The sequence below is a fragment of the Cryptomeria japonica genome, chromosome 2, assembly GCF_030272615.1.
Source record: "Cryptomeria japonica chromosome 2, Sugi_1.0, whole genome shotgun sequence".
Classification (NCBI taxonomy): Eukaryota; Viridiplantae; Streptophyta; class Pinopsida; order Cupressales; family Cupressaceae; genus Cryptomeria; species Cryptomeria japonica.
Genome location: NC_081406.1, coordinates 266111877 through 266183965, shown reverse-complemented (window position 1 = coordinate 266183965; position 72089 = coordinate 266111877). Strand labels below are relative to the sequence as shown.

Genomic DNA, 72089 nt, shown 5'->3' with positions numbered 1-72089 from the left:
AATAGTCCCTAGGATTACTCTCCATCATAAAAGGGCCCAACCTTGATAAAAAATATTTTTTAAATATTTCTTTGGTTCTATATAGGTACTCAATATGCTTATGGTTCCTATATTGATCTTAGGGATATACTTGATAATAGTTAGCTTGTTTTTCTTGCACATCAATATTCATTTGCTATAGCCCAATATTCATTATAGGTGAGATCTATTATTGAGTGTACTTTGGTACAAGTTACACACTTGTGCAACTGTTCTGTAGATTACCTCATACTCTCTTTGTAACTATAATACCAACTAAAATTTCAAGATCTACCTCTAAATAACTATCAGTACCATATTCTTCATGCCTAAAGATGACTTATTGCATTCATTTTGAATAATTTTACTTAATGTGGATTGAATCTATAGAAGGAGGTTTCTACACTACACATAGGAGAATAAGCACTCACTTTTCCCTATTTTTTAAGCTTATTTTTTAGTAAATAAACATTATCACATGATTCAAAGAAAAAAGTTCAACCAAGTAGAACTAGATTTTGATCTACTTACTCCATCTCAATAAACTCAAAATTAGTTCACAAATATAAACTTCCTCAATGCTAAAATCCACATCTTCTAGCACCCCTAGTGGACACTCCTAGGACTTGTTTGTCATATACAATATGTAGAGGCAATGGATGGAATGATAGGTTGCACATTGTCTCATATGATTCCTTTATGAGTACAAAATTTAAAAGTTGTATCAATTATTTTTATGGTATTTACCTCTAAAGAAATACCTTATCATATGCATAAATCTTGGAAATTTTTATATATCCAAAATGCCACCCAATATATCACTTTAATATGGAAAGGAGATAAATTCATCAATATAATATGTGTAGGTATTAGGGTTTGTGAAGGATGTGCAAGAGATAAGTGAGATGTTTATACTTAGTAGTGTTCCAAATATTTATAGATTAGTGTAGACACCTTAATTTGGTTAATTAATTTAATCAAATTTAAATCATATTCTTCCAACTAATTAATCTAATTAATTAATTTCCCTATCCCTTTCTTCTAATTAATTAATTCCTAATTAATTAATCTTCCAATCCTATTCTTCCAATTTTATTAATTAATTTCCCTATCCCTTTCTTCTAATTAATTAATCCCCAATCACATCCCTCTAATTAATTAATCCCCATTTCCTTTTCTTCTAATTAATTAACCTAGCTAATTAATCCTTGATCCTATCCATTTAATTAATTAATTAACCTCTCAACCCATTTCCTTCTAATTAATTAACCTAGTTAATTAATTCCTTGTTGCCATCCCATTTGATTAATTACCTTTAATTAAATAAATGCCCCTCTCTTTCCCAATCCCATGAATTAAGTAAATCAATTAATTTAATTGATTCTCTATCCCATTTGAGCACATGGCTCCTAACATTAACCCCCCATCTAACCTAACCCTTGTCCTAACCCACCCTAACCTAGTCATCCTACAAACCTCCCAACCTACCCTATCTATCCTAACCTCCCCCACCTAGTCATTCTCCAAACCTCCATATGTGCACATTGTAACCTCTTTTCCCCCTTTTGGAGAAAATATCCTATTTTGGGTGGCTTTGCCCAAAATAGACATGTGTCCTTAGGGACACACCCCTTTACCTCTACTTGAGCCACTTGTCCCTTTTAAAGGACAAATGTCTCCTCCTCACACCCCCTCTCCTTCCTCTCATCTTCTATTTAATCCCTCCATTTTTAGACCAAGTCCTCTCATATCCACTATTCAATCAATGCATCGTTACTTTGCTGAAATCACTACTCACACTCACACATCCATTATCATTTGCATTATCATCTTAATCAAATCATGGAGCACAATCGAGCATTCAAATCAACATCATGAGCACACATCCAATCGTGAAATAATTAAATCGAAGCAAGGATTTGGGGTTTGCATAGCTTTTCTTTGTGTTTTTGCTTTGATTTTACCATTTCAATCTTGAGGTGCATGATGTCTTGTGCTTGTTTTGGTTAATTAGTTTATCTTTTATCCTTAGTATTCGCATGCACATTTTCATCACACATTTTATAACACACCCGGTGGGACCCACTTCATGGCTCATTCTAGCATTTTTTGTTGTTTGAGTGCGTTTATTGTAGATTTTGAGCACTTGCAGGAAAAAAAGTGGATCTACAAGCTGATTTCCGCTTAGAGGGAAGTCTATTTTCTCAATCCTATGATTTCATGAAATAGCGGGTTTACACCCTAAAAGAATAGGTTTGCACCCTGAAATAGCGGGTCTGCACCCTGAAACCATGGGTTCACTATTATCATTTTCATATGACAGTGGGATCGCCATCATCAGTTTCGTACGAAAGGTAAAATTTTCATTCTAAGTTTCGGGTTTTTAAAAATGATAATTGGATTTTGTCTATGAAACAGTGGGTTCACATTCCCGCACTAGTGGGTTCCCATTCTTGCACCAGCAGGTTCGCATTCTCTCACTAGCGGGTTTGATTTCTCGTACCAGTGGATTTGCATACTTGCACCAGTGGGGTCACATCCTTGCACCAGCGAGTTTACTCCTTGAAACAACAGGTTTGTGCCACATAGTATTGGGATTGCTAATTATCATTTACATGATTTTCCTTAGTGTTATTTTGGTACTAATCGGCTAACTTGTGTGTTATCATTTTAGACAGACAGCGGCAACATGTTTTAGACAACTAGCGGGTTCACCTAAATCGGCGGGTTTACACCTTGAAATAACGGGTTTGCACCACACAATAGCGGGATGCTAATTATCATTTACATGATTTTCCAGAATGTTATTTTAGTATTAATCATCTAATTTGTGTGTTCTTGGATGGTTTTTCTAATGTTTGTGCAGCATTTTGAGCTATAAGAAGACCCCTAGGCTTTTAAACAATAACATTTTGCTTGTAGGACCACTAAAGAAAGTGGGGATTCGTTGGAACAAATTTTCTAATTTCATTTGTTTCTTTTCCTTCTTTATTTTGTTTTATTGCATAATTAGGCACACTTCAATTCAATTAAGGGAATAGACATGTTGTGTCTTTTGAGTAATTAGGAACACTTCAATTCAAGTAAAAGAATGAACCTCGTGTCTTTTGTGTCTTGCACACTTGTGCATCTATAGAGTGGTCCTACTGCTAACACACACTATCCTCTTCCTCTGGCTCTCATGGTCGTAGGTGCAAGAAAAAATTGTAAGCGACACTCGATTTTACTTTCTAAGTAGGAGGTCCTGTGTTGGCATTTGATGCTTCGATGAAGATTAGTGATGCTCAACACATGCAAATTCTTAGGAGTTGTCACTGCTAGAAACTCAGTCAGTTGTCTTGATCCGGTATGAAGATTTGGCTAACTAGTGATTTGGAGTATGTCTTTTGTAATCAGTCTACCTGGTAACACTTTGTTCATAGTTCCTGAGGTTGATCTCACTTCCAATGAAGTAGATTTTGTGTTTTGTGATTAGGATTGATTGGTAAAGTATCTGGAGATAATAATCATGCTAATTAACCCTCTGGTATTAATTTTGGAATGTGATTGAAGATCCAGTATCTGGTAGAACAACAAAGCATGTTATTCTTCATATTTGTTGAAGTAGCATGTATCTAGATTCTCTCAGTTAATTTTGGTGATTTCGATGATTGGTAATGTGTTCGAAGTGATTGGCAAGATCTATAGGAAGCATGTGATTGTGTGTTTTAGGTCCGGTGTAAAGTTTTAATAAGGATTGAAGCCGACTTGTAGCTACACGTTTCATATTTTCCTATATCATGAAGCCAACTTGAAGGAAATTGATTTTAATGTATGGGGATATATAAGATCAATTTGGTTGATGAAGATGTGGAAAACCTTTTTGTAGCATTTGAGCATAGTTTCACTTGTGCATTTTTTTATCTCAATTGATTCGGTCAGCATAACAGAGCAGAGCAGACAAGAAAATTAGTGACAACGGATCATTTGCACTTAACTAGAACTGATTCTTGGCATATCCAGATGCTATTTACTAGTTCATTTCTCATTGTAATATTTTGTAAATAGTTGTAAGGCAGTGTGCCTTCCTTCGGGGTTGTAGCCCTATTTTTGTATTAAGCAGTGAGCTCTAGGTAGTGTGCCTGAATGCAAGTGTATTCCCCTTTTGTAATATTGTTTTTCTATTGGCCATAGTGGAATAAAATTGTGGTTCAAATCCCACCATGGTTTTTTGCATTTGGGTTTCCACGTAAAAATCTTGGTGTTATGATTTTGTGGTTGGTTGTTTTGTGTTTCTGCATTTCAGTTTCATGCTTATACTTCTAGTGGTTTAAAGTTAAATTAGAAAATTTGTTAACCGTTAGAACACTGATTCACCCCCCCTCTCAGTGTTCATTGATTCCAATAGCCTGTCCCCCTGAGTAGCCTATAAGGTCGGGTGAGGGGAGAATGACCCAAGCGGTACTTTCTTTCGATCTGCTATATAAATATTTGTGATTTTAGTGAAAGCTATAAATCAATTGGTTACATTGTGTTATACTGATGGTTTCCCTCAATGTCATTATGAAAATACCTTTGTGGTCTTGACACAAGTCAAAATCCCCTGGTGCTTGTGTGGTAGATGCGTAAAATTCATGTTCTATGGGCTGGGATATCTCTTAAATGAGCTAGCCACCACATGTATGACTACCTAATTCACCCCGAAAGTTCCCCCACTATGAGCCAATTATTCTTTAGCATCCAAAAATCCTTCTATGTGTTGACTCAGGTGTTGTGATACACGCATGCTAAAGAAACTCCTCATGTACCCCCCAATTCGAGATAGAAAATTCACTGGAAAGTGATTACCCAGGAATTCAAAGTTTGGCATGCTCGAGAAGCGTGTGTCAAGGGTGGAGCCAGTGTTATCAGGATTCTACCTATCTAGTTGGATGTGGTATTCTAGGCAAGGAGATTTAACACATATTGTCATTTGATTATCCATATGGCTATACTTAACTGATTTTATCTATTTTATGGTCATATCTTCATGCTTTATGTTCTTTTTGTCAAGTCTTTTGTCAAAATATCTATCTAGCGGGTTTGAAGTCAGTTCTAGCAGGAATGTGGTCTACTATAGTGGGTTTGCAGTCTTGTACTAGCGATAATATTGTCAACTTTGAGCCAGAATTGACATACTTAGCACAATCACTATCATTTTCTCAACCAGTGTATTTATATCTCAAACCAACGGGTTTTCTCTTTGTTCTAGCGGGTTTGCTCTGTCTATTTTTGAGTCTTGTTCTAGTAGGTTTGCTTTTGATACTGTCTATTGTGTTGTTCCAACGGGTTTGCACCTTGAAACAATGGGTTTGCACCCTGAAACACCAGCTTTTTACCCTGAAATAGCATGTTTACTTTTTTGATTCTATTATGTTGTCCAAACACTTTTTTGTCTTGCCTATCTTGTTCTAGCGGGTTTGCACCCTTGTCCTAGCAATTTTTCTTCATCTTGTCCTCTTTGGTTAGTTCAATCTCATTATGCTATCAGATTTTTACTTCGTTGATTTGTAATCTTACATGTCCCCAACAATTAGCATCTATCTTTTATGATCTTAGTATTAGACGTCTATTGCACTGTCGTTATGTTGTCCACATTACATTATACACTTCTTGATATCTTGCCAATTTGCATCTATCTTGTTTGAACTTGGTCTTAGATGTTGTTACATTGTCATTATGATGTCCGTATTGCATTAGACATTTCTTGATCTTTCAGTTATTATGACTTATCCTTCGTGGTCTTGTCCTAAGAAGTAATAGCATTGTTGTTATGTTGTCTGCATTGTCTTAGAAACTGCTTGATCTACCAACTTTCAAGATCTATCTTTTATGATCTTGATCTTTCAATGTTGTTACGTTATTTTTATGTTGTCCACATTGTAGTAGAAATATTTGGATTATCAACAGTTGATATCTTTATCCATGCATTTCTCTGGTCATAGATGTCCTTGGTCTAGGTGTTGTATTGTTAGTGAGTCTATATATTCTTGTTCGATTAGTATCCTTTGGTTCTTGGCTTCACATGGCATTCATTCATTGTGTCCCATTTGCATCCAAATGCTACCAATTTTTGGTTAGATCATGTTATGTCTCATATCTCCCAACATCAGGATTATTGTCCATCATCATATCTTGTCTCCCAATTCACATCATAATTTCCTTCTTCCTAAGTCAAGAGGTTGAGCATCAAATATCCAAAATTAAACATCACATTTCATCCTCTTTCCAACTTCATCAAACGTTAGTCCCCATCCTAGTCTAAGTTTGTCATTCTTTCTATTCTAATATTTTAGTCTATCATCCATCTTCATCTTTCATCTTTCCAACTCATCAACTAATCATCATGTCACAATTTTATTATGATGAGTTTGGTCATCCTTCATTTTCTTCCACTTCACCCTATGTCGATAATGATGAGGGTATGTGATGCAGGAGCATCCCCAGTTCATAGCAATCTTGCATCAACCAAAAATATTTTCCTTTTTGTGTGTTTCAGATTTGTCTCACCAGATCCTTTAGAGTTGGATTCTACTTGAAGACTTGATCATCTTCCTTATTCCCAAACCATGGAGCATTTGAATTTTTTTCCGACAAGTTATCGCTATCGATTTTCATGTCAATTTCCTGTTACTGATTGCCTGGACCTATTTGCATTGGTGATCTACCATACCCCTTCCATAGGTTGTGGAGCCTTCAGAATTGATTTCAATGTTCCGTGGTATGTGGCTGACCTTTTCCCATGATCTACACTTTATCTTTTGGATTTTTTGAAGGAATCTCTTGGCGGAGGCCAACCTTCTTGGTTTTGCATGTTAGGTGTTGTTCTTCAGGTTTTGATCCTTGTTTGGGCCGACCAGATCCTCTTGGATTGTATAAATCATTTTAATTGATAATTAGAATGTAATTAGGTATTAATAATTAGCGTAGAAGATAGATCTTAAGATTGAAGGTCCCGGTTGTGACCTATTCTATACTTTGAGCATGTTTTAGCAAGCCTGTGAGCCGGGTTCTCTAACCCGGTTGTTACCGGTTCGTTGTAATCAGTTTTCATGTTATAATTCAATCTATTATGCATTTCCTCCATCATGTCCTTATGTTTCTATTGTTTTTACTCTTGTTGACTGGTTTGGATTGATTTCTTTGAGGTCCCTCCTAGCCGATGACTGCTTTAGTATGGTTGATCAACTTGATGACACAAATGTCCAAGTCATGTCTCAATCCTACTATGATGAGTATGGCCATCCCTCATTTTATTCCACTTCACCCTATGTCAATGATGATGAGGGTATGGTTGATCAACCTGATGAGACAGATCTCCAAGTTATGTCACAATCGTATCTAAATTCTCCATCCAGTTCTAATCTTCCATCTTATCTAAATTCTCCATCTAGTTCTATTCTCCCATCTTATCTCATGTCTCCATCTAGTTATAATCTTACATCTTATCTCAATGCTCCATCTGATTTTAATCTTTCATCCTATCTCCATCCTTCATCTAATCCTAATCTGCCATCATGTCTCACACAAGCTATGACTGGGGGCGTGAATTACGCAATGCCATTATCATATGTGCCCCCACCCATCCAATCAGTGCCACAAGTAGTCAGTGCCCCTCAACATCAACCTCAAGTAGCATCACAACCTATTGTTTCATAGTCGTGATTCAGTTATCTACAAGTACCACCTTCATCCATTGTTGTGATGAACATTCATGAATTGGCAAGTGGCACCAATCACATTCCCCAATTGTGTCTTAACTCACCATCCAATTCATCCTACCTTACTCCGCCTTCGTCCACCCCATCTTATCTCAATCCACCAACTTCACTTCCAACCCCCGCACCTATCATTCCTCTTCCACTTACTAAAACCATCAATAATGTTCCATTCATTAAGATTGACTACCCACAATCCCCATCACCTACTCCTACAATCATTCACACTCAAAATGAGGAACCTCTCTTCCTTCCATCTACTCCATCTATCCTAGCTATAGAATTTCAAGTCCTTCCATCCACTCCATCTCTCCTAGTTGAGGAACATCTCATCCTTCCATCCACTCCATCTATCCCAACTACAGAATCTCTCATCCTTTCATCTACCCCAATTGAGTAACCCCCCATCCTTTCATCTACTCCATCTATCCCAATTGAACAATTTATCATGCTTCCATCCAATCCATACACCCAAGTTATTGAACCTTTCATCATTCATTCCATTCCATCTGAAGAGTCCACCCACTCACCTCTCATCACACCATCCACACCAATCCCCTCATGCCAAGATCTTGTTCCAGAACATGTTGAAAAAATTATTGATCCATTTCAGGATTCCTTGCCATCTCCTCTTCCAAGTCAAGATCCTACCATTCCCCCTCCATCTCAAGATCCCCTACCATTTCCTCCGCCAATTCAAGACCCTTTTGTCACATATGCTCCCAATCTTGATCCTCCATCTCCTCCTATCCAAACCATCCCACCACCTTCATTCTATACCCTTTCTATGCTTACATTCGTCCATGGAAGTTTGTTCATAGTAGAAGAACATCTCATATGGACCACCCATTTTCCTCTATCTGATAAAGGACTCACATCTTTTTACCCAGAGAACAATTATCCTACTTTGGAAAAAAATGCTCAAAAGAATGAACTATCAAGGCAAAGGCTTAGGCCTACATGAGAAAGGTATTTCAAAGCCCATCCATGTCAAAGAACATCTAGGATCTCATGGTCTTAGTTACATATCCCAAGGTGCTTCAATAAAAAATGTTGGTACAACTAATGTAACATTCAAGTATGCTTCCAAGCACACCATCTGATCTTCTCATCATTCCTCCAAATCATTTATCACCATCCCCCCTCCTCCATCATATAAAGCTTAAAAAATCATCCATCTTCCACCTTCATCATCTAAATCCATTTTGGGTCCCTATATCCCAAAGTCTACCTTCATATATCCCTTGCATGCTAAATCAATTTTGGGTGGCCCTTATATCCCAAAATCTCATCCTCCATCTTTTCCTACTCGTCCCTTCATACATAAATCCACTGTCTCCATCACCCATCATAAACACCATATTCCTTTCATTCCTAGTCACGATCAACAAAGGCACATGTCCTCATATTCCATCCAACACCCTACCTCCATCACTTCACCCATATTCCCTCCATCTCCTCCATGTTCACACACTCCTTTCAATGCTACAAGAATATGAAGATGACCATGTCCACTAAAAAAGACATATTCCAATAGTGCAAAATTTGATACAAAAATGCAATGAATCCCATAGGCCTCAAAGACCCACTAAAGAAAAAGAAAAAACAATGTGGATCCCAAAGAAAAAAGAAGCAGTGCATCCAAAAGAAGAATCTCCAATGGCATCCAAAGTTGCTAGTCCACCAGTTAAACATTCTCCCCCTCTATTTCCTAAATCCATTTTGGGTCCCTATGTCCCAAAGCTACCTATCATAATGCCTCCATCATATTCACATGCTACATCCATCTCTCCTTCACTCATCACACATCCCCCACAATATGTGCCAATGTTGGTCCTAACAACATCCCCCATTCACAATCACTTTCCCTTCTTCCATTCGAACACTTTCCACCACCATCTCCCTTACATTCCTTACATTCCCCATCAAAACAATCTAATCCAAGCCTTTGTGTAATTCCCTCATTCCCAATAAAGTTGTACCAGCATCCAGTGATCACTTCAAATGGGCTCCTACTACCTTGATATGGAACTTGATGCTTGATCCGTCCATCCATCTATCCTTCAAATCCCTTTATCCTCATCCCTCTCCATCCATAAATTTCCTCCCAAAAAATCAGAAAATTCCAAAAAAAATAAACAAAAAAAAAAGAGAAAAAAATTAAAGAGAAAAATACGTCCACTAGTGAAAACTTCGCAAACAGGTGCCTTGGACAAGTACCATGATGAAAATCTGGCAAACAGGCATCATGTGTAATTCCCCTCATCCTTTTTCTCTCCATGCTTGGGGGCAAGTTCTGATGGACATCTAGCCATTTCATCCTTCATTTCCATCTACCTACCATACCCATCGTATCTTATCCAATTAGCTTCCTTCATCCTCCCTTGGATCTTAAAAGAAAGAAAAGGCACCCATAATATACATTCTCTGGATACCTCTTAGCCTCCATGTCCCTATCAGGCTAGTCATTCATTCATCCTTCATATTCACTCATCCTTCCCGTCGTCCGTATAATCCTTCCTCATACCTTCATGGTCCTTACCCATTTATCACCATATCTTCCATCCATATTCCTCAACTTTATATCCTCTTGTCACTCATCTTATCATATCCTTTCATCGACCAATCCTTATCTCTCATTCATTCATTCATCCATCCCTCCACTCATAACTTGATCCATCCACCAATCCTTATCCTCCAGTTCGTTGCTATCTTATCTTGTTCATCCATCCACCCATCCTTGGACCTCCAAGTTCCTCCATCCTTTCATCCATAACATGTTCCTCTCTTAATCATCCCTCATCCTTTCATCTCCCAACCACTTCCATAGTGCTTCCATCTCCATATTTTTCATCCTATCCTTCATACTTTCATCCATCCTCTCATATCATTCCATCTACCTCTTTCATCCCTTGTCATTGGTATCTAGCTCTTGGCTACCTCCCATCTACATTTCCATCACACCTTCTTATTTTCAGCGTGGTATCCCATGGTGCCCTCATTCCCTCGATTCATCTACTCCTCACAATCTATCATCTCATGCAAATCCTATCCATCTTCCTCAGTTATCCAATACTATCCATCCGATCATCCAATCACATCCTTGGTCTTGTTCTCAAGCCTTGATCATAATCTCATCATCATCATCAGGATGCATCCTTCCCAATCATCATCATCAGACTCTCATCTCTTTTCCTCTTGACTGGGGAAACATTATGCATGTCCTTGGGTCTATCATCTGTCTCTTTCCCCGCATGGTATCTCATGCTACCCGTATCCCATTCCATCACATCCCATCCATCTTCTCTAGGTGCTACAACATTCACTTCACCAGCTTCTGGCTTCACCGGTTTTGTTTCCAAAATCAGAATGCAAGGTTCTTCTTCCCTTTTCTCCTTACTAGTTTCTCCTGAGACTTTAAGATACTCATCCACTCGGAAATCAACACTTTCAATGATTCTCTGTGTCCGGTTGTTGTAACATTTGTAGGCCTTACTCTTAGTGGAGTAACCAAGAAATATGCCTTCATCACTTTTAGCCTTAAACTTACTAACATAGTCACCTCTCTTGATGAAACATTTACTGCCAAAAATCTTAAAATAACTAACATTAGGTGATCTACCATACCAGTATTCATAAGGAGTTTTATCCTTACCTCTCTTTACCAATATCTGGTTCATAGTGTAGACAGTTGTGCTGAAATTTTCTCTCTAGAAAGTTTTTGCTACTCCTCCTTGTATAAGCATCATTCTAGCATCTTCAACAATTGACCGATTGTTCCTCTCTACAATACCATTCTATTGTGGTGTCCTCGGTACAGAAAATTGCCTCTTAATTCCATTGTCTTCACAATATCTAGTGAATTCCTCTAAAGTAAATTCACCTCCTTGATTAGTCCTCAGACACTTTATCCTCTTACCACATTCCTTTTCAGCTAAGGCCCTGAATGCCTTGAACTTACTAAAGGCTTCTATTTTATCCCTCAAGAATGTGATCCACATCATTCTTGAGCAATCATCAGTGAAGATCATTAAATATATGTCACCTTGAATACTTTTAGTCCTTATTGGTCCACAGAGGTCTGTATTAACCAAATCTAACAAATGTTCTGCTGAGAAGGATTTTCTCTTAAAAGTTGAGGATGTAATCATTCGCAACTAACATTCCTTACACAGATCATTCACCAGTTTGTCCAACTGAGGCAAACCTCTTACCAACTTTGACTTACTGACCTTAACAATGTTATCAAAATTTATATGACAAAATCTCTGATGCCAAAGCCAACTATCATTTACTTTAGCAATTAAACAATTGTTGACTTTAGGATTCAAGTGAAACAGGTTACCTTTTGTCTACTTTCCATTAGCAATAGGTTCACCTTTGCTCCCATATATTTTGCACATTCCATTCTTGAATTCCAATGGATAACCTATGTCATTGAGTTGAGCTACACTCAAAAGATTATGCTTCAATCCTTCAACTCAATAGACATCATCTGCACTGCTCTTTCCATTAATAAAAATGGTTCCATTTCCTTTTACCTTGTTGGGTGAGTCATTTCCAAATCTCACAACTCCTCCATCAAATTCCTTCAAAGTAAGAAATTTACTTCGATCACCGGTCATGTGGTGTGAACAACCACTATCTATGATCCAATCATCAAAACTATCCATGCAAGAAACTAATGCCTTCTAATCAGATGTCTCCTCTTTAATGACAACAAAGACAATGTCTTCATTAGCATCTCCCTCAGATTCCTCATCAGTGATACCACCATCAACTGCAATGAAACAATCTCTTTTACCTTTTCCTTTGTACTTCTTGTACTTCTCACACTTATGCTCATTGTCACCATTAGGACAGTTAGCTTCAATGTGTCCAATCTTGTTACATGCAAAAAACTTCAAAGATAATTAACCTTTGTACTTACTAGTACCTCTAGGTAACTACTTGGCCAACAATGCTTCAAGCTCAATCAGATTGTCTTCATCATCAACTTCTCTACTGGATCTAGATTCATAATTGTGACTGATATCTCTACTTTTCCTCATAGGTGGGTTAGAAACTGAATCTCTAAATGCAGATTTGGAATTCTGAGCACTACCATCATAACCATTTAATTCAAATGCAGTAAGCTTACCAATGATGGAGTCAAGAGTTACCTTAGTTTTATCAATAGACTTTAGCTCCTAAATAGCTGCAACTCGGATAACATAGACTGGTAGAAGGGTTCTCAACACCTTACTAACCACTATGGCATCCTCCACTTTACCACCAGCACTCTTGATCTCACCAACTATCTCCTTTATCCCCTAACCATAGTGTTGAATATTCTCACCTTTAGCCATCCACATGTCATCAAATTTACCTCTCAGACTCTCTTCTTTGGCAATCTTCACATTCTCATCACCGCTATATATTTCCTCAAGTTTCTTCCACACCTCATAAGCAGTCGTCACACCATGGACATCAACATACTCTGAATCAGACAAAGAACTAATAATGGCCTCCAATGCTTGATTATTTTCTTGTTGCTCTTTCTTTTGATCATCACACATAGTCCCACTAGGTGCAACATACTGAGTAACAACATGTTCCCAGTATTGACTTCCTAGACTCTTGAAATAGATTTTCATTCTATCAACTCCATATTCTGTAGTTTTCCCTTTTAAACTTTGAAACTTCTTTCTTCATCATGTTTTTCAAGATCTTTACCTCAAGTTGTTAGGCTTAAACACTAAAGGACCTAAAATGCTCTGATACCAATTGATGGTATGATGAATCAATAAGGATCCGGTCAACTACTGAGGAGGGGGGGGTGAATCAGTAGATAGAAAATCGACTAAACTTTCACCAAACTCAAAAAAAACAACCTCTCAAGTCAAACTCAGAACTAAATGGTTCAAACACTAAACTAACAAATGCAATATCACTGTCAAGTACACCAGTTGCCTATCATAATAGAATAACAGTAGAACAACTCTGAAACTCTCAAACCATTTGACCAAAACATCTAAATACTTTATTGACAAAAGTAAAAGCACATTTGAGATTGTTGTCAATATCATATCATATCTAAGTGGGTTTAGTAGTTAAGAAAATTAACCTTAGCAAACATAACCATAAAAATATTCACCACTTGACACAATGATTTTGACATGGAAACCCAAATGGGAAAAACCACGGTGGGGATGAATACCCACAAGTATTTTGAACTCTTCTGAAGTTTGCCTATTAGGAGCCAAGCTTGTTAAAGCTTTTATAAAAGTCATTTTAAGAACAAATCCTATTAGGGACCACCCAGTTAAGGGATTGACTATAATGCCCTATTAGAAGAAATACCCTATTAGGAGTAACCTCGGTAGAGGATTTGAAATACAAGCTAATGGATCACTTGGTTAGAGGATTTAGATAACACTAATCTTGTTAGAGCTTACCCTATTAGGGGATTTGATTGTTGTAATTGTCAGAGAACAAAAGGGGTTTGTTGATCTGGTGAATGGCACTACTTTGCTTGATCAGATCCTTTTCATGCTCCTATCTACCTTTACACATACTGCATAACCATCTCCTGGTTTAGCAACCAATCACTCTTACATTCAACCAAAATTTACAACACTACAACAAAACAACTCATCGATCTTATAAGCAAAACAATAGGTCGATAACACATCACAAACCTAAGATCTCATAGAGATTACAAACAAATCGGTTCATGTATGTCCATTGGATTACATAGAAATCATTTCACACCATTTAAGACAACCTTGAATGCTCCTTGATCATCGCTTTATCGATCCCTGTAACTCATCATGCGGTTTCTACTTCATGCAATGTACTCGCTCATTCCCAAGATAAAACTGTTATCTCTACGAGCCAAAAACCATTTGAAACGCTTCACATACAAAATGCATACATGGCATAATCATTTCCATTCATCATTTGATCATAAACCAATACAACCGATAGACCAAGCTCCATCGGTTAGGGTTTGGCACATCAATAGGTAGGGTTACCGGTTGATCTCACTTCTTCTTAAGTAATACCGGTTTCCTTCACTAGCTCACCTACCGGTTGCAAAACAACATCATTACCAGTTATAATTGACATCAATGACAACATAATAGTTCATCAATACGATATTCCTACAAATTCCAACAATCTGATTACATCCAACCTGTCACAACTGGGCTACAACATACCAACTCACAGGCCTGGTAGAATAGGTCACAACCAAGACCTTGAATCGAAAGATCTATCTTCTATGCATAGTCTAGCTACTTGACTCCCTTCTTCATTCTATTCTAAAGCATAATTACAAATATATATATATATATATATATATATATATATATATCGATCCAAAGAATCCAGTCAGCCTAAAAGGGATCAAAACCCGAAGAACAAGACCTAACATGAAAATAACAAGGTCGGCCTCCACCAAGAGATTCCTCCAGAAAATCCAAAGGATGAAATGTAGATCACAAGAAAAGGTAGGCCACATGCCAAGGAACATCAAAATCAATGCCCAAGGCTCCGCAAGCTTCGGAATGGGTTCCGGAAGATCACCAAAATAGGTCCAGGCAACCAATAACAAAGAACTGTCAATTTGGTAACAAGAAACTGTCATGAAAACCAATAGCGATATCTTGTCAGAAAGTGATCCAAATGAGATGCAGTCTTAAAGAAAGAAATGTGATCAATTCTTCAAGTAGAATCCAACTCCATGGGATCTGGGGAGCCAAAACTAGGACACGTACAAAAAGGAAAATTGAAACTCCAAACGAAAAGCAAAACAGAGAGGAAAATATTTTTGGTTGATGCAAGATTGTTGTGAACCAGGGATGCTCCTGCATCATACATCCGAGGTTAATGAAAATGTGAGCCTCTCACTTTGTTGGGGTCAAAGGGAAACCAAGGCGGTCTACCTCTGCCTGAGAAATCCAAGATGAATCTTCAACTAGTCTGTCCTTCCACTTCACAAGATATTCCTCATATGGACTATTCTGGGTACTACACCCAATCCTCCTATCCAAAATCTCTTCAATCTGATCTGGTTCCTTTTGGGGTAACTATTTCTCCAAGTCTACAACACTTTCCTCACTGAATTTTAGTTCATGGTACTTATGAAGATCTGCAATGTTGAATATGGGTGAAATACTTAGACTATCTAGTAGCTCCACTTCATATGCATTTCCAGAACTGAACTTCTGCAAAATCTTACATGGTCCAAACTTCTTCATCTGCAACTTATTATAAGTTCCAACCGGGAATATCTCTTTTCTCATATATACCATCACTTCATCACCAACTTCAAGGTCATTATGTCTCCTCTTCTCATCTGCTTTCTCCTTATATTTGTTGTTCGTGTCTTCCGAATGTTGTTTAACGTGAACATGCAATGTTGCCATGTGGTCTGCAAAATCTTCTTCTTGTGAACTCTTCCAGTTTTCACTGCTAATGTCTCTCAATTATGCTATACCTCTAGGGTGCACTCTGGTAACAATCTCAAAAGGCATTTTTTCGGTACTTCTATTCACTAAATTGTTGTAGGCAAACTCTGCTTATGTAAGGATTAAATCCCAACTTCTAGTTTTATCTCCCACTAAACATCTCAACAAATTTCCCAAACCTTGGTAACAACTTTTGTCTATCCATCAGTCAATCCATCAGGTAAATTATTTGAAATGATATCCTCATATTCTGTTAGTAAATCTCTTATCTTTTCTGGGTACTCTCCTCCTAGTTTTGGTCTCTCAGTCTTCTTAGGAATTAAGGCAGAACACATATTCTCATGTCTCAATCCATCCATGAATTTCCTTCCATCTACTAAACGAATTTTGGCATTCGTACAGACTTTATTCTTCAAAGGTTCCTCCAAAGGTAACAAGGTTTGCTTCATCCCATTGGCCACAATAGTTTATGTATTATTCCTCCTATCATGTATTGCTTGTTTATCAAACTGCCAAGGTCTACCCAACAAAAGATGACAAATATCGATAGGCATAATATCACACAAAACTTCATCATGATAATTCTCAATTTTCAATTTCACCAAACATTGTTCACTTACTAACAACTTGTGTTCATCCTAAATCCATGCTATTTGGTAAGGCTTGGGGTACCTTACATCTGGTCTTGAACAGATTTTTCCTCTGCAAGGGCTCTTCATCTCCTCCAGTATGACACAAATCTCTCCTCATCATCAACATTTCTCCATCTTCCAGTTTACTGTCTGATCTGGTGGGGTTTTCTTCCACCACTACTGCTCTTTCAATAGTCTTTGTCCTCTTACACTTGAATGCATGGTGTCCTTCTCCTCCACACTTAAAGTAAGTTCCTCTAAATGTCCTCACGTCCTATCTTCCAAAGTTCTCATTCTGGTAACCATCTGGTTCTCTCCTCCGATAGAAATTTCTATCATCCTTCTAGTATGAATTACCTTCTTTTCTGACTTCCTTGTCCTTGTTCTAATTTGTATTGGTTCCTCATCCTCTGGTATATCCTCTTCCTCGAAATATTCCTCCGATAACCCTTCCACCTCTACCTCTCTGTCTCTCCTCATATCTTTTATTCAATTTCTCTTCAGCCTTTAGGGCATACTGGTTAGCCTCTTCAAACCTCTGCAATTTGATTATATTGAGTTCATCTTGTATAGACATCCATAATCCATTCAAATATCTTGCAACTTGTTCAACTTCATCATCAACATGTCTGGATCAGATGTTCAACTTGTAAAATGCTTCATTGTACTCCTTCACACTAGATTCCTTCTGTCTTAGATTTTATAACTTCCAGAACAAATCCACTTGATAATTCGCAAGAACAAACTTTGATTTAAACTTAGGAATCATCTGATCCCATGTCTTAATCTTTTATTTACCTCTTCTTTGTCTATCAACTTGCAAATTCTCCCACCAAAGAGATGCATGACCTTTCAATCGAGTACATGCATAGTTCACCTTTCTCTATTCTGCAGTGTTTTTAAAATTGAAATACTTCTCCATTTTCGAGATCCAATCCATGAATTCGTCTGAATATAACTTCCCATCATATTTCGGTGGGGTAAAAGGAGGTTTAGTATTTTCCCTACTCAAAACCCTCAAAAACCTTTCTTCATCTAGATCAACCATCGATAGGTTTACTTGTTCTGTCAGGGCTTCTTCTCCTTCATATTCACTCACATCTTCAATGTGTCGGCCTCTTCTCTGGGCTATCTCAACAACTTCTAATCGGGTTGTTGTTCCTTGCAACATCTCCATCACAACAGGGTATGAATTCCCACGTGCTCCACCATTCCTAGTTCCTCTTCGCGCCATCAATTCACACTAGTCCTCTGCAATTGCAGGTTGGATCCGCAATCTTCCACCCTACAAAAAGAAATTCAGGACACACAACCTCCTAAACAAAACTTCACTCTGATACCACTTGAAGTGGTCACCGATGAGGAGGGACCTCAAGGAGATCAATTCGGACCGGTCAAGAAGAGTAACACAATGGAGACATAGATATGATGGAGGCAATGCAGAACATATAGTTTTAATGCATGAAATCTGATTACATCCAACCAGTCACAACCAAGTTACAACATACCGGCTCACATGCCTTGTAGAAAAGGTCACAACAAGGACCTTGAATCGAAAGATCTATCTTCTATGCATAGTCTAGCTACTTGATTCCCTTCTTTGTTCTATTCTAAAGCATAATTACAAATATATATATATATATATATATATATATATATATATATATATATATATATATATATATATCAATCCAAAGGATCTAGTCGGCCCAAAAGGGATCAAAACTCGAAGAACAAGACCTAACATGAAAATAACAAGGTCGGCCTCTGCCAAGAGATTCCTCTGAAAAATCCAAAGGATGAAACGTAGATTGTGGGAAAAGGTCGGTCACACGCCAAGGAACATTGAAATAAATGCCCAAGGCTCTGCAAGCTTGGGAATGGGTTTCGAAAGATCACCAGAATAGGTCCAGACAACCAGTAACAAAGAACTGTCAATCTAATAACAAGACACTATCATGGAAACCAATAGCGATATCTTGCCAGAAAGTGCTCCAAATGCGATGGGGTCTGAAATCAGAAAGATGATCAAGTCTTCAAGTAGAATCCAACTCCATGGGATCTAATGAGCCAAAATCGGGACACATAGAAAGGAAAACTGAAACTGCAAACAGAAAGGAAAATAGAAAGGAAAATGTTTTTGGTTGATGCAAGATTGTTGTGAATCGGGGATGCTCCCACATAAAGTTGAGCCACTTGTCCCCTTTCAGGACAGGTGTCTCCTCTTCACACCCCCTCTCCTTCCTCTCATCTTTTATTTAATCCCTCCCATTTTAGACCAAATCCTCTCAAATCCACTATCCATTCAACGCATCGCTACTTTGCCAAAATCACTACTCACACTCACACTTCCATTATCATTTGCATTATCATCTTCATCAAATCATGGAGCACAATCGAGCATCTGAATCAACGTCATGAGCACACATCCAATTGCAAAATAATCAAATTGAAACAAAAATTTGGGGTTTGCATAGCTTTTCTTTGTGTTTTTGCTTTGATTTTAGCCTTTTGATCTTGAGGTGCATGATGTCTTGTGCTTCTTTTGGTTAATTAGTTTATCTTTTATCCTTAGTATTCGCACAGATATTTTTCATCACACAACCAGTTGGCATGGACCAATCATAGGAAATGGAATTCATTATTCTAGGCTTGCTAAAGTCACAAAGCTATTTTTTTCTACATAAAAGTCTTGTATTGTCTCAAAGCCTTATAATCCCAAGGGAACTTTCTTAATCCCAACTCTAATGCACTTAACTAAGAAAATAATTATCACAACACTGCTAAGTAGATTCGGTACAGTTCTACCCAACTTTTCTAAAATTAAATTTTCAACATGTTTTAGTTATGTTACAACCCTACCCAAAAGAATGACTGGTATTTTTTTTAAATTTCTATTTTAATTTAGATTAATGTATATACTATAATTGATATATTTGTTATTCTCTAGAGATGGATTCATTTTTAAATTTTATGTGAGAACAATTTGGGCATCGAGATGTACAAGTTCTTTGAAATTGAAGCTTTCTACATGGTGACATATTTGTCATACCTCATAGAGCTTTTTATTTCAAATATTTATGTGTGGAATGATAATCAAAACTTAAAGTTTTAAGTCAAATCTTAGTAGGATGCAATCTCATATACAACTCTATCCAAGGGACAAAATCATGACTTAAATGAGTTAATTTCATATGTTATGTCGACTTTTAAACAAAAATAAATCAAATAAGTTAATAATATAACATATCTTAAAATGTTTAAAGTGAATGAAAAAGAAATAATTAAAAAACAAAATAAAAACTATTGTTGTCTTGAAAAGTTTTGATATGTATTTTACAACTTTGAAGAATATTATTTGTAGATCTTTGTATTGAGATAGATGAAAATGTAGTTTTAGCCAGAACATGCTTATATCAAGAAGACTATTGCATCTAGAACATGCTTATATAATTATAATGATTTTATATACATTATTGAAGCTTAGATCAAGGCATTCCTTCAATTTGTTTTATATCATCCATAAGTTCATTTTGCTACCCAATATGGTAGCATGAGCCTATAGTGATGGTATGTTCCTTGATGACGCCATCCATCAATATTCAAAACTTTGACAATATGATATAAGGGATGAGGCCGAAATTGTACATCTTCGCTACATTCATCATATGCTTGGTGTTTATGGTAATGTTGCGATGTGATATTAGCTTATTTCAAACAACTCTATAAATATACAAAAAACAGCACTTAAAATTTTGGCTTAAGCAACACACTCTAAGCTTTGACTTGTTTAGGTGACTCATCAAAAAACACACTAATAGATGGGTCTTGTTGAAGATGCTAGTGTAATTTCAGGTGAACCACCTAAACAAGTCAAAGCTTAGAGTGCGTTGTTTAAACTTGCTTGTACACGAAGGGCCAAAAAATTCCTCAATCAAATCTATTGGACAGTAATATTTGGATCAGGCTTTAATAACACATTCTAAACTTCAATTTGTTTAGGTGGCTCATATGAAATCATACTCACTTTCTAATGAGGACCCACTTGTTTTAATGTGGTTAAAATGAGCCATCTAGACAAATCAAAACTTAGAATGTGTTTTTTAAGACAAACCCAATATGCATAAGGTATGGTGACTTTCATTTACGATCAATCATATAATTTGACTGGCTATTACAAAATATGGGCGATGGTGGTATCATGGTGGGGCGGTCACCTTTGAGTATTGAAACAACCTGCCATACACAACAAAGTATGGAGTGAATATTGGTTTAATAATAAAGTCCATATTCTAGACACCCAAATAAAACGGAGTTCAAATCTTCTACAATTCAAAAATTAGAAAACTATGAATGAATAAAAGATCTTTATAGTTTTGGGGGGCAGAGTATTAAGAAGTATAAGAACTTTTACACAAACTTACTTGGCTCATAGTGGGACGTGAGCGAGGATCCTTTTGTATACACAGTGACGATGCAGAGCACATACAGTAAAGCTCAAACATATCTAATGATTCCCCCAATTCAGGATCTAACAATTCATGAAATGCATGTACCTCAATATGTGGCCGTGCCTGCAATTCAAAGCACACATCTCAGTGTTTTATATGATTATATCAAAGTAATGGCAAAGCCCATAGAAAAAATAGGCAGCTCACCCATTCCAACAGAGAGATTTGGTTCTCGGAGCATGATAAATCAAGAGCTTTTCTGCCACTTATGAGCTCAAGCAGTAAAACTCCATAAGAATAGGTGTCTGCCTTAACAGATAGAATTCCTCGTTCTGAATACTCTGGAGCCACATACCTTCACAAGTACATGCAAAACACATCCTTATTAATATAATTAACTGGGGATTGGAGAAAAATATGCTCTCAAAATAAATCTAAGAGAAGATGAAATACCCAGCAGCTCCCCACACTCTACTCTCTCTGCATACTTCATCAGTTGCAAGCCGCTTTGCAGACCCAAAATTACCAATCTGTTGAAACAAAAATTGAAATTGATATCAAAATTCTAAGTAATCCATGAAATTTTTATTGTTAGTCAATATTTTTTTGGATTTTATGGTGTAGATTTGTTTGTAACAAATTCTATGATTCGTCTATATGGTTAGAATATTTTTCTGGACTCGATCTTATAGATTATTATTACCAACATTTCAGATCAAACTCCATGAACCATCAACACAATTGAATCTAGAAAACATTAATGAATAATTTAAATTAATATTATCTCTACGAATAATGAACAAGTGCTCTAAATTATTAAAACCGTTATAATTGTTGTTGTAAACAGTTGTCATCGCTTGATTTTTGAAATCATGCACACAATTTAATCCAAAAACAACTTTTGATTTATTCTATGGATTGTGGAAATCTCTTATCTCTAATTGTCATCGCTGTTTTTGTGCAACTGTTTTATGTTTTGTGATTCTTCTTTTCTTAGAACCAGCTTTATCTGTTCTTGTGTCATTACTTGTAAAGGGTTGGGACCATTATGTGTGCTCTACAAATGTGGAACACTATTTCATGGGGAATCATTTGAGCTCAAGATAGATAAAAATTTTAAGTGAATACGATTTTGATATTGCTGTTTGTGGACAGTCATTGATGTTTGTCTACAACCTGTTCTGTTTTGTGCTTTGTGGTTCTACTCCTCTTAAAAACAGTTTTATGTATCCTTGTGACCCTATTTGCGACACTATTTGTAAAGGGTTGAAACCCTTTAACAAACCCTTTAACCCTTTTACCTAATCAAAACAAGTGCTTTTAAGTCTCCTGAATTTTGATTATGTGCAGTTAATTTGTGTTTTGTAGTTCTCTTGAAATCAGCTTTATCTATCAATATGACATTATTTGTGAAGTGTTTAAGGGTTTACCTATCAAAACAAGTGCTTTAAGTCTTCTGAAGTTTGAGTCTCTATTCTTGATTGTTTACTCTACAAGAACTCTAACATGGCTGGGCTTTTAGAAGGTATTAACATCTAGAATTTGTTGACCTTTTCATAAATTAAACTTAAGACATTTCATTTGTTACTAGAGTGTTTTATTACTGAGTTATTGACTTTTGTACTTTTATAGAAACAATCTATCTTTGATTTGGATGTGACTTATTTTCAACGCACTACTTTAAACCACTCTATAAATAGTGTTAACAACTAGATGTGTATGTCTTGAATGTATAAAAATGAGTTTTAGAAACATAAAAATTTTGATATTTGGAAAAAGCTGACATACCAAGGGCAAGAAATCATGAGAAAGCATAATATTTGAAGATCTGATGTCTCGATGCACAATGGTGCCTTCACCACATTCCTCATGCAAATACCTGAGTCCTTTGGCGACCCCTATTGCAATCCTTCGCCTTGCTGCCCATGACAACATCTTAGGACAAGAAAGGTGGCGATCAAGCCATCCATTGCAGGCATACTCATAAACAAGGGTAGGACTAAATTTATCATTGCAAAATGCCAACAGAGCTAAGATATTCCGATGGCGAGCCACTTTAACAAAGTCTATTTCAGTTTTGAAATGGGTCTCATAAGAGGAGGCCTCAAACTTCTTCACCATAACATGATATTCTGAAGACCCATCCTCATTTAGAAATCCCTTGTATAACTGCCATATTCCATTTTGGGCAAGTAAGTCATCATTTGATACTTTGGTTATTTCATCACAGGAGAGCTCTCGTGGAGGACACAATTTGGCTTTGACCTCCTTTCTGCTCTCACAAGCAGAACAAGTTAAAGCAGTTTTCTCCTCACTTTTTGATGGAGTTTGCACAGCACTACGAAAAGATTTGGAGTCCTGAGTGACATCAGCTCTGCCATTCATATATAGATTAATTGGGACTCCAATGGATGGCCTGCTCGTCTGCACTTGTCTATTGGCTTGAAAAGGTGCAGGGAATGTAGTGATAGTGCCCTCTGCAGATATGTTATAGGAAGGAAGCCTATTATCACTAGATATAATACTAGCAACATTATTTCTCCCAATTGCAGCAACATTACATTCAGAGCTCTCAGATATGTTTTTCCTATATTTCTTCAATTCTCTGTTTCACAAGAAGAAATGCCAGAGTTAGTTTTTTGGGGTTGGTTTAGTTTAAATAGCATAATCTAAGCATTGATTTGTTTAGGTTTTTCATTTTAAATTATACTATTAAGTGGGTCATATAAGAAAAGTGAGTGTGATTTCTGATGAATCGCATAAACAAATTAATGCTTAAAGTGTGTTGTTTATGCCTGACCAATTTGCACCAGACGTTTGTAAATAATAAATGCAACCAAATATTTTTTAAAAATAAAATTGAAGAAATAGATTCATGTACTCGTCTTAAATTATGCTAATAATTGGGGTCTTATTGAAAAAAGGAGTGCGATATCAAATAAACGATCTAAACGAATCATCTTCAGAGGATGCCATTGAAGTCTGACCAGTTTATACCAGAAATTTGTAAACGCTAAACATTGATTTGTCTAGGTGGGTCATCTTAAATTGTACTATTAAATAATTGTATTAGAAAAATAAATATGATTTCAAATGAACTACTTATTAAATTAATACTTAAAGTATATTGCTTATGTACAATCAATTTACACCAGAGAAGTGTAAACAGTATATGTTTAAAATGAAATCACAGAAACAGACCTGTCTAAGATAATCCATGAAACTCTAGTTTTGTTTGCTTCCTGTACTATGATATATGCTGGAGGATATCCTGCAGCAATCTTGATTTCCATCTTCACCTGTTATATAAGATCAATATGAAAAGATAGAGAATCTGTGAGGTTTTCACAATCAATTAATTAGATTAGAAGTAAGAGTTAACTTTCAAAAGTGTGTAATTTGGTTTTTATCAATCTTCCAATCACAAAATGAACAAACATACATTATAATAGAATGATCCAAACCAAAAAATACACAGCTTATTCATGATATTTCAATATTGAAGGTGAGGAAAAGATTGATGGGAAGTGTAATTACTCCTTTCGTTTTGTAACGATCATAAAAAGGCCTGAGAGATTTCATATACATCTCTTTCTTGAGGTTGATTTCCCCGTGTAAGTGTTCGAACGTAGCCATATCTCTCTGCGAAACACCCACTTGTTCCATGCCTCTAGATCTCCCTACAATACATTGAAAAAAACCTCCTTTTTTTTTATTTCTCTGTAATTAATGATGCTCGACCTTATGTTAACTCTATGATTGAAACTATCAACCAAATATAGAAGGAGAATAGAGAGAAGAATAGAGAGAAAATGTTGAGCTTATGTCTATGGGATTGAGTTCAGTCTGCTTCCAAAATGGCAGTACGGATTGACTAACACGCGCGCGTTTTACACCGTTGATTTTGCAATAAACGGCTGCGATTGACTAACACGTCACTATCACACTGTACGAAAGGTTCGTTTTTTATTAAGGATTTAAAATTACACTTGTTAATTTTTAATGTGGAGGTGATTTTTATATTAGCATTGTTTATGTTTTAAAAAATGGGAGTAAATTACGTTATATAATTAAAGATAAAATTGTTAAATTATGTTAAACTTATTTATCACTATGTTAAATAACAATGAGACAAACACAAATATAAGAATACTAATGTTAAATATTAATCTCATTAACAAATTTTTCATTGATTTAGATAGGAAAAATACAAAAAAAAAAGTGGATTTCTAAGTTGCGACTCTTAGTTTTCTATAGATGATTTCTAGAGTAGTTGCTAAAAAATTGAGCTGATATTAGTCTCATGATTGTACTTGTTCTTTCATAATTGGTTTCTAACATGAGGTTGTTTCTAAATAAATGGATTTATAAGTTGAGACTCTTAGTTTTCTATAGATGAAGAGACTCTAATAGAAACATTTAATATGGAGTTCTAAATTGTGTCTGTCGATCTTCCTAATTAGTTCTATAGATGATTTCTAAACTGATATTAATCTTACCATTGTAATCACAAGAACTTGTATTGATCTCATACCAATATTCAAATGAACAAAATATCTATAAACGATCAATAATATGAAAAAAAATGTCGAACTTACGAAATGGCCAACACCTTGGTTGGGGCTGGGTTTCTTTTTCTTCATTGTAAATAACAGCAAGTACAACCACCTTATCTCCAGAGTGAACAAGATTAGCAAGCACCCAATTCAATGAATGAAACTTATTGTTATCATCATCATCTTTATGTTTGTTTGCATCAAGTCCTACTAAAACAGTCTCACACTCCCTTCTGCTGCTTCTTTGGATAACCTCTATAAATGGCTCCTCCATTATTGAACTCATTTCACCCATTAAAGCTTAAACCACCCACTCCAATATGAACCAGTTGGAAAACTCTTATCAAGAAAAGCTAGGCAAAGGGGAAGGAGGAAGTAAGAAATGCATCACATTTATAGTGATTTGCCATTGGTTTGCCCGCCACCTCGTTGCCATTCTCGTGATTGCAATATTTTTTTTGCTTAAAATTGAATCATATCAGACAGAAATAACAGTGTTTTCTAGCCATAGAGAACATAAAATTAACAATGTTTTCTTGAATGAATCGAAGACTGTTGTCCACGACGTACCTCCTTATTTTTTTATCAGATGCTGACTTTTATCATTCTTTATCATTTACTATTCAGACAAAATCAAGATCTGAATGAAATATGTATGTGAATTTATCTAGAGTTCTGAACATAGACAAGAACTAGGTGCTGCATCACATTCATCTTGGAATTGGTTTTACTCTATCAAATAATAAGGTCCAAAATTGTTTGTTTTATTAAATACTTCAAGGGGATTTCATTTTTTATGTAAGAATTCTAATACACCCATCATAAATATGTAAATTTTATAATAATAGATATCTAAACATAATAATATGTAAATTATCATAAAAAATATTCTTAAAACTACTTAAATTGATATTTACATCTTGCTCCCGATCATTTAAGGTGAGAGAATCAATAGTTTATTCCAATAGAGACCTTAATCTCTATGGCTAATTGATTCAATATCAATAATGTCCAAATTTTATCTTAGGTGCTCAAAACTCTCCTTTGCTAATGCCTTTGTGAATATATCTACCAAATGATCTTCGAATATACAAAACTTAAAATAGATTTATCCAATGTCTACTAAATCTATGATTAAATCATACCTGGTATCAATGTGCTTACTCCTCTTGTACAAAATTGTGATTCTTTGACAATGCAATTGTCGATTGGTTATCACAAAATACTAGTGTTGAATTATCTTGTTCATGCAATAAATCGAACAATACTCTATGCATCAAACTACTTGACATACTATTTATGTTTCTATTGCACAATCTACTTTAGCTAATGAAATTATTGATATAGGTTGCATATTTGATGTCCAAAAACAACACTTGATCCAAACTGAAAAACATATTCAAAAGCATTTTTTTGTCATATGAACCATCTATAAAATTAATGTTAACTTATAATTAATCAAATTAAAATCATTAATTGTGGAATATATTATTCTAAGTTCCATTGTTCCTACTACATACCTCAATATTCTCTTTCCATCTTGCTAATGTAAATCTTTTAATAAATCCATAAATATTATTATTAGACACACCACATAGTATATATTTCCTTGAGGTTGAGAGGTACATGAAACTTCTAATGAGTTTTTTTTACAATGTTGCATCAACATTGGACACTTTATCTTCTTTCTTGAGTTTGGTTCCTATTGCAACTAGAGTTGGTTATGGATTAAAATTCATCATCCTGAATCTTCTTAAAACATCCTTGCCATACTTAGTTTCATAGACCCATTTGACTCCTAAGCAATCTTTACCTTTAGGTAGATATACTAGTTCTCATGTTTCATTCATTTCAATGGAATACATATTTTCATGCATACCTTTGATCTAATTTTCTTCTTCGAATCCTTCAAAATGTAAATGATCATGAGATTAAAAAATATTGAATGCAAATCTAAATTATTTTCTCCTTGATCATTAATTTCTTTTAAAAAAATTATTATATTACTTGTTTCCTTGATCTTAGTGACATCAATGTAGAATTAGATTCATCACTTTCATGTAAGTTGAGTGTAGAATGGCTTATATATTGGACATTGGTTGATGTGTTGTCATTGATGTCAACATATTCTTTTGTGTATTTCAGTGTTGCAGTTTGGTTGGATGAGTTGGTTTAGCCTGTATGTTGCAGATGAGTTGATGTGGTTTAATGGGTTTTGAGATATGTATGTCTAGTTGATTCAGAAGAAGTTTCATAGGTCTGCATGATGTTTTGATTGAGTTATGAGATCCGGTATTAAAGATATTATTCAATTGTTCGTGTTATTCGTTATTCTGGTTTGTGCTCTGTATTGCTTCGGAATTGTAATATCTTTATTTGTGGATGTGTCAAATGTATTATGTACGTTATTGTGTGTCCTCAGTTCAATTGGTTCATGATTTAAAAATCCACAAGCAAATATTTCAGGTTGACAGTCAGTTATGATGGTGTTCTTGAGCTCCGATAGAGAAATGATGATGATTCTAGAAATCCGAGTTTTGCAGTTGTTATGGTGCAATTTACGTCGTTTGTGAATATTTCTAGATCGTGTTCTATGCGTATTGGTGGTCAACATTGATTATTGTGTGTGTTATTGAAGATTTTATTTGTCTGGTGATGTTCTTCGTGTTATGCGGAATTCTTGGTGATTGTAGCATGTTGTGGATGATTGAGGCATAATTGGTGAAGGTGTTGTGTATTTGCGGTGGTTGTTTAGGTTCAAACTATGTCTTAGCCAGCATTGTTTTGGTCCACATTCATTGTTGTAGCATGTGAGGTTATTATTTTTGTAATTTGTATTAAGGGTTTAGCCGATCTTGAAATATAGGTTGATGACTTATATAAATAAATGTAATAATCATTGAGAGATATCATGCTATGTGCGAATATTGTATCAATCATTCAGTAGCAGGGAAGTTGTGTGAAGTGTGTGAAGAAGTGTGTTGCAAAGAAGATTTGACAATGAGCTTAATCGAAACTGTACTCAAGCATATGGAGATGTTATTTTCACAGTTCATATAATCTGAATTGTTGTCTAAATGTTTTTGTAAGTCAGTGAGACTTCCTATAAGGTAGTGAGCCTTCCCTTAAGGTAGTGAGCCTTCCCTAAGGGTTGTAGCTTTTCTAGGTTTCTTGTTTTAGCAGTGGGTTGTAGGCAATGTGTCTGAATGCATGTGCATTCCCCATTGTAATATTTAATTTACTCCTAACAAGGTATTATCTCATTGTGGGTAGGTTCCCATCGTGGTTTTTCTCTTAACCATATTTTCCACATCAAAAACTTGATGTTACATGTGTTATTGATGTGGCAGTGTTTCATGCTTTAACTGTTAATTATCAGATCTGATTTGTGGTTTAAGTTGTAGTAAGTTTTTGTGCAAACTGATTCAACCCCCCTCTCAGTTTGCTGCATTGTTGCCAAAAATTGCTATCAAAGGTAGATCCTCTGGAAGAAACTTTACCGCTTGAGGAGATCTGGGATGGCAACCTTTTCTTTCAAGAAAGATAGTTCAAGATTTGATGTAACGAACTACACTCTCTAGAAAAGTCGGATGCAATGTCATTTGAGATGCATTGGAGAAGAGTATTGGAAGATTACTAAGAATGTATATAATGTTCCTCAGAATGGTCCTACTACTCTGGATGAGATAAAGGAAACATAATTTAATAGTAGAGCTCAGGTAGCATTGATGAGTGCCTTGTCAGATTCTGAAATGACTAATGTGATCAACTTAGAGGCTACTCATGAAATTTGGATAAAGTTGGAGACCTTGCATGAAGGTGATAGTCATGTGAAGATTTCTAAGTTGTAGAGCTTGACAGGTAAATATGAGAACTTGAAGATGAGTGAAGATGAGAACATTACTTCTTTTATGCAGAAAGTGAATGAGCTTGTGTGTGGAATCAAATGTGTCGGTGGAGTATTAGAAGAAACTGAAATTGTTGCTAAAGTGTTGAGATCCTTGCCTCCTACTTACAAACATAAATTTGTTGCTATTGATGAGATCTAGACTGTGACAAATGTGATAAGAGACATGTTGATTGGTAAACTTGCTTCTTTTGAGCTGAGTGAGTTTGGAGACTCTCTTCCTAAGACTAAATCTACATTCAAAGCTATTGTTTCCAGGAAGCAAAGATATGATTTGGGAGAAAATTATACAAGAGTATCCAGATATGAGAAAGAGATGAAAGAGATGGAAGATGAAGAAAAAGAGCTTGAGGAGATTGAAGCACTTATTGCCAGAAGATTGCCTAAAGGTGTTGGTAAGTATGAAGGAAAGCTACCTCTTAAATCTTTTTCATGTAATAAGATAGGACATTTTGCATCAAGGTGTCCAGAAAGAGATAGAAATCCTAAGAAGCCATTTAGGCCATATAAGCCTAAATATCAGAAGAAGTGTTATTGTGTTGCTAATGAAGGTGTGACAGATGATGAGTTGGATAAGGGAAATTCAGGAGATGAATTTGTGTTCATTGCTATCAAGTAAGATGATCTTGTAACTATAGATTCTACAAGTTGCGTTAATGAGGAGAAAGCTTAAGCTGCTAAAGTTGAGGAGAAAGATAAATGGGTAATTGATAGTGGTTGAGCTCTCATCATATGATAGGAGATAAGAGTAAATTTGTAAATTTGAAAAAGTATGATGGTGGTATAGTAAGATTTGGTGATAAAAAAGCTTGTGTAATCCATGGTAGAGGTTATATTTCTCTCGATGGTAATCACAATACTATTGATGTGTTGTATGTTGAAGGATTAAAGCATAATCTTTTGAGAGTTGGTCCAATAGTTGATAAGGGATATAAATTTCAATTCAAGAATGGAAAATGTGAGATCTTGAGTAGCTCCGGAATTGAGATTGCATCAGGTACAAAGACTAAAGGTATTATTTTTCACTTGAATGTTGGTGGTAAAAGTTGTTTGATTCCTTAGGTTGATGAAATTTGGTCATAGCATAGAAGAATGTGTCATGTAAATTTTTATTGCATGGTTAAGATAAGCTCTACTCAAGTAGTGAGAGATCTACCAAAGTTAATAAAGTCTTCTAATCTGGTATGTAAGGAATGTCAATTAGGGAAGCAAACAAGAGTTACTTATAAGAGAAAACAATATGATTCTAATGGATTGTTGGATATTGTGCATACTGATCTGTGTGGTCCTTTGAGAGTAAGAATCTTGCAGGGTGATAGGTATTTCATGTTGTTGATTGATGATTACTCAAGGATGATGTGGGTTACCTTTTTAAGGGAGAAGTCTGAAGCATTGGAGAAGTTCAAGATTTTCAAAGCTAGAGTTGAAACTAAGACTGGATTGGAGCTAAAGTGTCTAAGATCTGATAGAGGTGGAGAATTCACTTTCGGTGAGTTTAATGCATATTGTGAAGAGCATGGAGTTAAAAGATAGTTACTTGTCCTAGGACACCATAGTAGAATGGTGTTGTGGAGAGAAAGAATAGAACAGTTCAAGAAGCTACTAGAACCATGATCATTGAAGGAAATGTTCTACATGTGTATTGGAGAGAAGTTGTGAGTACTACAGTAAACACTCTTAATTGGGTAAATGCCAAAGGTGATACAGGTAAGGTTCCTTATGAGTTATGATTTGGTCATGCCCCTACTGTTAGATATTTCAGAATTTTTGAAAGTAATTTCTATATCAAAAGAGATTAAGATATTGTAAAGTTTGATGCTAGATGTGATGAAGTAATTTTTCTCGATTACTCTACAAGAAGGCCTACCAGTGTTATAATAAAAGATTGAGGAAGATAGTTGAAAGTACTAATGTGAAAGTTGATGAAGGTAATGTAAGACATATCAAATCTTGTGGATATGATTCTGATGATCAAGATGTCAGTTCAAATAAAGGAAAACAAGTGTAGACCTGAAGTCAAGTTTAGATTGATCCAGAAAAGTCAGAGCATGAATAGAAAGGTGCAAATGATTGTGCAGAAGAAAGAGTTCAAGACCCTGAAATTCAAGAAAATCCTAAAACTCCTAGGTATGGAGGTTGAATCATTTAGAAAATCAAATTATTGGTGATAAGAATAAAGGTATGATGACTAGGAGAAGACTTGCTGAATAAATTTGTTTGCTTTCTAAGATTGAGCCTAAAAATTTTGATGAAGCATGTAAAGATGAAAACTGGATTAAAGCTATGGAAGAATAATTAAATCATGTATAGAAAAATGATACATGGATTCTTGTTCCTAGACCCAAGGATAACAATGTACTTGGAACTAAATGGGTATTCCAGAATAAGCTGAATGAACAGGGTGAAGTAGTTTGAAATAAAGTTAGAGTAGTTTGTAAACGTTATTCATAGATGAAAGGAATTGATTATGAAGAGACTTTTTCTCTGATAGCTATAATTGAAGTTGTCAAATTATTTCTTTCCTATGTTGCTCATAAAGATTTTGAGGTTTATCAGATGGATGTCGAATCATCCTTTCTTAATGGTGAATTGGAAGATGAAGTCGACATTGAGCAATCATGAGGATTTCAGCTGACAGATGAAAAGGACATGGTTTGCCAGTTGAAGAAAGCATTTTATGGATTGAAGCAATCCCCTAGAGCCTAGTATGCCAGATTGGATAAGTACTGGATGAAGCTTGGATTCAATAAAGGTACTGTTGTCAATGATTTTTTATTTCAAGATTGATCAGAATAACATTTTGATTATTGAATTTTTTGTTGATGACATTATCTTTGGAGGAAATCATAATTGGTGAGATGAAATTATTTCTGGGATTGCAAATTACTCAATTGGATAAAGGTATTTTCATATCTCAGTCTAAGTATGTAAAGGAATTGTTGAACAAATTTGATTTTGAGTACTCTAAATCAGTGGGTACACCTATGGTGACCGGATGTAAGTTGAAAAAAGATGATCACTCTCCGAAAGCTAATCAGACCATATATAGATCTATGATTGGTGGATTGTTGTGCTCGACTCATACTAGACCTGATATAATGAATGATGTGTGTCATGTTGCTAGATTTCAAGTTGATCCTAAGGAATCTCATGTTACTACTATAAAAAGGATATTCAGATATTTGAAAGGGACAGTTGATATTTGTTTATGGTATTCTATGAATGATGACTTCACTTTGAGTGCTATTACAGATGTTGATTGGGTAGGTGATGTTGATGACCGGAAGAGTACTGCAAGTGGTGCATTCTTTTTGGGTAAGAAGTTGATCTCTTGGGCAAGTAAGAAGCAAAATGCTATTTCTTTATCTACTGCAGAGGTCGAATACATTGTTGCTGCTAGCAATTGTACTCAAGTAAGTTGGATGAAGCGGATGTTGAAGGATATAGGAGTTATTTATGATTAGCCTATTGCTATATAGTGTGATAATTCAAGTGCTATCAATATTTCAAATAATATGGTATTGCATTCCAAAATAAAGAATATATCAATCAAGTTTATTTTCTTGAGAGAGAAGGTGGATAAGAAAGAAGTCAGATTGGAGTATGTATCTACAAAGAAACAAATTGTAAACATATTTACGAAGCCTTTTCCTAAAGATACTTTTGAGTATCTCAGAGAGAAATTAGGGGTGATTGTCCCTCCTTATTAGAACTAAGATGCATGGATTTGCATCAGTCCGGTGAACTTCACAGAGATATTTTATGATCCAGATTGATGAGTGAGGTTGCTACTCAAGGGGAGTAGTCAGTGTTGGTGTTCAGTGGTTTAGAAGATAATTCTAAGGGGGGGAGAATCCTAATTCCATAGCCTTTTTCATTGATGTCAAAGGGGGAGAAGAGCATGTGAAAAACCTTGAAGCATTTTGAGATTTGAATTGTTTGTCTAAGGGGGAGCCGATCCTTGTGATTTTGAGGGTGATTGTTGTGACTTGATTTATTTCTTTGCATTGATTATTTTTCACATTCATGTCTTGCCATCAATGCCAAAGGGGGAGATTGTTGGACATTAGTTGATGTTTTGTCATTGATGTCAACATATTCTTATGTGTATTCCAATGTTGTAGTTTGGATGGATGAGTTGGTTCAGCTTGTATGTTGCAGATGAGATGATGTGGTTTAATGGGCTTTGAGATATGTATGTCTAGTAGGTTCAGCAGAAGTTTTCAGAGGTTTGCATGATTGTTTGATTGAGTTATGGGATCCGGTATTAAGGATGTTATTCAGTTGTTTGTGTTATTCGGTATTCTAGTTTGTGCTTCGTATTGCTCTAGAATTGTAATATATTTAGTTGTGGATGTGTGGAATGTATTCTATACATTGATCTATGTCCTTTGTTTGATTGGTTCATGATTTGGAAATCCACAAGCGAATCTTTCAAGTTGACAGTCAGTTATGATGGTGTTCTTGAGCTCCTATAGAGAGATGATTATGATTCTAGTAATCCAAGAATTGCGGTTCTTATGGTGCAATTCACATTGCTTGTAAATATCTCTAGATCGTGTTCTGTGTATTAATGGTCCATATTGATTATTGTGCGTGTTATTAAAGATTTTTTTTGTCTGTAAATGTTCTTCATGTTATGTGACATTCACAGTGATTGTAGCGTGTTGTGGATGATCGAGGCATAATTGTTGGAGGTGTTGCATATTTGTGGTGGTTGTTTAAGTCCAGATTATGTCTTAACCGACATTGTGTATTCTTGACTTTTGCAACTATGTATAAAGGACCATCAGGTGCCCTAATAGTTTCACTAGAATCAAATGTGATGGAAGGTTCTTTAGGGTTTTCTTGCTGTTCTACAAAGTTAATCACATTCGGAGTCATAGACACAAGACCATCAGATGAGAAAGAGGAATCATTAGTCTCAATCACATTAGAGGTATGAGAAGGTAATGGATCAGTAAAAATCTTAAGATTTTGGTTAGGAGGAGCTACAGATGTATTGCCTTTATCATTCACTCCTGAAACAGAGATAGTATTATTATCAATCAAATCTTAAATTTTACCCTTTAAAGCAAAACATTTTTCAGTATCATGCCCAGGTTGACAATGAAATTGACAAAAAGATTTGTTATCAAAATAGGGTGAATTAATCTTTGTAGGATCTATTTTCTTTACAGGAGGGAGAGTAAGCACATTTTGTTCCAATAACTTATTCATAATACTATGCAATGATTCATTCAAAGGAGTAAACTTTCTTTCTTTCTTGAAAAACTTAGAAATAGGAGGCACACCTGATGCTGCATTCACATTGTTGTTGATGATGTTTTCATTGAATTTAATGGACTCTTTGTTCGGTTTAAACTTCCCAAATGGTTGTTGACTACTATCACCCTTATCACTCAGAGCCATAGGATTTGCTTGTTCCATTTGACTCACAGTCAGTTGATAATTGTGAAGAGTTGCACACAACTGTTGGAAAGAAGTAAACTCAGAAAATAGAAGTTTTTCTCTAATGTCTTTTTGTAAATTAGAAATAAAGATTCTTTGAATATCATTGTCAGGCACTGGAAAAGAAATTTGAGCATACAAATGCTTATATCTACCAATGAAATCAGTCACTTTTTCTTTAACACCTTGTTTACAATGCATTAAATCAATCAAAGTAACTTTAGGACTTATATTGTTTTGAAATTGTTGAATGAAAGCATTTGCAAGTTGTTCAAAAGAAGTAATAGAATAAGAAGGCAACGAGCAATACCATTGTAGGGCTTTATCTCTTAACGTCCTAGTAAACAGTTTTGCCAGCAACCTTTGGTCATAAGCAAAATCGGTACATATTGTTTGAAAAGTCTTAACATGTGTTAGAGGATCACCTTTACCATTATAAAGCTCCAAATGCGGGATTTCAACATGCTTAGGTGGGATAGCTCGAACAATGTCAAGAGAAAGTGGGCTCGCAACATCAAATGTGGGCACACTAAACTTAGATTGATTCATAGAGGCAATTTGTTGCTGTAAGGAAGAGACAGTTTGTGCAAGATTGTTAATGGTCGCTTCAGTTGAAGAATTCATATTAGATGTGTTAGATTGAGATGGAGGTATTATGTTATTGAAAGAAGGTATTGATTGAGAGTAAGGTGGCGGGACACTATGATAGTTAGTCATAGGAGATGATTGAAAAAGAGGAGCACTACAAGGACGAATGGAATGGTTAAATGAATTGCCCCCTTGCGTCATGTTCATTTGTGGAGATGTAATAGGAACACTCATTGAAGGAATGAATGAAGAAGTCGGATTAAATAAAGGCAGAGGGTTAATTGAAGAGGAAGGATTGCCCCCATGATTGGTGATCATAGGTGGAATGTCTTGTATAGAAGTAGCCATTATGTTTGATGTAAAGGTAGGTATGCTAGCAATAGAAGTTGTTAAAGGAACAGAATGATTGACTTGAGTAGGAGGTTGTGTATAACCTAAAGTTTCAACACAACTCTTCATAGGCATCACATTCGAATCCACAATGTGTGCAATATCATGCAAAATATCAATTCCATTCTTATCACTTTGAAGCATACGTTTTAGACCCTCAATTAATGAAAGAGCTTGACTATCGGGATACTCTTGAGACATCCATTGCTGAAAATCATCAAATTGGCTATCCAATTTTGAAAGTTGTTCTACAGAAACCTCATGGAGAGCTTCTTCATCATTAGGAGGATTAGAGGAATTACACGTGTCCTCGTTAAAAAGGCTATTCAAATTAGGTTCCATCTCCTCAGTAATTAAACCTTGGAAAGACTTAATTCTAAGGCTTCGTCTAACGGGAATAGTGTAAGTAGGGCTTATTGTTGTAAAACTCATGCACTACAAAGGGAGAGAAGATTTTGAATTTAGAGGTAGCAAATCTCAATAAAATTAGCCAATCTCCTAGATTTAAGCTATTAAATGCAATCACGACAATCTCCCAAAATTTTGGAAAAAATGTCAGGGACCATGGCACTCGGGGTGCACACGGTCCTCGCAACTTTTTTCGAAATTTGCAGGGATGAAAGTTATGATGATTTTAAAGCTAATCTGAAAAAATTGAGTGATTTTACGATCTGTAGATGGGCCAAATTAAAGTTGCAATCTCAAAATTGAACCCTACCAAGATTGTTGAAAAATGCAAAATTTGAATTTTGAAAAAGAGAGGGAAACTGAAATTTTGAATTTTATGATTTTAGAGGGAATACCAAAAGCAATGCAAGTTTTGAATTTTAAAAGTTGACTCAATTTCACGCAAAATTCAATTTTGAAAGTGGAAATCAAAGTTGTTGTAATTAAACACTTAATTTCAAAAGTCACAAATTGCAAAAAATTTGAATAAAGCACTGAAATTTTGAATGAACACCAACACACTTTTCAGATTTAGGACAGTAAGAACACAATTTTGACACAAAATTTCAATTTCAATAATTTTTGAATGATTAGAAGCCTTAATCCAAGCAATCACTAGATCAACTTTGACTTTAATTTTGAAAGTGTTAGAATTGATGAAATCAGCCAAAATTCTGAATTTTAGCAGAAAAATACAGTAAGATCTAACTCCCGAAATTTCGAAAAAAATGTCGGGGATGATGGCGCTCGAGGTGCACATGGTCCTCGCAACTTTTTTCCAAATTTTCAGGGATGAAAGATATTGTGATTTTATTGCGGAATCCAAAGTTACAGCCGATTTGGAGGTGTTTTGATCAGTGAAATTGTCGGTCAAAGGTTGAATCAAGAGGGTTTTAAAAATTAGGGTTTTGACACTTAACCACTTAATTTTCAGAATTAAAGCACAAATATGAATTGATAATTTGCAATAGAAGGGCAGATCTGAAACAAGCATTAACATTTAGACATTTTGCAAGCTCAAAAAAGAAAATTTAGGGTTTTCATGCAATTAACCTCTAAAATTTGCAAAAGATCAAACATGGAAATGTAATCAAGGAAGCCAATTTTCAGATCTAACCATGAATAATCAGAAAGGATGTTCACGTCGGGTTCACCAAAATGTAAAGCGGAAAATCGCGAGCAAACCCTAAGTGTTCCCCCCACCACTCCAAGGGGAAAAGGGGGGTCACTTAGGATTGACGTTTTTCACTTAGGGGAGACTTTACATTCAAAAGAGGGGTTGAAACCCACAAGATCCAATCCCACACAATGCAAGATTGGATCCTAAATGAGTTTCAAGGGTTAAGACAGCAAGGCTACCCTCTTTTGTAAAGAATGTAGATAGAATGATTAAGCTAGGAATGCATGAAAAGTGGGAAAGATCCACTTATAAACTGAGATAGGGATATAGGATGAAGCTACGGACCTGGAATTAGCAGTAAAATGTCGAGATGGCACTGTCCTGCAAATTTGAGCGAAAGTTGACGAGACGATGGCGCCCGGCGTGCACACGGCCCTCCAAAAAATCCGCGAAACGAAGGAGGATCTGTTCGTCTCTGCACAAGGATTCCAGATCTTCAATTACAGCCACGTACCTGCAACCTACACACAGAAAAGAGAGGACGATTGGGGGGTTAGGGATTAGGGGTTTGCCCTTAGGTCAAACCCTGGTTTTGGAATTAACAAAGAAATGAGAAATGTTGTAAATGTAAATGACTGTAATGCAAAACAAGTACTAGTACCTTGTTGTAGGAATGTTTGTATTCTTACATGCGAAGGTGTAGATGTTGTTGTATGTTGTATGTTGTATGTGATATGTGATCTCCTCTTCAATGGTTGAATCCTTGTCTTGAATGCAACACTTAGCCTTGAATGGAGACTTAGAATGATCAATTGCTTGAAGGAATGGTTGAATGCTTGAATGCTTGAATGCTTGAATGTTTGAATATCGCTTCCGCCTTTTTTTCATCTTTTTAAAATGAGAGAGGAAATGTAGTTTATATACTTGTCAATTAGGGTTAAAAGACTGATTTTTTCAACCTTAGGCCGACCAGGAAAGATTATTTTCCAATTTGCAAACATAAAGACCCGAGGCCCCAAAAGAGACCGGGCCCAAAATAGGGCCAGGGACCAGGGTGCTGGGCGCCATGGTCCTGGGGGACCAGGGCGCTGGGTGCCATGGTCCCACCTCTAGGGACAGCAGGGTCCAAGGAGGATCAGGCCAGGGTGCTGAAAAATGCAGTTTTTGATGTCGTGAACAAGTTTCGAGGTCTCCATTCAGGTTCAGTGTTGCGTCGCCATCGTGAAGACCCAAATGCAGTAGAAATTGCAAGTGTCACAATTTTAGGACACTACACAAAGAAGATTTGACAATGAGCTTAACCAAAATTGTACTTAGCCATATGGAGATGCTATTTTCACAATTCATGTAATCAGGATTGTTGTCCAAATGCTTTTGTAAGTTAGTGAGACTTCCTATAAGGCAGTGAGTCTTCCCTAAGTGTTGTAGTCTTTCTGGGTTTCTTGTTTGAGCAGTGAGCTCTAGGCAGTGTTCCTAAATGCATGTGCATTCCCCATTGTAATATTTCATTTACTCCTAACTAGGTATTATCTCATTGTAGGTAGGTTCCCACTGTGGTTTTTCCCTTAACTAGGTTTTCCATGTCAAAATCTTGGTGTTATGTGTGTTATTTATGTGGTGTTGTTTAATGCTTTAAGTGTTAATTATCAGATCTGATTTATGGTTTAAGTTGCAGTAAGTTTTTGTGCAAACTTATTCACCCCCCCCCCCCTCTCACTTTGTTGCATTGTTGCCAACATTATATGGCCTAATGGTTCAACTTGTATAAAATTCCTTATTGTTCTCAACTCTTCTAAATTTTTCCTTTAAATATTTTGTAGTAAAATACTCACTATTCCTTGTCGACTTAGTTGCACATTTTATTCTTTTGATTCTTCTTTACTTTGAGGTATTACTTCTATAATTGTGGCTGATCTATCAACACTTTCATCTCATGTTTCTTCTTCATTAAATTCAACGTCTCTATTGATTATTACCTTATTGGTAGTGGAATTGTATAGCTTGTAATATTTCTATTTGTCTCTATAACTAATATTTGATATATTGTCATGCAGGAGCATCCCTAGTTCTTGGCAATCTTGCATCAACCAAAGACATTTTCTTTTCATTTTGTTCATATTTTGTAGTTCCAGCATTTCATTCTACGTTTCCTTTCATTTTCTCACCAGATCTTGCGGAGCTGTATTTTGATTATGGACATGTTCATTTATCTTATCCTTGGTCCGCGGGACATTTGGATCTTTTCTCGACAAGTTATCGCTTTCAAAATCTAAGACAGTTTTTTGGCTTAGAACATTGGAACCACTTGGACCTATTTTGCTATTAGTGAATCTTGCAAATCATTTCTATAGATTATAGAGCTCCAATTCATTGTTCCAATGTTCCTTGGCATGTGGTCGACCTTCCCTTAAGTCTGCACTTCATCCTATGGATTTTGCAAATGGATCTCTTTGGCGGAGGCTGACCTAGTTGTTTTACATGTTTCATCTTGTTCATCGGAGATTATTCCACCTTGGGCCAATGTGGATCACCTTTGATTTGTTGGCAACAACAATGAAGGAAAACTGAGAGGGGGGGTGAATCAATTTTCATTGGATCTAACAATTTAAGCACAATCTCATATTTCAATCAATTGCAGAAAGAATAAAGATAAACACAATAACAACAACACACATAACACCAATATTTTTGACTTGAAAAACTTAGTTAAGGGAAAAACCATGGATGAAACCTACCCATAATAAGATGATACTCTATAGTAGTATGTGTAAATATTACAATGGGGAATGCATGTGCATTTAGGCACATTGCCTAGAGCTCACTGCTCAAAATATGATGACCCAGAAGGATCCAACCCTCAGGGAAGGTTCACTACCTTACAATAATATTTGGACTACAATCCAGATTACATGAACTAAAAGAATAGCATCTTCTAATGCCTGATGATAGTTCTGATTAAGCTCATTTATCTGCCCTACAACAATCTCTTCTCAATACACCATATCGAAGGACAAATTCACTTATGCTCAAATACATAATTATCTAATAGTTCAAACACAACATTGACACCCAAATTACATGAATATAATACCTATGTATACAATTCATCAACCCTGACTACAAGGTCAGCTAAACCTTCAACCTTTAATTTCAAAATTACATCACATGGTACATAAATCAACCACTGGACCAATACAATGATATATACGACATATATTTGACCTAAACCAAATCTCCAAACACGCATCACCACCAGAAATCTCGCCAAGATCAACCGCAACACGCTACATGACCAAGAATACCGCATAACACGAAGAATATCACTAGATCAACAAAATCACCAATACCACACATAAGGATAAATGCATACCACCAAAACAAATAGGACACAATTAGGAAACACCAACAAGATCATTAGAACTATTTGTAATAGCTACACCAAGACCACTTATTCAAATCTTCATCGATCAACACGCTAACACTCAAGAACACTTAAAAGCAGCAATTTGGACTAGAAAGATAACTTGCAGAGCACCAAATCATGAAGCATCTGAAATGTAGATACACATGAACATCCAAAACACTCTCCCAAATCCACAACCAAAGATATGATCATACCAAAGCACAATGGATCAAACACCAGAATACTGCAATACTAAACACAAAAGAATAGTCTTCATACCGGAATCCACAACTCGACCAAATCACCACATAGCATCATGGAATCAATAAATAATTAAGTAGAGATACTAGAGATACTTTATTACTAAACCACAAATCCTCATCAGCAAACCAAACCAATTCTTTGCAATCACCAGAACATCAAACACAGGAATATGTTGATATCAAAGACAATAACATACCCTAGCAGCAGCAATATCCAACATGATCATATAAATTAATGTAATTCAATATTCAGAATCAATTTTTAGAAGATAGAAGAATGACCTGAAGGTTAGAAGGTCCAAAGTTGGCTCACATTCTTGTTTGAGCCCGAATGTTGTATAATACGCATGTTTTATGATCAAGCTAGCGTGTCGAATCTTGTAAGCCTACATGTTGCCGACAGATTGTAACTGATTTTTATGATATAATATAGTTTGTCTCTACATTGCCTCCATCACTTTGACTTGTTTCTATTGTGTGACTCTTGTTGCATGGTCTGAATTGTTCTCTTTGAGGACCCTCCCACCGTGACTGCACCAAGTGGTATCAGAGAGTTTTCGTCCTAGAGATTGTGGAGTTTTGTTTGATTTTGTTGTAGGGTAGCAGATTGAGGATCCAACCTATGGTTGCAGAGGACTAGCATAAAGATGGCCCAAATAAATGCTATAAATGGTGGAGTGCGTGGAAATGCGAACCCTATTGTGATGGAAATATTGAGAGGAATTGCAACCTGATTAGAAGTTGTTGAAACGGCCCAAAGAAGAGGGAAGATGTGAATGAAGATGAAGAAGTGGTAGTTGGGGAACAAGGAGAAAATCCATCGACGAACAATCTAGATGAAGAAATGTTTATAAGAGCATTGTTTAGAGAGTATACTAGACCATATGTTACCCCAGCAGATTATGATGGCAAGTTGGATTCAGATGAATTGCTAGATTGGATCACAGAGATGGAAAAGTATTTTAATTTTTAAGGCACCGCGGAAGATAGGAAGGTGATATATGCTTGCAAACCCTTATTCCCAACCTATTTATCTTCTCTAATGCATGCAAGAATAGGTATGGATTTGCGATCTTCAGAATTGGCTTTATTTATAGAGATGAATGGGTTCCCCTTTGGACAATAAAAAGTGTGGAGGATCAGAGCAAAAGGTGTTTTGATCCTGACATTTCAAGAGATCTTTCTGGGAATAGATCTGAACACTCTTACATTGCTCAGATCCAGTTTCATGGCTCAATCTGATGACTATAGCTCACTGTTTATGCATTTTCACTTCAATTCCAACATATTTACCCTAATTTCAGCATTTTCACAATTTAGCTTAAAAGAGGAACCTGCCACCCCCCCCCCCCCCCCCAAAGTGAATCTAATAAGAATTCTTAGCCCTATCCTTGTTGATTTGTGGCTAGATCTATTAGATTCATGCCTCTTTTAATGTAATATCCCCTAAGTCTAAATATTAGCTGTTTTCATTACATCTAATGGTGGAAACCCTAATATTTTTACCATTACACATTGTAGGAGGGTTTTTGAGCAAAAAATGCAAAAATATGATAAGCCCTAAAAATGACTATGGTTTCACATTATAAAACTCCATTACTATTCACTTTTTAAAATATAATAAAACAATAATTTATATTTATTATTTCTAATATCCCAAATAACCTAATTAGGCTAATTATGCAATTGCTAGCATAATGAATGCACCTTTAATTCCTTTAACTTTTAAATTGCAATAAAATCATTAAAAACACATTTTCATATTTAAAATTGATGATAAAATACAATTGAGAAAATATGCACAAATAGTCTTTACTGATCAACCACAAGGTGGTAATGGGGTATTTCCAACATTACCACTACGATAGCTAGGGTGTGTCCTAATAGCACATGGATTTCATCCTCAACGAGGTACGACGGGTAGGGCTTTAGGTGACATTTGGCCATTGTGTTATCTCACATTAACCACCATTGGAGAAGGGTACACTTGGACATGTGAGGCCAGGTGGAGTCAATACCTTGTACTTGCATCTCTCAACAAACATCAAGGGTACCTATGCATATGCATCATAGCCAAAGCACATACCAATTCCCCAATCAAGTTCAACATCATAACATATTCATTACATCATAACATAATCATATCATCATTGTTAGGTCCTGGAGACAACTGAGAGGGGGGGGTGAATCAGCTGTCTAATAAATTCAACCAAAATTAACTTATCCAAAACTTAATTCTTAATACGGTAAACCAAACTTTATGCCAGTAGACAGTTTTAACAATTAATTACAATACCGGTAAATATTAATGCATGAAACAGAAAGACAACAACATCCACAACAAATAACACCAATGTTTGTATGTGGAAACCCTGTAAGGGGAAAAACCATGGTGGGAAGCCTTACCCACAATCAAATGATACTACTGTAGATAGTATCTGTTAACAATATGGATTCTGCACATGCAGAAAGGTCAGCTGCCTAGAGCTCACTGTTCAATCACAAAATGAGAGTCACACTGACTACAATTGGATGGTTAGATCCAATAATGATGTACTGCTCAAAATAACATCTTCGTATGTTGGATTCAGTACCGGTTCAGTTCCGATATGTCTTCACAAATCCTTCCTTCAACCTTCAAATGATGTTTGTGTGTATAGCTCTGCTTATTCTTGCATATACCTTATTACAATCCTTTTCGCGTTCCCATTCCTCACTTTTTTTATCAAATAAGATATTACATATATATCGAAGCCTAGGACCAAAATGTATAGGTCGGCTTTACAAAATATATTACAATAAAAACAATTTACAAGCAAAACAATAACCGATGCAATATCTGATTCAACATGTCGGCTTAATGCATTTACAACAATAATAAATCATCTCCATAGCGTGTCATGCTGATTTGGAATAGATAAGCCTGTCGATGCTTATCCTGGACCTATTTGTCGGTAATAGAAAATATGCAAACATGAATATACCAATGAAAAAATTTCCAAGACAAAGCGTCCAAACGATGTCTTCGACATAACCAAGTGTTTTCCATGTCATTCCAAGTGTCAGTGAATAATATATCATGTCGGTGAACCAGATACCGGTGACTATACATAAGTCACTTTCTTGTCAGTTAACATTGTCAATTCAGTAGGCTAACCAGAGTTGATAAGTGTTGACATCAATGGAAAAACCATATCAACATATCCAAAATACCAACAATCATAAGTAGAATCAATCACTGAATCAAACATGTAAATCCATCTGCAATGATAAACATATCACATTTTTAGGATCAAAATGTTATAATTGTATCAAAGGATGCACCACATGAATGTCAATACAAAAGAATGATAATATACACAATCCAATAAATCATATATAGTATCAACAATGGATAAAAAATAATGATGGAAAAATGCAAATGTGGAAGGCATTAGCTTATGAAGATGAGGATGTAGAAAATATGCAAAATAATGTGGAAATGCCACAACCAACTCTAAGGAGATCTATACAGGTCAAAAATCTTCCTACAAGGTATGATGATTATGTTTCATATGTTTATTTAATCATGGGGAGCCTAGTTGTTTTTTATAATAAACCAGTCAAAACTAGGGGGCTGAACCGGAATACATAGCAAGCCTCAGAGAGAGCATAACCAGCACACACACAATAGCCAAACAACAGTCAACCAATCCCTATCTTAATCATCAAAAACATAAATCACCTGCAGCTATAGAATAACCCAAGATTGATGACAATCTCGTCCATATAGTGTCTTAAACAGTAGGTATCCATAAAGAAACTAACATTAAACCACATATCCCTAGAAGTAAACATATTGTTCATACTACAATAACTAAAGAAAATAAAGAGAGTCTTAACAAGCCTCATAAGGTTGATAATGAAATTAAACATAACAAGGATCCAGTCGATCCTAAATCAAAACCTAAAATAAAAAAGGAAAGCAACACCCATTAATCATTTTTTGCAGCCCCCATGTTCTGGGAGAGCAGCAGACTGGTCCAATCATCAACAAGGAATTCAAACAGTTCCTTTGTGGTGTCACCTCCCAAGCCACCCTAGTTCTCTTTATCCTGATGTAGAAGGCACAAAGTAGTGGTCGAGGAATGCATGACATTCAGGGAAAATTTTGCAATTTTGTTGACATGGGTATCAAGAGAGTCAAGCTTCTTTTTCACACTATTCAGATCCTCAGACATAGCTTTACAACCCACACATTGAACAACCTCCTCCTTTTCACCTCCATCAACAACAGTCTGACCACCCTTAGACTTCCTTCCATCCTCCTCAAAGATCTATTTATGTGGGGGGGAAGTGGTAGATAATGGGGAGGTGTTCTTATTATCTTCCTTCATGGTCCCAGATTCAAGGGCGTTGGTGTCCAACTTAGAAGACTCTGAACCCTCTGTGGCCTCCATGTCATCCTCAACCTTATCACTTTCCTCCTTCTCTGTATCTTCCATGTCATCTTTGACATAGTTCTTCCTCACAAAAATTTTCTTCATACGGGGTTTACCAACAAATCAGTTGGACCTACGAGGGGTCACACCATCTTCCGCATCAAACTCAACTAACAAGACCTTGGGTTCATTTCTAGGTTTTTTGGAGGCAACTTTGGCAACAGAAGGATTACATTTGTTTTTTTCCCCGATTTTAGGAGGGGAAATGAGGGGGGCGTGGCCAGGGGATTGACAAGGCATATTAGGCTTTTTCGAGGTCTTTTTATTTCCCTTTTTAGCACCAACAAAGGGGCCCAGGTAGGAGGGGGCAAGCTGGACAGAGATAGGTTTGGGCAGACACAGGGCCCGATGGAAATTGTAAAGACAAAAAATCAAACCCTGGTGAAGGATGGTTAAATTGTTGTCCTGACTCATGCATTGGCGAACATCTTTAACAGTGGATTCCAAAGCATGAAGTAAAAAGAAAGGAAAATAAATAATATCATGTTTGCGAAAATGATTAAGCAACGGGAAGTGGTAGTAATAGAAAACCCCATATCTGCCCTCAAGGGTAAAATACTTCATGATAATTTTACACACCTGGTCCCACGGATAAGGAAGACAGTCTATATTGAAGCCCCCACGTAGCTTAACTTTCTCCTTGCCCTTTTTGTAGAATCTATTCATACTGGTTTCATTCGTGACCCTGCTAGTCTTCTTCCATTTCCTTCCCTCGGTAGGCAGCCCTGTAGCCTGGGCAATGACAACTTCATTAATTTCAAAAGATATATCCCCCATGACGACTCTCCTATCATTCCAGCTGCTGACAAACTGCATGGAGAGACTTTCATAGAACCCAGTCATGGCTTCCATGAACGTAACAATGCCCCCTTCCTTGACATACATCCACACACAAGGGTCATTATGGAAGTAGTCATCAACAATGTCCGGCTCAACCTAGACTAAATCCCCCCCCATATCAGTTTCCTCCAGAGTGATGTTGGTAAGCAGTGTCGAATTGGTAATGGACTTGCAGAGGGAGAAACCAGCGTGAAGAGGATCAATAGAATTTTAGCCGAAGTGTGGTAAAAATGGCAATAATTATCATTTATGGTGCTTCCCAAGGCACACACCCACCAGCTCTGATAAGCATGCGAAAGGATGCCTCTTATCTCGTCCGCCAACTTGCAAAGAGCTTTATTTTGGAAAGATCTCAAACTCCAGTTATAACAATAATTGTTGTACTTGCTATGGCCCATCAAATTATTGATTAGTAGTTGTAGCTGCAATCCATCGATAACACATGTATAGGTGGCTAGACACGTCATTGCCAGGTCAAAGCGGTGAAGATTATGGGGACCACCATTGGCCACCTTGGCATATCCCACCCAATTCAAATTTGAATTTCTCGCCTTCATCTTGACTTCGCAAAAAGACCAATACGTCCACCCATAAAATAAACCATAGCAAATCATTGGTTGGTAAGGAAATTTTGATCTCTCCCTATGAGGGATTTTTGTCTGTCAGAAAGCGATACCAAGTGTCTCCAACACCTCATACCTTTCATCTCAAGGCCCACCATAGTCAGGGAGTCCACCAGTGAATTGCCCTCTCTATAAATATGTTGAATGTGAAATTCCTCTAGCCAAACAATCATAGACCATATGTCCTTGAGAATGTTGCTAATCATCCAGTTAATTCCAGAAACACCTTTAGTCACCTCAATGATCAGCTTAGATTCCCCTTCAATGATCGATCTTTTAGAATCAATAGCAAGAGCCAATTTAAGTCCCCAGAAGAGCGCTAGGGCTTCAGCCATGTTACTCGAGGCTAAACCAAAATTTCTAGCATAGGCCAAAACCAAATTTCCCAAGTTGTCCCTTATAATTCCACCTCCTACCGCAACCCCACTGCAAGTGGTGCCATCAAATTTGAGTTTAAACCATAAGGGGGAAGGGGTCGACCATCTAGTGTTGAGCCTCTCCATCCTTTTAGAATTGTCATATCGGAGGAAGTCGTCAGGCAGATTCCATATCCTAACCCAATTACAATCCATCTCCAAAGGGGAAAATTTCATTTCTTTCCATTTGTAGACCAAAGCATTCTCCCTGAGAAGCTTCTCTATTATGCCAAACATAATGTCAACAGAGTTGTTAGTATCATGGAAGATCTGATTATTCCTTTCCTTCTAGATGTTCCAGCAGATATGAGGAGGGATAAGTTTCCAAAACTGTCTGATCGGGGGGTGAGCAAACGAGCACTTCCAGTTGATGATAAACTGCTGCAAGTCTTCTAAGAAGGTCCAAGTGATGTTGAATTTATGTAAGAATTTGTACCAGACCATGGAAGTGAAGGGGAAATGAATAAAGAGTTGATTGATGTTTTCCTCGGCACAATTACACAACACACACCAATTGGCCATCAGGAAGCCTCTCCTCTTAAGGTTATCAATGGTTAGGATCTTCCCATGCAAAGTTGTCCACCAAAAGAAAATTATTTTTGGGATAAGTTACGAATTCCAAACTTTCCTCCAGCTGTAGCAATCATTGGTAGGAGCAATCAGGAGATTGTAGGCCAACTTGACACTGAAGGACCTGAAGGGATTCTTATCCCAAACAAACTTGTCATCATGAGGGAATTGGGGAATCCTGACCTCCTCAAGAAGAGACTGAAGATCCCCTACCAAATGACCCAAATGAGTGCTATCTCCCAGATCATTAGCAAGCCTCAACCAACAGCGAAGGGGGGATATATAATTCATCACGAGAGGAACAAGCGAGACCTTGAGAGTTCCCATAAGGATACTGAAGCGAGTAAAGGCAAGGGGTCTATCCTCAACCCAGTTATCCTCCCAAAATCTAATCTTCTCTCCATTGCCCAACTGCCATTTTAGACCTCCCTTAAGCAACTTTCAGCTTTTGACAATGTTGTTCCATATTTTAGAGACTGAAGGGAGGTCATGAGAGGATAAAAGGGAAGAGAAGTGGGTGTGGTTGAAGTACTTATCCCACATAATCTTACACCAATCAGCTCTGTCCTTCACAAGATTCCATCCAATTGTAGTCAGCAAGGCCTTATTCAAGTCCGAAATTTTTTTGATCCCTAGGCCTCCCATGTGCTTGGGTTTGCACACCACCTCCCATATGACAAGATTGAGTCTAGATTTTTCCTCCATACCCATCCATAAAAAACTTCTTTGGATTTTCTCAATTTTCTTAGCCATAGCAATGGAGATCTTAAATAATGATAGAAAATAAAGCGGGACACCTTGAAGAGAGGCCACCAGAAGCTAGAGTTTGTCAGCACTACTCAAAGTTTTTCCAGTCCAACCAACAAGTTTCTTCTGCATTCTTTCCAGAATAGACTCCCACAACTAGGGGGTAACCTCCTTAATCATGAGGGGAAGGCCCAGGTAGGAATTGGGGAGATTAGCAGCACAACATCCAAGAATTTGGATAAGTTTACTTTGGAGATTCCTATCCGTGTTGAAAAATATTTTTTTCTCTTATTATAGTTGATAAGTTGTCTTGAGGCCAAGGTGTAATCCTCCAACAAGTGTTTACATTCTTTAGCTTCAATAACAGACGACTGGCCAAACAGGAAAGTGTCATCAACAAATTGTTGCATAACCACCGAGGGAAGGGTAGAAGTCGCTTTCACTCCTGAGATTCTTCTATTCTTGATTAAGTGGGATAAGTTACAACTCAGAACTTCTGCCACCATAATAAACAAATAAGGTGAAAGAGGGTCATGTTATCAATGAAGCTTGCACTCTTTGCTAAAGTTGTGAACTTCAGTTGCCTATTGAAACATGGGAGCACTTCAAGGTTGTGGGTAACCTAAAACTGAAGTGGACCTCCAGAGTAAGCTGGTTCTTTTCAAAATATTCACCTAAACTAACATTTTTTTAGGGAAAAGAGTGAGGAGGACATATGAAACTAAAATCTAACCCTAAGGTGATGCACCAAAATGATATGTTAAAAAACTTAAAAGTAAGAAAGAGTGACACGCAATATGGCAGTAATAAAACTCTCTTTCAAAACCTAGAAAAAGATAACCTTTGCATCAGTAATTTATAAGGAGGCTAGATAACCACAATCCTAGGAGGAAAAAAAAACTTTCACAATCCAAAACTAATAACTACTAACAAACAGCTTATAACCTGTAAATGATTATTCCCCTACATAAAGGCAGCAATATGAAGAGATACAGCTCCAAGGACAAGAAAACTCACAAGAATTTGCACTAAACAATAAGGACCCACAATAACATAAGAAACTGGGAAGGAGTGAACTAATTGTTACTACAAAAAGTATCACCAATCTGTACTATTCTTGAAAATGTGTTACAAAATCATTAATTTTTTGCAGAAAGAACTCAAAAAATTACAATCTGCCAAGAATAATGAACAAGTAAGAATGCCTACAAAAGAGAAGGAAAGCAGTATATATGTTGCTTCCAACAGTTGCATCCCACAAAGCAAACCCTAACCACTTGGTCGAATTCAATCCAAAAATCCCACCTTTAGGGTCAAAAACAAGTGTAAAATTGAAAGGGCCTGAACAAAAAGTCAAGACACCCCATGCTCTGCCATAAAAGCTCCTAAATGCATCATAAATGGCTCCAAAATATCCCTCACAGGCTACAAGCCTTCATTAATGCAAAAAATATCTCCTTTTTTACCTTATCAAATAAAAAATGCATCTCATAAAGTGACTTTTGAAATTTATTATTTAATTAAATATTTTGTTTTATTTCATGCTTATGTTTTAAAGGCAAAATGCTAATAAATGAAATAATGATAAAATAATTTAATAAAGTGACCAATTTCACTTTAACAACATTTTATTATTTCATCTATTATTATTTTGATTTTAATTATAAACATGAAGTAAAATAAATTATTTAATTAATATAATAAAAAAATTTAAAATCACTTTAATTAAAATGTATTAAATTTTATTTTATGCTTATTTAAAAGTCTTCATAAAAGACATATTTATTAAGTGATCTATTAATATCACTTGATAAATATGTCACTACAAAAACACCTATTAAGTGATTTTAATAAATCACTTAATAAAATGTTCCACCCCTTAGACATTTTACAAGGGTATTAGAGAGGAGAAAGCAAAAATAAAAGCAAAGGCAAACAATGCCTTTGGCATTGATGAATACTTAAGGAATTTAAAAACCCTAAAAACCTCATTTTATTCATTCGATATTTTCTATCTTCTCTTTGTTGTGGCGTGAAATGGCCGACATGAGGGTTTGGGCAAGAATGAAGGGCATTTCTAGAAAAAATGCAAAAAATGCAAGGCAAATTTTGATTTTTAGGTGTTGCACAGGTGCCGCCATGAGGAATACCTTGACCGATTTCGAGTTTCGAAGCCAAGCACTCAGGCCGTCATAGGTACATGCCACATTCTAAGAGTTTTTTGAATTTCTGGAAATGATTTGCAGATTTCCAGGTGCATATTTCTCCATACAAAACCTGGCCTTTTGATAGATTTGCTTTTTTTCTTAAAAAATTTGAATAAATATCATTGCTTGTTGCTCATTTCATGGGGAAAGATTATGAGATTTGACTATGTTCTTACTGCGACATTACTTAGTATTCCCCCCTCCTCCTTCTGTTGTGTTAGACTTCTTCGAACACCATCCCTTGCAAGAAATAAAACCTTAACAATAATGATTATATGAACTTCTATTGTAGTAGTCATTTCATTCTATCTCTGCTTGATCCTTGATTATAGTGACATGGAGTGTGTAGACTGCTTTTCGAAGGCTACTTAGCAACTTTGATCAAAACCCTATAGTGTGCTTTTGTGTGCACAATCATAATCACATATAGGGTTGTTAGTATTATCACTGTTATTATTCCACTTGACTGCTATAAATTTGCAAACTAATCACTGATAAAAGAAGGGTTGTGGCTGATTGGGATGTGAATAGATTCTGTACTTTTTTTGTCAGATAGTCATAATGCTTTGATTTGAGCTCTTTGTTCTTTTAGCTTGTAAATGTTGTTGTAGGTCCACTAATGGTGCTCTTTATCCGAAAAAATAACTATATCATAACCTTCTAGTGACTGCCCTTGTCTCAAATCTCTGTATTTGTCATTATAGTGAACATTTGATGAATGCAATCTGTTGTTCATTCAATATTATGAGGCTTTGATGCCATTTTCATATTCTCTATGTTTGAAATGTTGAACCTAGTTGGGGTTCACTCTATGCATTAGATCTGGACGTCATGGTTGTTCATGACAATGGTGCACATTATTTTCTCTTTTACCTTGGCTTAAAGACCAACAATTGCATGGACTGAACTGCATGTATCACTATTATTTTCCACCTTTCTTTTGATTGTGTTTGGCAATTATATTAACTGCTACTTTGTCCTCTATGTGGACACTGCTTTTTTGTTTATACATACTGCTTTGAGGACTGCATTATTAGATGTAGGCTTTAGATCTCTGAGACTGCCACTATCTTGTCGCCTCATGCCTCATGTATGTTGTCATTACCCTATCTTCCACTATGCATGAATGGTCTCTAAAAAGACCCTAATCTCATATGATTGTTATACCCCTCATATGGTAAATCTGAATGCTGCTCCTACATGTACATGAAGCTTTTTCTTTTTTTAAATGAGTTGGGCTCGACACTTGTGGGAGCCTCACTTACCCCCACTCATTTGTGAAGTTTATGACCGGCAAGTTGTCCTTTCATGTGCCTACACATGAAGAAAACAAGTTAGAAATAAGATGCATTTGATTTCTTCTGATTTGATATTTGTTTTTTCTGAGATCTTCCATGATGTTGACTATATGTACTTGATGCATGTAGGGACTATATATACATGCATGTGTTAGTATACATGTTAGGAATGTGATCAGCCATTGCTTAGAACAAAAAGTTCTAACACATTGTATATTTTATTCTTTTACAGATACCAAAAGGAAGAGAGGCGCAGATAAGGATGAAGCAGCAATACAAAGGAAACATCATTGAGGATACTCCAACCGTACCATTCATTCAGGCAATGATTGGTTCCACTCTCGACATGCTCTCTTTTCTTTTATACTTATGTATACATGCCTATGTATTTTCTTCTTGCACCAGTGTGTATAGCTAGTCTCATAGCTCTTTGTGTGGGACGCATGCTTGAATATCAATAAAAATACTTCCTTTTTTAAATGAGATGTCTCTCTATTTTGTTGTTACGAACTATAAGTATTGAAATTTAATCTTTAGTTCATTCTTCCTTAGTGTAGTTGGAATGCAATATAGTAGAAGTAATATGTAGTTTGCTCCATTTTGTAAAAACAAGCATAACTTAACCTATTTTTCAGCTAGAAGTGAAAAATAGGTAACAGGTCCCCCTGCCTTAGGCCCTTCCCAGCCTTGAAGAATCCCCAAGGGGTGTCATTGACAATCACTGAGTAGTGAACACTTTCCACAGCCACCTTGATAACATTGAGGAATCTTCTTGGAATCCCATCTTGGATAGGATAGCATACAGGAAATTCCAGTTAACTTTATTATAAGCCTTAGAGATGTCAATTTTAAAAGCCATACCTGGGTTACGACTCTTCTCCATGGAATGGATGACTTCATGAGTAGTTATGACTGCATCAAGGATTTTCCTCCCCAAATCAAAACCCCTCTAAGAGGGGATAATACATCTATCAAGAAGGGGTTTGATTCTATTGACAACAACTTTAGAAAAGATCTTGTGAACCAAATTGCACAAGTTGATAGGATGATAATCAGTTATAAACTTAGGATTTGGAACTTTGGGAACCAACACAATGAAAGTATTATTCAGTTTCTCCAGTAGGTTCGCCATGCGAATGAAGTCCGTGGTGGCTTTGATTAAGTCATACTTCACAATTTCCCAAAACACTTGAAAGAAGGTCAGAGGGAAGCCATCGGGGCCTGGGGCCTTAAAGGTAGCCATAACAAAAATTGCCTCTTTAACTTCCTCTTTAGACACTTGACACATCAGCAGCTCATTGCCAGCATCATTCAGGACTTGAGGAATAAGATTGAGAAGCTTATCACTTACCTCAATAGGTTCTCTCACTCTGTCATCAGTGTAAGCATTAGTAAAGAAAAGAGAAGCCCATTGCCCAATCTCGTTAGTCCCACCAACTCTTCATTTTTTCATTGAATGTGGAATGGATAGTGTTTCTCCTTTTATGCTTTGAAGAAGACCTGTGAAAGAACGAGGTGTTCCTATCCCCCTCAATTAACCACTAGATCTTGGATCTCTGCTACCAATAGATCTCTTCGAGACATGATTTCTTTCCATTTTTGTCTCCAACGTTCCTCCTCTTTGTGGATATCCATCGAGGTGACCCCCTCAACAATGATTCTCTAGAGGTGGTTGAGTTTGGTTTCAACCTCCTTCTTTCTCTTAAAGATGTCACCAAAGGAAGATTTATTCCAAGCTCTAACCTCCTTTTTTATTATCTCCAGCTTTTTAGAGATTCTAAACATAGCAAAACCTTGAACAAGAGAGTTCCACCAATTTTGTATGCACTGTTTAAAATTCGGGTGAGAGTGGCACATAATCTCATACCTGAAGGGTATGGGGCCTGAGACCGGCCTATCAACCCAAGAAAGAAGGATCGAGGAATGGTCAGAAATAGTGTGAGGGAGGTTCAAGAGAGAGGAATTGTTGCCAAGGTCCCACTTAGCTGAGATAAAAAATCTATCCAACCTGACTTGAATAAGATTAGAGGCCTTTCTGTTGTTAAACCAGGTGAAAGGATTCCCTTGAAGATATAGATTTAATGAGTCATTTTTCCTAATGAAGTCAACAAAGTCAAGCATGCTATCATGGTAATCAGTTAGACCACATAACTTCTTCAAGGGATAAAGAGGGGTGTTAAAGTCACCAGCTAACATGAGCATTGCCTCCTTATTATTAGACAATGAAGATAGAGATTTCCTCCCAAACCAAAGCCCGACCATTTCTAGTATTAGGAGCATATATGTTGAAAAATTACCAAGAAAAGTTATTCAGAGTGAACCTTATAGCAAGAAAACTCTAAGAAAGGCCAACAGCATTCCCATCCAACTTACTCTTATTCCAGAGAGTCGCAACTCCACCTAAAGCTCCTTTCGCCTCACTATAATAGAAGGCAGCACCATGCCACATATTGTCCACAAGAGAAGCAAATTTTTGATAGGTCATTTTCACTTTCTGGATTAGAATAATATCAACCTTATTGTTTACTATGCATTGCTTAAGAGAATATTGCTTCTGAGGGTTGTTTAAGCCCCTTAAGTTCCACGAAAGGACCTTCATTTCTTGCCTTTTTGAGATGTCTCCAGAGTTAATGCCGCCCACTGGCAATTTCTCTGGCCATTACCTTAGTTCAGAGGGTCCTCTTAGAGGGTCTACCTAGTTTAGAGTTATTGCCAATGTCTGCCTTCCTATTTCCTCTAGTCTTTCTTTTTTGTTCTTGTCATTCCTCTTTCACTTTATCCACAGGCGAAGACAGGGCAGATCGAATACCTTGAGAGAAAAAGGTTACGGTTATCTCCTTAGTAGATTCCATACAAGTAGATGTAGAAGAGGAACTCAAATCCAGGTCATTCACTTTGGCGGGCGTGGAGGTAGCCCCTACACACCATATACTCCTCCTATTTCCCCCCATAGTATTGGGATTCAGCATTTTAAGCATATTTGGGGTAGCCTCATTGTACCTCTTCTTCTATTTGAAGCGCTTCTCAACTTTCAGTCCTTCTTGTTCTACCTTCTCTAGGAGATCTCTCCCTCTTCTTGGTCTGAATCCAAGCAGATCCCTGAGGAGGGGGGTGTCGCTTTGGGGTTGTAATACCCTAAAAATGGTCATCTAAACCATGGGCCCCTAATCTCAACAATTTCACCAAGGTCCTAACCAAAGGCAATGAAATAAATCTTGAGCACACAATTAATTCTTTAATCATCAAATGTCACATGGTAAAATTAAACAACCAATATTAATTAAAAAATTATTTAATTAATTGATCATTCCAAGTAAATCATTTTAAACAATTATCTTATTTATTTTATTAAATATCCTAGCATATTTAATTAAATAAATCAATTTTCCATTAAATCATCAAAAAGAGGAATTCATTTAAAAAATAAATTAAAATTGTCATAAATCTTCAAAAAAGGAAACAAATCAAGAAAGAGGAATTGGAAATTATGAGCACAAATCTTCAAAAAAGGAAACAAATCAAAAAAGGAATTAATTGACAAAAAAAGAATTAAAATTTGAGAAAAGAAATCAATTGGAGATAATCTTGAAAAAAACAAATTAAAAATTGATAAATAATCTCAAAGAAAGCAATTAAAATAATTAAATATTAAAACTGAATGAAATAGAGAATAAATCAGTTTTTTCTTGATTTTATCTTAATTTTAGTTCAATTTCCTTTAAAACTGAGAAAAGCATTCAGTCACATCAATTCACTTGGATTGTTCTTCCTCTTGGAAAATCTTGACCGTTCATCATCATTTGATCTTAGCCATTGGTTTCTTTATGAATTTTCTATAAATTCAGGCTCTCATCTCTCATTCAAAGAAAAATATTGGAGAATATATTGTTATTATGCTATTTTTGTTGTAGGTTCATTGAGAATCTGCATTGAGATATTGCATGTTAGTTATTTCATATTGCTTAAATCATTTAGCTTAAATATTCATATATTGCTTAAATCATGTTAGATTAACCTTGCATATCTAGCTTAAATCTTCCATCCACTTAGCTCATATTCATGCTCATAGAGATTTAAAAATCCTTCGTTTAGTTGTTGTCTAGTCACTAGATAGCTTAGCAATCTGAAAGAAATCTAAACTCGCATCTACTAGAAGGCAATGGGTCACTTTGTAATGGTTTATTATTCACTGATTATTGATTTACTAACCATGCATCTAATGACTTAATTGAAGTGTTGTGTATTCTAGATACAGATATAGCTCCACTTTTCACACACACAATTTTGGCGCCCACCGTGGGGCTCGAACCCATGACTAAAATATTTCTAATGTTTCTTGAACAAATTTAATATTTAGTTTTTATAACTAATAAACATGTGTTAAATTTGCAAATAAAAATCTTTCTTTTTGCTTGTTCTTCTGTGATAGTCAAAAATGGTCTCATTTTGGAGGGAATAACTTTTTATTGAAGCGTTGGATCTAAACAAATTTTTAATATATTTTTGAAAACCAAGTTTTCTACATTTTCATTGAAGAGATTTTCCTAAGAATTTTGGGTTTGAAAGTTAGGAATTATAGAGTGCAGTACTATCATTTTACTTATTCTTTTGTGACAGTAAAAAATGGTCTATGTCCGGAGGGCATAACTTTTTATTGAACTGTTGGATGTAAACAAAATTTTAATATGTTTTGTAAAACCACATTTTCCACATTTCCACCAAAGAGATTTTCCTAATTAGCTCTAGTTGAAAAGTTATAAATGATAGAGTGAAGTACTATCAAAACTGTCATAACTAGGATAGTCATAAAAAAAATAGAAATTCTTGTTAGATTAGTTTAATTTACAGTTTGCATGCTAGAATTTTCTTTTGATTATTTTTTTATGTTATTTTGGCAAATAATTTTGAGCTTTTAATGTTTGCAGGTTTTCTTGACAAATAATTTATCAATCAAACATACGCCTATCAAAGAATAAAAAAAACAACATGACTACTGATGTGTTGGTTTTGCAGGTTGCCTAAACAGAATCGACCAAACATAGTGTATTCTTTAAATTAATTTTTAGGCACTTACATTGCTATCTGGTTAAAGAACAAATCTATCTTTTGTGTTTTCAGAAAAATCTGAGAGGTAGGAGAGTATGCTCTTGTCTTTTACAGACAATTAGAAATCTAGACCCTCGAAGCTTTTTTCTAAGTTTTGATATTTGTGTACCTTTAGCAGCCCTATCACCGTGGGAAAAAGTAATCACCCTGTGAGAACGACCCAAGTGAGTACAGCTAGACTTGAGCATTCTAACTCACTATAATAAATAGGCCTCTGGTGATTAAAGTCTCAAAGGATGGGATTATTTGAGTTTTCTCTTTGAGATCTCTCATATCGAGCATTTTATAGGGTCTCGCGGTCTCAATCACGTTTATGTGACTACAACTTGTTTCGGTACCTTGTCGGGTTATAGGCCTCAATCATGCTTGCGTGACTTCAAGGGGTAATTTCAAACAGAATTCTTGACTAAGAACTATAAGATAGAAGCTACATGGTTCACCTCTGAAAGGGGGATAATCTTTGTACAAGAGAGATAGTAACTCTCCCAAGACGCTTCCCATATCGTGCCCCCATTAGTGTTTGGAGTCGACTAATAGGGTGTTGAGAATCCATTGCATGAGACTCAGCGGTCGTATTCTGATTAGCTATTGGGTGTGTACCTAAGTCAACAAGCAAAGATTTTCTTCTATAAGCCAACTTCTATAAGGTTAGCGTGTTGTGATTGAATTATTATACATCTTGCGTGTTTTATGTGTTTTCATCCCTGAAACTAAAATTGAAATACTAAAACTAGAGAAAACAAATCAACAACTCAGTGATAAACTTTGTCTGTGTCCAAACTAGTCTCCGTCAGTCATCAAAAACTTAATCCTTATAAAAAACTGGTAGTAGTCAGTCATTGAAACTATTTTTGTCAGAATCTCGTCTCTATCCAATCCTCTATCGTACAAATTCCTGATCTTGTCAGTCAAAATAGTCAAAATTGCCTAGATCAGTCTACAACGAGCATAAAACTGGTTATCATCCTCCTGAGCATAAACAACCTTGATAGTGTACCCTTGTCATTGCATTGCACGATTTTGTCGATCATCTCTCAGCTAGTTCAAATAACATCTTATCAAACCTACTTTAACTTAGATAATGTCTTACATAGGATAGATCGTTCCTGAAACCAGACCGGATCTTAGTTACTTCTCTAAAATCATTGTGTTAAACGAACAACTAGCTACAATGTGATCTTGACTTCTACAACACATCTAGCTCTCGGTCCCGTCGACTGTAAATTCCTGTTCAAACTAGAAGCTCTTCTAAAAATTCTGACAAAAGTAAGAATTCCATGGCTACCTTAGCTCCAATTCCCATGGTTACCTTGGCTCAAATGCTTCAATATATCAAGGAAGAAATATATGACATGAAAATCCAACAAAATAAATCAATGACTCCATTCGGAAAACAAATGCATGATATCAAGAGTGAGAAACTTCAAGGAATGCTAAAACGATTATGTGATTTGACGATCAAATACCAGCAAATAATTGACAATCAAAGACCAAATCTCATACAAGATCACAAAACACCTTCACCAAGACAAAAAGACATATATTCCCTAGATAGACAGTTTACACCTTTGGGGCAATCTATTGAGTCAGCTTTGGAAGACCTTCTTAAGAACAATCTTATCATATTGCCTAAAAAGACCACATGGGGATGTGCAGTTTTGAGTAGTTAATGTGCATATCATAGACATAACAAACATAAGACTTCAATGTGTATGGAATTAAAACATAAGATTCAAGATCTCATTGATAATGGTGTCATTGAAATTGAAGATCCTAATGGCTCACCTAAAGGAAAAGAAGGAACTATTTCTAAGCATGATCAAAATCATGAACCTATGTCTAGCAAGCCTCCATATGTAGCCTCCATCCCTTCCATGATGTCTCCATCTCCTTCAAACAATGAAACTCCTCATGTTTACCTTCAAGGGCTATCTCCTATGGAAATCCAAGTTAATCCCAATACTAGTACAATTTCCTCTAAAGATTTAAAAATTCCAAATCCTATGCCATCATACACTTCAATTCCAAACATACCCACTCCCAGAGTCCCACTCAAAATGCTTCCCCATCATGCCAAAATATGAAGATCTTCCAAGAATCCCCTACACCTATGCAAAATCCTATCCCTTCCTTAGAAGTGACTCCATGTCAAGAGGATAATCTAAAAAATGAAGAAACAAGTCCTATCATAAATCAAGATCAAGACACCAAAACTCCTCAATCCCATCTAATGATTGAAAAATATCCTACCTCTCCCTTTCCATTTCTTCCAGGATGATCCCTTTCCATCTCAAGAGAAAATCATCCTTCCAAATCCCATTCCTAATCCACTTCCTAAGCAAGATCATGATGCCTCTTCCACCTTTTCAAACGATCATATTCAAAATAAAGAGTCAAATACCCTTCCTACTTTATCCAATGGTCTGCTTCCATGTCAAGATCAAAGTATCCCTTCATCTCTTTTTCATAATCCTCTATATTCACCTCAAGGATCCATCATGCCTACAAATCCCTCTCATGATCCTATCATTCCCTACATTCCACCTCCATCTCATAATGGACTCGTGCCTTCTTTCCAAAGAAAAGTGTATCCTACAAGTTGAAATATTTATAAAGGCAAAGGAGTAGATCTCCACAAGAAAGAACCCCTCCATATTAAAGAAATTTTTAAAGCTCGTGGCCTCGGGGACATTTCTCAAGATGTTGGTATCTCTCATAAATCCTACATTTATCCAGTTAAGTCCAAATGCATGCCTTCCCCTTCATTTCTTTCATCCATTCTAGGTCCCTATATCCCTCCATCCCTTATGCAGGATCAACAAAGGTGCACATCTTCAAGTACCTTCCATCCATCTAAAAAACCTCCATATCATTCCTATCTACCCACGCATCTCCCTCCAAGCAATTTGGATGCCAAGAATAAAAGTCATAAGTCAAGTAATCCACATGTATTCAAGGATCAACATGTCCCATCTAATCGACATGTTAAAACAAAGAAAAATATGATCCAAAAAGAAAAAGAAAAATACAAAATGCCACAAGGCCCACAAAGAAGGAAGAAAAATCAAAAGTTATAGGGGTTCCTAAGGCACTTGTACAAGAAATGCGCTCTAAGATACTACAAAAGCATGAAAAATAAAAAACCATGTGGATCCCTGAGCAACTGCTTGAAGCACAACAGTCTAAAGAAAAATCAAAATCGGCATCCAAAATTGTTGTTCCTCCATCCAAACCTTCCGAGTCTATTCCTCCATCACCTCCTTCATCCATTTTGGGTTCTTATGCCCCAAAATTTGTAATCTTTCCTCCATCCAAATCTCAAAATCTAAGATTCACTTCTCTTCCATATGTCCACCATCCCTCAAGGCATGTGCCAATGTTGATCTTTCCATCATTTCCATCTATCCATACACAATTCTTCCAACACCTCTTTTTCACCCTTCCATCCCTCTTATCCAATCCTTTGCATAAATCCTTGCCCTAGTTTCATTTCATTATCCTGCCAACATCTTTGAGCATACCTTCATAGCCATGGTCTATTGCAACTGATATTCCAAGGGTACCATCCAAAGAAGCGAGACGTTGGGGTCCTTCTTCCATCCCCTATCATGCCTCCATTATCTTCCAAAAGAAAAAAATGATGAAAAAGTGAAAAAAAAATCAAAAAAAAAAAAAAGTAAAGAGAAATAATTTCATCCACGAGTGAAAACCACTTCTTGTGGCACCTTGGGCAAGTACCATGATGAAAACCTGGAAAACAGGCTTCATGCGTAATCCATTATCCTTTTCCACTTTACACTGGGGGCAAGTTCCATCTATTATCCTTCTACCTCCATTATCCTTCATCCTCCATTATCCCTCATCCGCTCTATCTACATTCATATCCCTTTTCCACCTTTGATCTTGACAAGTTTAAGGATCTTTGCAAGTTTTGTATGTCCTATATATTGAACTTGATCCACACCCTTCCGCTCCTATCCATTATTTTATCCATTTCCTACTTTTATCCTTCATTAACCGCTTTTGATCTTGCTTATCATATCTGCCTCCTATCCAAATATATCCCTTAATCTTGATGAACACTATGGAAAAAATGCATAAACATGCTTTCCACAAACCTCTTGACATGGCCACTTCTTTCCACCATATGGCTTCGTTACGTTGTATCCTTGCTTTGTTGTGCTATATTCTTGCTTTGCATCGCCAAAATCCTTTCTTTACATCGCTAAAATCCTTGGTTTACATTTCTATATCTGGACCCTGTTCTTGGATTAATGTCGTGAGATAGTCCTTGAAAGTGCCCACCATCATTTGCTTATCCATTCATGTACTCAAAATCCCTTTTGCCTTGCTAGACACTAGGGGCAAACATTGAAACAAAATCATAAAAAGTCCTGAACAAAATCCTTAAAATCATAAAATGTTCTGAACAAACTTCTAAAAATCATAAAATGTTCTAAACAAACTCCTAAAAATCATAAAATGTCCTTAACAAACTCCTAAAAATCATTTAAAGTCCTAAAGAAATCCTAAAAATTAGAAAAAGTCTTGAAAAAATCATTAAAAATCATAAAAAGTCCTAAAGAAATCCTAAAAATCAAAAAGTCCTTAAAAAAAAAAGAATCTTTGCCAAGCAGGTGAAAACCTAGCAAACAGGTGCCTCTTGTACTCAAGCACTCCATCTATCAAAGCAATGTTGGCATTTCTGCTTTTCTGCATCTTTGCTTTAGCTTGTACATATCTTTTAGTCACTTTCGTGACATCCTGGTTCTTTTGAGACCCTCGTGGCTTGAAACCAATCAATGTCCTAGTCTTAGGGTAATTGACTAAGCAATTTACATATCCTAAGCAGTATCAACCAAGTCATCTTTCAGTCAGTGATACCCAGTCATCCACTCCGAGTCAATCACCTGTCTCCCAACTACTAAAGAGTTTTATCACTGAGTACACAAGCAAAACAAGACTACTGAAAACAATCACTAAACAGTTTGAGCTATGCATGAAATTTTCTTTGTGTGTTGTCTTTTACATTGACTTTCGCTTCTTATTCCCTTTGAGTAACTTGAGGAAGTCTATCTTGACTAAGAGGAGCAAGGATTGGGGGCATAATATTTCTTTGTTTTTTGCTTGTAGGAATGATTCTGATGATCTGAAAACATCTAATCAGTTGGGTGTTTGTGATAAGTGCCTTCACATTAAGGTGAAATCACCACACATACCTCGACTCCGCTTATTTGAATGCTACAGGGAGGTTCCCATCATTTCTTTGTATGTTTTGAGGGAATTTCTTTATCATGCAATCTAGGTCCCTACGAAATCTGTCCAAGGATATGAACGAAAAAAGGGTCATTGCGGACAAGATAATTAATATTGCACATGAAAAGAAAGGAACTCTAATCTGCCTGCTGTGTTTGTAAAACACTCAATGATGAAAATTAAGCTTTTCAAATCCAATGACTAGGTTTAGGTTGCATTTCATTGTGCATCTCATTTTGCATTTCATTTTGCATTTTGTGAATTTAGAGTGATTCCGGTATAATAACAATGCTCTCTTTATCTTCTGAATGAGAGTTGGAAGCTTCATCATTTCTCAACTAAGTGGTCTCTTTTTCATCATCGTTTCTCCGATCGAGTACTTGTGTATTGAGATGGTAGCTGCATACATGAGCATCTTATATAGATCCATACATTTCATTTTATACTTATTTGCATTCATGTTATTGCATGAAGAAAAATAAACAAATTTGCATTTCTAGTTACTCATTCTCCTCATTACTCATTTTCATTCATTTTATTTGCATATAAAAAGAAACAAAAATAAACATCCATATTCCATTTGCATTCATTCATCTATACTGAAAATATATGCATACATATAGAATAAAGCATATAGAACATCTCATAATCAATCAACACAAGTACGATGAAATCAAATCAAGAGCTCGTAAATCGGCTATCCTGAGTCCATTTTTGGGATCAAAATCAAAATCTGACGTCAATTCTCTCATCGAAATTTCACGACATTGACCACTTAGCACTTTCATCAATTGCTCATTCTCTTCTTCAATTTGCGCTCAATTTCTCGTTAATCAACACTAAATCTCAATTGAATTCTCACATTAACTCTGATTTTAATCTTCAACATTAATCTTTGTGCTCAAATAACTTATCATCGCCATACAAAAAAAAATGGCCTACAATCACTGTGCAACCCTCGCAATCTTTCGATCTCTCTCCCGAGGGGGCATACTCATGACCTCAAAGTCAAGAATTTCTTTCAAAAATCTTCATTACAAGTCAAGCAACTAAGCTTCATCAAATCAATTGATAGGAGAAAATTAGTTTCATCGCTTCATATCAAGCTGATATTGTCTGTCTGAATCAATCTCTTAACGTTAATCAGTTTCATCGCTTTTCATCAAGCTGATTATTCATTTAAACTCAATCAAGGGTTTAAAGAGGATCTTCGATCACACACTCAATCTAAGCAGGTGTTCAGTTTCATCGCATTGAATCAAGCTGGACAGTTTATCTTCTCTCATTGTATCTTGATCCATCATGTTCAAGATCGATTTTATCTTCGCTCACTGTGTCTAGTTCAATCAAGTTCTAGATCAGTAAGATCTGCTTCTTGATCAATCAAGTTCAAGTTCGGTATCTTTGCTCTCTATCGTTCCTAGTTCAATCAAGTTTGGGATCGGTATCGCTTTAATCAACTCTGTTCAGCTTCATCGCTTCAAATCAAGCTAAAACACCTCGCTATTCATCTGGTTCGTGATCAATCAAGTTCAGAATTGGTATCTCCTAGACATCAACTATTCTTTGAATCAACGTGTTGCTCGCACATTAATTCAAAGAGGGGCAAATGTAATACCCTAAAAATGGTCATCTAAACCATGGGCCCCTAATCTCAACAACGTCACCAAGGTCCTAACCAAAGGCAATTAAATAAATCTTGAGCACAATTAATTCTTTAATCATCAAATGTCACATGGAAAAATTAATCAACCAATATTAATTAAAAATTTATTTAATTAATTGATCATTCCAAGTAAATCATTTTAAACAATTATCTTGTTTATTGTATTAAATATTCTAGCATATTTAATTAAATAAATCAATTTGCCATCAAATCATCAAAAAGAGGAATTAATTTGAAAAATAAATAAAAATTGTCATAAATCTTCAAAAAAGGAAACAAATCAAGAAAGAGGAATTGGAAATTATGAGCACAAATCTTCAAAAAAGGAAACAAATCAAAAAAGGAATTAATTGACAAAAAAAGAATTAAAATTTGAGAAAAGAAATCAATTGGAGATAATCTTGAAAAAGACAAATTAAAAATTGATAAATAATCTCAAAGAAAGCAATTAAAACAATTAAATATTAAAATTGAATGAAATAGAGAATAAATCAGTTTTTTCTTGATTTTATCTTAATTTTAGTTCAATTTCCTTTAAAATTGAGAAAAGCATTCAATCACATCAATTCACCTGGATTGTGCTTCCTCTTGGAAAATCTTGACCACTCATCATCATTTGATCTCAGCCATTGGTTTCTTTATGAATTTTCTATAAATTCAAGCTCTCATCTCTCATTCAAAGAAAAATCCTGGAGAATATATTGTTATTATGCTATTTTTGCTCTAGGTTCATTGAGAATTTGCATTGAGATATTGCATATTAGTTATTTCATATTGCTTAAATCATTTAGCTTAAATATTCATATATTGCTTAAATCATGTTAGATTAACCTTGCATATCTAGCTTAAATCTTGCATCCATTTAGCTCATATTCATGCTCCTATAGATTTAAAAATCCTTTGTTTAGGTGTTGTCTAGCCACTGGATAGCTTAGCAATCTAAGAGCAATCTAAACTCACATCTACTAGAAGGCAATGGGTCACTTTGTAATGGTTTATTATTCATTGATTATTGATTTACTAACCATGCATCTAATGACTTAATTGAAGTGTTGTGTATTCCAGATACAGATACAGATCCACTTTTCACACACACAAGGGTCAAGGGTCTTCATCATATTAAGAATACCCTCCAAGAAGGGGTAGCCCTCCTCAATAGGAACTTGAGAATCATCCCTTTCCTTCGAGTCCTTGACCGGATCCTCAATTTTGTCAGTAACCGGGGGACTGGGGGGGAACATTCTGAGTTGAATCCTCATTGACAATTCTCGGGGAGCACAATTTCTCCTTCTGTATTTTCTCCGGAGGCGAAGGGGTCAGACAATTAGCTATCACATGGCCACATTTTCCACATCTTTGGAGGCATTCTCATAGACAATAGCTTGTGTCCATTTACCCCATTTAGATTTGAGAGTGATGAAGTTAGGTAGGGGGTTGTTAACAGCCACATTCACACATAGGCGAGCATAAACGAGTCTAGACTTCTGCTTCGTCACATTGTCAGCAGCAACGAACTGACCAAAAGAGTTGCCAATCCATCTGAAAATGGTTTCGTCCCAAAATTCCAAAGGGAGGCCAGGGAGTTTGATCCAAACCGGCACAAGTCTGAGGAGATCAGCACTAGGGTCAAACCCCAGCTTCCACTTCGAGAGGGTTGAGCGGTGTTTGCCATAAGACCAAGAACTAGAGAGGATGTAAATAAAGTCTTCTTTAGTAGTGAACCTCAATAAAAAGAGCCCACCCGACATAGCAGAGATAGAGACACTACCTATTAGTTTCCATCTAGAATCAGCCCATCTTTTGACCATGTTTATCGTGGGTCTGAAGGCCAAGAATCTTCCCACTAAGCAGAGGTGTAGGGAGGAGGCGATATTATCCATAATACTATTGACGAGACAAATTTTAGGACCATCCTCACCAGTAGTGACCTTTGGCAGCTGATTCGATGACCCTGGCTTAGTATTTCCAACAAGAGCACCTTTCCATGTGCTCGCTTGAGCCTCCCTAGACAAAGGCCCCACACCATCAGTCTTGGGGTCCTTGCTATGAGAATCCAAGTTAGAAGTCACATGTGGAATCTTCACATGGGAGGGAACCTTGTGCAAAGTCGCATTATAGGCCTCCACGACAAAATCTCCAACCAAGGGAGCCCACCCAGCACTCTGAGAGCGCAACACGAGTGCCAGATCCGGACACAACTGCAGTTGAGCAGGGAGGATCAAGTTATGGGGAGGACAGGCCCTCCCCTACAAAAATGACAACCATCGCAGAAATTCAAAGTAGTGGAGAGCGGGAAAGTTGCAGAGCATAAAGTTATTTGGATGTTATTTTGTTATTTAGGAAACCTAGTTCTAGTTGTTATCAAGAAGCAAAGGATGACAATAAAAATACTAAATGGAAAATAGCAATTAAAAAAGAAATGAATTCCTTGGAGAAGAATAAAACATGGCACCTATTATAACTCCCAAATCATAGAAAGCTTGTTGGCTACAAATGGGTCTACAAACTGAAGAAGGCTTTTGATGATAAAGTTGAAAGGTAAAAAGAAAGACTGGTAGCAAAAGGGTATACTCAAAAGGAAGGTGTTGATTTTCATGAATTTTTTTCGCTGGTTTGTTAGGTTTGTTTCTATTCGGGTTATAATAGCACTAGTTGCATTACTTTTTTTGAGTTAGAGCAAAAAATTACAATTTAACATGGAGATTTTGATGAGAAGATATATACAAAACAACCATAAAGGTTTGTTCAAAATTATAAAAGAATTTGTTTTCAAACTCAATAAGTCATTATATGGCATGAAGCAATTAGCTAAGAAATGGTAGAAGAATTTTGATCCCTTTATAGTGAGCCAAACTTTAAAAGGAGTATGACCATTGTGTTTACTTTGAAATTTTGAAAAATGGTTTATTCATTATCTTGGTGTTATATATTGATGATATGCTTGTAGCAAGCAAAAATATGGCTGAAATTATCAAGTTGAAAGCTCAATTGGCCAGGTCGTTTGGTATGAAGGTTCTAAGAGCAACAAAACAAATTTTAGGCATAGAAATAAACAAAGATATGGAACATGGTAAGCTTTGGTTATCACAACATAAATTTGTAAAAAATAAATTCTCATAAGATAAACTATGAAGAATGTGAAACCAATAAATGTCCCTTAAGCTTCCCATTTTAATTTTTCTTCAAGTTTATGTACTACTAATAAATAAGAAAATAATTATATCTCATGTAATGTGTGCAAATGCAATAAGAAGTTTAATGTATGGGATTGTATGTACAAGACCAAATATTTTACATGCAATTGGTGTTTGTCAGTAGATGACATGGAAAATTTAGGTAGAGAGCATTGGGCAACAATGAAATAGGTGCTTTGATATCCTAGAAGTGATTATTGTATCACCTATGATGGGTTCATTGATTTAGATTGTAGTTATGTTGATTTAGATTTTTTAGGTGATTTTGACAAAAGGGGATCCACTTTTAGTTATCTCTTTACTCGTGTAGGAAGACCTATTTGTTGGATGTCAAAGCTTCAAAGAATAGTTGCTTTATCCACTACTAAGGTAGAGATATATTGTCTCACATGTATGTAATGAGGCAATTTGGTTAAATGATCTATTGGGTCAATTTGGAAAGTGCAAGATAGTGACTTTATTTTCTGATAGTCAAAGTGATATCTAGTTGACTATAAATCCAACTTATCTCAATAGGACAAAACATATTGCAATTAAATACCACTTTGTAAGACTTGTTATTGATGGAGTTGGAGTAACTCTTGAGAAAGTTTATACACTAGAAAATTGTGCAAACATATTTACAAACTCAATTTTAATAGAGAAGATGAGGTGGAGTTTGGCTTCTCTTGGCTTGCAAAAAAGGTGATGAATGGGCATGGACGAGTATCAAGTAATTTTTTGTCAAAGTAGAGGTTGTTGGATAATGATAACAATCAAAACAATAAAACAAATCATTTTTTTTTTTAAATCCTTTTTTCTTAAGAGATAATCTGTAACTTTCTTAAAGGGAAAATCTAGTTTTTAAAATTTTGACAATGGTTGTTATTTTGAAGATATATACTAGCAAATAAGAATCTTGATACTATTTCTCATGGATGTTTCCTTGGTGTATTGTCAAGGTTTTTCCATGTTAGTTTGTATCTTGTCTATTATTGTATTGTATCTTCTTTGTTATTCTTCAAAACTATTTTGTGTTCCAATATTATTTAGATTTTGTGGCCTTACATTTTTGCATTTCCAACTAAAGTTTCAATGATAGATGTACCAATTTATTAGTGTGTGTATATATATATAGAAAATCAAGGTTATAATTAGCCGATAGTGTAAAGACGTAAATTAATCTATAAGACATAATCTACTCTTTATTCATAAATAAACTCATAGGTCAATTAAGAAGTCTATTTCATACATAATATAAGGAAATATCCATAAGTTGATAAAACATTCATAGATATATAATTTTCATGTAAAATTAAAGATACAAATTTCTCAATATATATATGTCCTTATTCCCTACTTAGGCTTTCATGTTGCCTTAAGTAATATACAAATAGAAAGAAGGTGAGATACATCTGTTGATCTCCATTCTGAGTCACTTCCTTTCAGTCCTTTGAACAAAGACGAGACCAAGATTCGAGTGCTTTTTCTGCCCAACCTTGAAGCGTACACTTCCTCGGAATTATTGGTCAATCAAGAATACCCGACCCTGCACAAATTGTTTTAACCAAAGAATTCGAAAGGCAAGAGGGAATCTGGTGTGTGCCTAGATGATACAAACATTTTCATTTTTCTAAAATTTTTAAGAAACAAGAATTCATTATCAATCAAGGATATGGTAGAGAGCATAAAATAAAGAATTCCATCTATTTCTATGGATAATTCAAATAATTACTCGACCGAGTATAATGCCATGCATAGAAAAAATAAATAGTTGGAAAAACCAACCATTCTCTCTAAGATTCCACATTCGGCACCCGTCCCGGAAGGTAACTTTCTATACACAAGCCTATCCATAGTTTGGTTCCCACAAACAAGAATACATTTACGAATACAATCTTTTGACTATTTGAAGTAACATCTTCCCTATTACTTTCGTTAAATAAACACTATTTCATCTCTTTCACCTAATTGAATACAATCTTTCAAAATTTGGAAAGCAATATAATTTCATCAACAATTTTCGAATAGATACAAGGTAAAAGAAGGTGTAACACAAGTATGATTTTCTTTCATATAAGGAATAAAGTATGAGAACACATTCTTTAATTGAAAATCTAACCTAATCACTTTGACAATAATCACTATTTTAAGCAATTAAATTAACTATCTTAATTATTTCAACATATATTTCTCCTAATGATTTCCTTCTTCATCTTTTCAAAGAATAATAACATATAGAAATCATAAAAGAAATCTTATACTATCTATAAAGCTTTTATTTTCTAACTTCCTTATTGCAAATAAAACTAAAAATAAAGAAGATTCCGACATTTTTACGCTTGAAACTAGTTTGAAAGATCTCTGTCGTGCCTCCTCTAAATTGATCTACATCTTCCTTGATTGCTCAAAAAACTATCACCGATCTCTTATCCTTCTTCTAATCCTGTTCTAAAATAGTTCTCTCTCTCTCTCTCTCTCTCTCTCTCTCTCTCTCTCTCTCTCTCTCTCTCTCTCTCTCTCTCTCTCTCTCTCTGCAATACTATCTTAATTTCTTCCTATTTGCTCTGCTATTTCTATCTCTTTTCTTCCTCTCTCTGTGTGTCTCTCGTGGGTCTCATGTGTGTGTTCATCTCTCTATCCTATGTCTCTATTTATTCTAAATTCCCCTATGCTATCTCCTAAATCTGAGGCTTGGTAAGGTTTATTAAGTTGAAGTCTTCTTCTGCATATGATGAGTCTTCAACTTAACTCTCTCAAGTCTTTATTATGCTATCAGTTTATCCTTATCTCTAGTCTACATGTCTTAGAGAGATGGCAATTTTAATTATATCTTCTATAGTTTGGTCGACCATGCATCAAGGAGTTGTAGCTTCCTATTGTTGGCATCTCTAATTTCATGGCACCACATGCCTATTAATTCTTCCCTCTACAGTTATATGTCAAATATTTGTGGACTACTTCCAAGTTATCACCGTGGAAAACGATCTGTCGACTATAGTCACTGTAGAGGATGGAGTAATATGCGGGTTTAAGCCAGCCACTAGCCAAGAGTGAGGAGTGTCTGTTATTATGTGGATGATGGTTTGCTCGGTGGGGAGGAAATCGGCAACGTTGCATACAACTTCAAACACTTAAGTGTTTTTAATATGTGAGATTATTGCCTTTGTCGCCAAGTCCATGCTTGATTATCCACGTTGATGTCTACATTAACTGTTAGTCTACATGCCTAGTCGGCCTTCTTATCGACTCCCTAACTAACATGCGACATAGTCGCTAACCTATGTCTTATTCAAAAACCCGCCACCTTGCATATTATATATATATATATATATATATATATATATATAATAAACAACTATATTATATATATTGTTCATTATTATATTAAAGAAAGTCTATTTTTTTAGAAATCAAATATATAATCCTAATTTTATCTATGTATATTCATAAATACATTATTATGAATATTCATGTTTGTATAATAAGATAATAATCGCATAAGCTTAATTCAAATATTCACCTCTAAATATACATGTATATGTACGTATGTCTGATGGAATCGTAGTTATCTAACTACCATGCATATAAAACGTGTATCAATATAAACAAAGCAATCATTAATAAAATTACATTTTCTTAAAAAAAAGACAATAAATCATTCTATATAAGGTACGTTAAGTCGTTAAATCCCAAACTCTTTTCCAAATTATTTAACTTACAAATAATCATCAAATTTATATGCATATGGAATTTATACGATTACCTAATCAACGAGACCATAAAACTTATTTCTCAATGAATCAAAATAATCAACTTCATACTATTGAATTCATGTCAACATATAGTTCGCATTCCAAATCAAATTTAATAAAAATGTTAACTCGCTAACTAATCAACCCTAATTTACAATTATTGAACATTTTCAAATATAACTAATTTTTACTCAAATTATTTCAATTTAAAATAAGCATCGAGAAAGTCACAATTCAAACAATAATGCTTTAACAAAGTCATATTTGCACAAACAATTTCCTATTGTGGTGTGTGAGATTCCCCTAGTCTACCGAAGTCATTAGTTAAAAACAACTCTACCTGAGTCATGTTCTCGCCTTCAACTTCGTTCACCTGTTCCTGCATCACTTGCATTCGATAATTCATCAACATTGACAATCCCCAATTAAGATAATACTAGATATCGAATTACCTATAAATTGCATGAATAAAATACATACATCATTTCCTCACAATTGATATTATCATAAAAATGAATGCTCAGATCTGTTTCAAT

General features: G+C 35.8%; 1 protein-coding gene across 1 annotated transcript; it reads right to left on the bottom strand.

The window, feature by feature from the left end:
- Window positions 1-20979: 20979 nt before the first annotated feature.
- Window positions 20980-46748, bottom strand: LOC131056086 (probable serine/threonine-protein kinase PBL7). Its single transcript, XM_057990421.2, has 7 exons — window positions 46476-46748; window positions 24492-24589; window positions 23079-23895; window positions 21744-21820; window positions 21498-21645; window positions 21264-21413; window positions 20980-21075 (listed from the first exon to the last, which is right to left on the bottom strand). The coding sequence occupies exons 1-7, from the start codon at window positions 46746-46748 to the stop codon at window positions 20980-20982; spliced, it is 1659 nt and encodes a 552-aa protein (XP_057846404.2).
- Between the last annotated feature and the right edge of the window lie 25341 nt (window positions 46749-72089).

Excerpts from the sequence above, each read along its gene's own strand:
- LOC131056086 (XM_057990421.2), bottom strand. The coding sequence starts at position 46,748 with ATGGAAGCCATGACTGGGTTCTATGAAAGTCTCTCCATGCAGTTTGTC. Across the intron at positions 23,896-24,491 it reads TCATGGATTATCTTAGACAG|AGAATTGAAGAAATATAGGA; the intron begins GTCTGTTTCTGT and ends CTTGTGAAACAG. Across the intron at positions 21,414-21,497 it reads AAATCTCTCTGTTGGAATGG|GCACGGCCACATATTGAGGT; the intron begins GTGAGCTGCCTA and ends TTTGAATTGCAG.